The following is a 72,089-nucleotide window of genomic DNA, read 5'->3' on the forward strand; positions in this document are numbered from 1 at the left end:
GGCATGATGGAGAGAGGCCACAATAGGGACTCTGAGCAGTGCCACGTGAAAGTCAAGGAGCTCAGACAAGCCTATCAAAAAACAAAGGAGGCAAACGGTCGCTCCGGGTCAGAGCCATGGACATGCCGCTTCTACGCCGAGCTGCATGCAATTCTAGGGGGGGCTGCCACCACTACCCCACCTGTGATTGTGGATTCTGGGTCTGGGATAGTCTCATCAGCGACGCCTGAGGATTCTGCCGATGGGGGAGAGGAGGAGGAGGAGGATGAGGATGAGCTTGCAGAGAGCACACAGCACTCCGTTCTCCCCAACAGCCAGGATCTTTTTCTCACCCTGACTGAAGTACCCTCCCAAGCCAGTACCCAAGACTCTGACCCCATGGAAGGGACCTCAGGTGAGTTTACCTTTTAAAATATAAAACTTGTTGTAAAAGCAAATGGTTTTTAATGATTACTTTGCCCTGAGGACTTGGGATGCATTCGCGGTCAGTTCAGCTACTGGAAAAGTCTGTTAACGTGTCTGGGGATGGAGCGGAAATCCTCCAGGGACATCTCCATGAAGCTCTCCTGGAGGTACTCCGAAAGCCTTGCCAGAAGGTTTTTGGGCAGTGCATCCTTATTCCCTCCTCCATGGTAGGACACTTGACCACGCCATGCTTGCAGCAAGTAATCTGGTATCATTGCCTGACAAAGCCTGGCAGTGTATGGTCCCGGTGTTTGCTGGCATTCAAGCAACATCCGTTCTTTATCTTGTTGTGTAATCCTCAGGAGAGTGACATCACTCCTGGTAACCTGGTTGAAATACGGGAACTTAATTAAGGGGACAGAGGTGCCGTTCCTACTGGGCTGTTTGCCTGTGGCGGAAAATAAATCCTTCCCTGCAGTTAGCCAAGCGCAGATGGGAAATTGGCCCTGAGTTTTTCGCGTTTGGCTAGCAGGGATCTTCCCTGTTACCAGCCACGCGGTGGTGGGGGGGGGACCGTGATCATCCCAGAGAATTCATGGCGGGAGGGGGGCGGCGGCGGGGGGGTGGTGGTTAGTTTGGTGCCTGCAGGGATCTTCCCTGATACCAGCCACGCGGTGGGGGGGAGGGGTACAGCGATCATCCCAGAGAATTCATGGCGGGAGGGGGGCGGCGGCGGGGGGGGTGGTTAGTTTGGTGCCTGCAGGGATCTTCCCTGATACCAGCCACGCGGTGGGGGGGAGGGGTACAGCGATCATCCCAGAGAATTCATGGCGAGAGGGGGGGTGGTTAGTTTGTTTTCTGCTGCTGAATGTTAACAGAAAAACCGCAGCACTCTACAGGCTATGCTTGGTATGTGGGAAAGGAGGGCGCAGAAGCTGTAAGACAATGGCTTACCATGGCCGCATGCAAGCCGAATTCTGTTGCCCAGACCTGTGATCTCTAGCAGCAAAGCCACAGGCACTCAGCATTAAGAGGCAAAATGCGACCTTGCACAGAAATCACATGTGCTATGTAATGTGAATAGTGTTGGTCACCGTGAAAGAGTATAAGCATTGTTCTGCAAAATGTAGCTTTTTAAACAATTCTCTCTTTTTTCCCCTCCCTACAGCAGCTACAAATTCCTCAAGCCTCCCTCCTCCATCCCGAAGGTTATCACAGATAAGGCGTCGTAAGAAGAGAACGCGAGACGAGATGTTTTCTGAAATTATGGAATCCAGCCGCAGTGACAGAGCTCATGTGAATGAGTGGAAGGAAACAGTTTCAAAGTATAGGAAAGAAGCCAGTGAACGTGAGGACAGGAGGGACCCACTTGAGGACAGGAGGGACCAACATGAGGACAGGAGGGACGCTCGAGATGAGAGGTGGCGGCAGGAAGACCAGAGGAGGCAGGATGCAACGCTGGGGCTGCTGCGTGAGCAAACAGACATGCTCCGGCGTCTGGTGGAGCTTCAGGAATGGCTGCTGGAAAACAGACTGCCGCTTCAGCCCCTGTTCCACCCTCCCCCCTCCCCATGTTCCGTATCCTCCTCACCCAGACATGTAAGAACACGGGGGGGGAGGCTCCGTACACCTTCCCATTCCACCCCAGTAGACAGCCCAAGCAAAAGGCTGTCATTTTTTTAACCTTTTCTTTGTGGCTTTTTCCTTCCCAGCAATCCTCCTCCCAAATACCACCCGGGTTCCCTCCCTCTTTTTCTAATCTATTAATAAAGAATAAATGATTTTTAAATGATAGTGACTTTATTTGGTTTGAAAGAAAGCTGGGGGAAGGGGGAGGGTGGGTTCCTTACAGAAAATCAGTCAATAAAGGGGGCGGGTTTTCATGAAGGAGAAACAAACAGATATTTCACACTGTAGCCTGGCCAGTCATGAAACTGGTTTTTAAAGCTTCTCTGATGCACAGCGCTTCCTGGTGTGCTCTTCTAATCGCCCTGGTATCTGGCTGCGCGTAATCAGCAGCCAGGCGATTTGCCTCAGCCTCCCACCCCGCCATAAAGGTCTCCCCCTTACTTTCACAGAGATTGTGGAGCACACAGCAAGCAGAAATAACAATGGGGAGATTTCTTTGGCTGAGGTCAGAGCGAGTCAATAATGATCGCCAGCGACCTTTTAAACGGCCAAATGCACATTCTACCACCATTCTGCACTTGCTTAGCCTGTAGTTAAACAGCTCCTGACTCCTGTCCAGGCTGCCTGTGTACGGCTTCATGAGCCATGGCATTAAGGGGTAGGCGGGGTCCCCAAGAATAACTATTGGCATTTCAACATCCCCAACGGTTATTTTCTGGTCCGGAAAGTAAGTCCCTTGCTGCAGCCCTTTAAACAGAGTAGTGTTCCTGAAAACACGAGCGTCATGAACCCTTCCCGCCCAGCCCGCGTTGATGTTAGTGAAACGTCCCTTGTGATCCACAAGTGCTTGCAGCACCATTGAAAAGTACCCCTTGCGGTTTATGTACTCGGTGGCTTGGTGCTCCGGTGCCAAGATAGGGATATGGGTTCCGTCTATCGCCCCACCACAGTTAGGGAATCCCATTGCAGCAAAACCATCCACTATAGCCTGCACATCTCCCAGAGTCACTAACTTTCGTAGCAGCACCCGAGTGATTGCTTTGGCTACTTGCATCACAGCAGCCCCCACCGTAGATTTGCCCACTCCAAATTGATTCCCGACTGACCGGTAGCTGTCTGGCGTTGCAAGCTTCCACAGGGCTATCGCCACGCGCTTCTCAACTGTGAGGGCTGCTCTCATCTTGGTATTCTGGCGTTTCAGGGCAGGGGACAGCAAGTCACAAAGTTCCATGAAAGTGCCCTTACGCATGCGAAAGTTCCGCAGCCACTGGGAATCGTCCCAGACCTGCAACACTATGCGGTCCCACCAGTCTGTGCTTGTTTCCCTTGCCCAGAATCGGCGTTCCATGGATAGAATCTGCCCCATTAACAACATGATCTCCAAAGCACCGGGGCCCGTGGTTTCACAGAATTCTGTATCCGTGTCCGTGTCCATGTCCATGTCAATGTCCTCATCATGCTTGTCGCTGCGTTGCCGCCGCCGCTGCCTCCTCGCCTCGTTTTTCTGGTCCTGGCTGAGCATAAACTCCACGAGAACGCGCGAGGTGTTTACAATGTTCATGACTGCTGTCTTGAGCTCAGCGGGCTCCATGCTTGCCGTGGTATGGAGTCTGCAGTGTTCACTCACCCAGGAAAAAAGGCGCGAAAATGGTTGTCTGCCGTCCGTTGCTTTCATGCAGGGAGGGAGGAGGTGAGGCTGTACCCAGAACCACCTGCGACAATGTTTTTTGTCCCATCAGGCACTTGGATCTTAACCCACAATCCCAATGGGCGCGGGAGACTGCGGGAACTATGGGATAGCTACCCACAGTGCAACGGTGCAGAAATCGACGCTAGCCCCGGTACTTGGACGCACACCACCGAATTAATGTGCTTAGTGTGGCCGCATACATTTCGACTTTATACAACCTGTTTTTCAAATCCAAATTATATAAATTCGGATTAATCCCGTAGTGTAGACATACCCTTGAAGTGGCTCATCAATGTCACTTTGGGCTGGTCTACACTGGGGGGGAGGGGAAATCGATCTAAGATACGCAATTTCAGCTATGCGAATAGCGTATCTGAAGTCGAAGTATCTTGGATCGAATTACCTGGGGTCCACACGGCGTGGGATCGATGGCCGCGGCTCCCCCGTCGACTGCGCTACCGCCGCTCGCTCTGGTGGAGTTCCGGAGTCGACGGTGAGCGCGTTCGGGGATCGATATATTGCGTCTTAACGAGACACGATATATCGATCCCGGATAAATCGATTGCTACCCGCCGATACGGCGGGTAGTGAAGATGTATCCTTTGATAGGACCATGCCTCTCAACTATCCCTCACTCACCCCAGAGTCCCCTGTGTTCCAAACAAAATTGTGTGCCCTACCCTTTAATTTTTTTAAGTTGTTTACATCAGAAATAGAGACTCATGGGGCTAGAAGTACAGAACAGTTATTTACATTAAATGAAGTAATCCCACAGCCTTTTACATTTCCTGCATGAGTAGTTTCTGGGTCTTTTCATTCTGGGTCTTTGCACGCATGGCATCCCACATTTGGGTCTTGGCAGGTTGACAGGTATGCCCAGGACTAGATTTTTAAATCTTCACTTTTCCCCCTTCTATCTATGCAATGTCCACAGTCTATAGTTTATTCTCGGTCAGCCACCAGCCATCCCAGTGGAGTTTCTACTTCACAATGATGTGGACTAATTGCACTGTTGCCCTTTTAAAAATCCTCAACATCAGTTTAAGCTCAACAAAAAGACTCATTCCTTCAAGGTACTGGGCTATGAGGGCTCTGATCCAAATCACAGCACTTAAGCACTTGCTTCACTTTGAAATCAACAGAACCATTCACATGCTTAAAGTTAAGCATGTTCTTAGGTGCTTTGCTGTTTTGGGGCCTGAGTATTAAGCACCTAGCAGGATCTAGATAAGAGAGATTATTCATCTAGGTCCTCTGCTCTTAGAGACAGAAGCTTCTGCTTAGCTGTACTCTCTAAAACAGTGGTTCTCAACCAGGAACTATGCGTACCCTTGAGGGTACACAGAGGTCTTTCAGGGGTACATCATATCATCTAGATATTTCCTGGTTTTACAACAGGCTACATAAAATGCACTAGCGAAGTCAGTACAAATTTAAATTTCATACGACTTGTTTATACTGCTCTATATACTCTACATTGAAATGTAAGTTCAATATTTATATTCCAATTGATTTATTTTATAATTATATGGTAAACATGAGAAAGTAGCAATTTTTCAGTAATAGTGTGCTGTGACACTCTTGTATTTTTAGGACTTGATTTTGTAAGTAAGCAGTTTTTAAGTGAGGTGAAACTTGGGGTACACAAGACAAATCAGATGCCTGAAAGGGGTACAGTAGTCTGGAAAGGTTGAGAGCCACTGGTCTAAAAGAGAGGTAGATCTTGGCTTAGAGCCACATAACTGTCTCAGGGGACTAAATAATAAACAGAATTCAGAAAGTTTAAGATCTCAAATCTGGCACAGATAAGTAGAGACCAGGTGTCATTACTGCACAGAAACTGTTTGGTGGCTCACGTGAGATGAAGCAATCTCTATCCAGTTCCTAGTGGACAAGTGTCACATTTAATTAATAATTATTTGCAATCTCAGAGGGGTTAAGGACTGACTGGACAGGTCAGCTTAACTTCCTTCTCATCTCTAGAGGTGATCTGACTAGGTCATGGTTGAGGCCAATTGTTAAGGTGAGGCGGGGAAGCTTGAATTACCATTGTCTACCCTGTAGTTGTTCTGCAGATAAAAGCAAATACTTCAGTCTCCAGGGATTTCAAGCAGACTCTTTAATGAGCACAAAATGCACTTACCATTAAAACAAGAAAGCGGCTATGGATGCAGACGCCATAAAATTTATTGTAATCAAAACTACAAATTTCATACATTTTAATAAGGCTCTCTTTGGGATCAGATGCTTGCAGCGAGGTGTACTTTTGCACTATTCCCCCCAAAAATGATTATACTGGAACCCAAGGCCTGTGTCAATTTGGCTTAAATAATTACAAACATTATGATCTCGCGAAGGCACTGTTGGATCATGTATTCCGTTGCATACAAACATTTTACAAAAGAAACACCTAAAATATGAAAATACATATCTAAAACACATTTCTTTCTTAAAAAAGGAAATTAACAGGATACCACCACAGCTGTAAAACAAAATAGATATATACATTCAGTGAATAAGTTATTATCATGGTAAACTTTTTTCTACAGAAATACATTCTTATTGCCTGGGATTCTCTTTACGATAAGCTGTCAAATACAAAAAATACACAAGGGTGATCTGGCATTCCTTGAATAGACAAGACCGTCATTAAAGTCAATGGGAGTTTTGCCAGCATAAGGTCTGCAGGATTGAATCTTTATATGCTAGTTGGTAGAATTCTTCCTCCCCTCTCCCTGGGAAAGTAAACTCATCCCCCAGAAATCATCTTACAGGAGAACTATTGGTTTCATGTAACTTAAGTGCAGTATTGGTGTACACTAAAATATCAAATCCCTACCAGATTTCCTTGATCACTCCTGCGTGGTTCATACGAATAGAGCTAATGCCATAGGGTAGCAGAGCTGCAGAGGTACTGTTCTGACCTGCCCAAATGATCATTCCAGCTTGCTCAAGAGAAAAGATTCTCAGGCTCTCATTTAGCGCCACTCTAGCTACTTCAAAACCCAATTTACAAAAGAAAGAAAGAAGAAATATAAAAGGGATGAAATTGCCCTGGTAACTACTCCAGTTTGTGCTCAGTTTAGTTCTATTTATTGTAATATTTTTTTAAACTGCAATTTTTCCTAACAAAAAGGAAACTGTGGCCAATGTTACAATTCCTGTACTTAATGCAGCGAAGTCCAAACTTGGCAAAGAGAGAATTGCAAAACATGATAAACACATTGTAACTTTGATTTCGTACCAACCAAAAAGTTAAACTATATCTAATAAAAACCATACAGCCACCAGAAGAGTTGGATAAATTGACAGTCACATTCTTCCCTCAAAATCAAGACATGGCAATAGAGAAAGTTTGGCTTATGTCATATGCTTTGTAGTTTGTTAGCCAGAGTAAGAACTAAAGGCTCTTGCCTAATAAATTGCAAAGATTAACACAGATGGATAACAGGGTTTACTTCTACAGAGCCCCTCAGCCCTTTTCCCAAAGAGATGGAAATTAAGTAACATGGACCAGTTGGAGACAGAATTTTATTGCCCCAAGAAAAATATATTGCGGAAGAAATTTGCCTGAGAAAAATAACTATATAGTTATTGCACGAATCAAGGCAGAATAGTATAATTTAAGTTCTCACATGGCATTTAAATGTTCTACTATACCTTGACATATGTGATCCCAACAACAAAGGGGAGATGGATACAAGATACACATGTCTCCACTCAAGTGCAACACATAACCACTTAAGCTCCCTAAAACACAATTAAAAGTACTCTCAGATGACAGGGATCTCACAATATGCTAACAGAAATTCTATGATGAAACTGCTTCAGATGCAACGTAAGTATGAAACGGATATTGATTCAAGGAGAATGTATTGTTCGTGTTTAGTTACGATAAAATATTTAGCACAGAAAGTGAAAATCCTTGCCCTGTTGATGTCAACAGAAAAATCCCCATTAACTTCAGATGGGCCAGGATTTCAGCCACAGACGGTTACAGTTGCTTGAAGTCTCCAGTTACTGTGCATAACTCATATAGTTTCTTCTATAAGTTATGTTGCCCTTCAAATATTGTTAATGCAAGAGATCGTTCATAGCGTGACAAGCAGAGCCAGATCTCCAAGTAGTCAGCTGTAGTTCCATATGCAAAAGCGTGTAATCATAGTGATTGTGCACATACATAAATCAGGCACTTGTACACACAAGTGGCTAGGCCTCTGACCATTTCTGTGGAAATACCCACAAGCTTTGTGCTCCTGCATCATTTAGGCACTGTTGTAAATCCAACACTAAAACTGTAATAAATACTGAGGCCTGCTTGGCAGATTAATTCATACATTTTGCACAGGAGTCTGACGGAGTAATTGCATGTTGGAAGCAGAACACATTTTTCCACTTCAATATTTGTCTTCCTTCAATAAACAAATCTCTCTTGCAGGTCAAGTGCAAAGTATTAGTAGCAGATGGGATGCCATTATTATTTCTTTAGAACACCTTCTGTCATTACTGGAACAAGAAAGCACAGTGGAATAAGACAGACCTGAACTCTATAGACATCAGAGCGGGAGTGCAAGTTTTTTTAAGCTCTCAAAAATGATAATTTTTAAAAACAAATACACAAGAGTATTATGCTTGCTGCTAAACTAGGAGATGCCGGGAGAAGAACTGGAATACAATACAGCTTCCTATGCTCTGACTTTAGGGAAGAAATCCAGCTTCTAGTAAGAACATTTCATATATTTCAGAGCTGCCTTGAGTCAGTGGTGGGGGATACATCTTCAGTCAACACCCAGCAATCTTCAGGAGGAGGAGGAATTATTTGGAAGAGAAAAACTGTTGAGCAAATATTCTCCCAGTTCTGTTCTGTTCCTGAGCTTTTAAAAATCCATTTCCCCTCTGGCCTTATGATAAAAGTGGAAGCATACCTTTGCTTCCATTTCTAAAAGAGAACTACTTGCATTCATGGATGGTAACTGAACTGTTGATAGGTTTCCTAAAGGTTCATTCTAAAATTTGAAAACATCAGCAGTTGAGGTTAAAAACAACCCATGTCTATGTATGCTTAAAAAAATAAATCTCCTCTTCTGATTTTTCTACAGCACATGAGAGCACTTTTCTTCACAGTGTCACCCTCATTTCCAAACCAAAGTCATTCCTTTGGCATAAGTTGTTCCACCAAACCTTCTTGTTCCTTACTTTCCAACAAGGACATGCCCACATCTCCAATACCTTTCACACTTTTGTCTCCATTGCTCCTGGTCTCCTCTGGTTTGTGATGTGCAAAAGTGTATGGCTCACTGTCCCTCTCTGGGCAGAATGGGAGTTCCTCAGAGTTTGATATTTTAGTGGTTCTCTTGAAAGAGATGGGAGGTGGAGTAGGTGGTGTGTCACCCACAGGCCCATCAAAAGGCCGGTACACATCTACCTCTGGATTGACTGATCCATTGGATTCCTTCAGCAAATCTCCATAGACCATGGCATCATCAATGACTGCATAGACATGGGAGTCATTGTCCTGCCTCCTCTTTTTGAATAAGCCCTGTCTTCCAGGCATATGGGTATTGATGTTGGCATTGTATGTACCCACTCCAGGATTCTGGCTTTCCTTCTTCCTGTTATAAAATGAAAATTAACAAGTGAGAACCACTGTAAATCCATATGTTACTTGTGTATTTAAACTCTGTAAGGCAACATCCACATATTTTTATATTTTATATTTAAATTATATTTCCATCAAGCCTATGCCTCAAGTATTTTCTCTGCAGGGCAGCAGAGCTTGTTCTCAAGTAGTAAAGGAGTTTATAGTTAGAAATATTGCCCTAGGACCAAGTGCCCCACCTTTTTACACCCAAGCTAGTGAAAAGTCCTACAATTTTCTAGCTTGTTTCAAGGGAGATGATTTTGCAGAGCTCTAGTTACCACCTAGAACATCTTCATTACCGTTTACAAATGAGGACCCAAATCCTGCAAACACTTAATGTGCACAAGTATCCTCATTGGCTTCATCTGAGTAAAGTTATGAGTATTTGCAGGATTGGGTTCCTTCTTTCAGGGCTCAAATTTAATTAAAACTACTCCTCCCAGTCCATGAAAACCAAGAGAGAATCTTCTAGGGCTAGAAGCTGGATGGATCTGATTGATTTTGGCCTTTTTCTATCTCACTCTCTTGCAAGTATGCACTAAAGAGGTTTTCAGTTTGTATCGTCTGTAGACAGTAGCTACCTATAACCATGAGAAACATTACTGACTCATCGTAATGTGACTTCCTTAAATCACCCAGAATTAGGAAATCAAATCTGCTCCTGACTGAATGCTGCGCAACGCCTTGATACATAAACTGACTGACTTGTTTTATGAGATATCGACCGGTAACTTGTCTGAATAGTGACTGTACAGCGCTTTCAGGGAAAGCAGCCAAATTAACTTGGAAACCTTTATTGAAGTTCAGGTGATATATACCTTCATACATTCAAACAAACGCCAGAAGTCTATGCTAGTGCAAAGTGCATTAGTAAAGTGATCTGATCTAGGGTTACCATACGTCCAGATTTTCCCGGACATGTCCGGCTTTTTGGGCTCCAAATCCCCGTCCGGGGGGAAAGCCCAAAAAGCCGGACATGTCCGGGAAAATCGGGACATGCCGGCCGGCGGTGCGGGTGCTCGGGAGGGGCCGGGGGCTGCGGGGCTGGGCCCGCGGTGCGGTGCCGGGCCGGGGGCTCCGGGGCCGGGGCGGCGGGGCTGGGCCAGGGGCTCCGCCGGGGGCTCGGGGGCTCCGCCGGGGCCGGGCCGGGGGCTCGGGGGCCGGGGGTGGTGGGCCGGGGGACGGGCCCGGGGCCGGCACCCCAGGGCCGGGGACAGCCTGGGCCGCGCCTCCTCCCCCCACACTCCCCCTTACCTGCTTCAGGCTTCCCGTGACTCAAATGTTCGCAGGAAGCAGGGGAGGGGGTGGAGACTTTGGGGAGGGGGCGGAGTTGGGGCGGGGGCGGGGCTGGGGGCGGGGCCCCGTGGAGTGTCCTCCTTTGGGAGGCACAAAATATGGTAACCCTAAGTGATGTACAATATTGTTGCAAGAGTCTTAAGCTTTTTAGCTGCAACCCGTTGTGCCTCTCTATCCTACACCTTTCACTGCACACTCCAGACCCTTCTTCAAGGGCCACCTATCCAATATGTTAAATAAGAGGAATGGTACCCCCTGGCAACATTGCTTCTTAATCTGCCTAAATCCGCACCTTGAATAATGAACATACTTCTTCCTAGTGCAGCATATGATGATTCCGATAATTGACAGCGCTCCAGCCACACCAACTACCACAGCAATTATCACTGACAGATCTATAAAAAAAAAAAAAAAAATAGATATAAGGAAGAGAAATAAAGTCATTCAACAATATGCAACCACAGTTAACCTATTAAAATCTAGCTGTCATACTTGACTTGCATCATTGCTGCTTAACATATCAAGTCTGCGCAGAGAATCAGCCAGTTCTTTTGCTTCTGCACTTACCTCCTACATCTCACTTACTTACATCTGATTGACTGATTAAACACAAGTGTGAAGAGGAAGGAAAAAGGATCCAACAGCAAAGGAGTGAAATAACAGGATCATTTCATTAACTCTCCTTCAACCTATTTAAAGATGTAAAAAACAAAAAAACAAAAAGCCACCCGACAGATCTTTAAGGTGCCATAAATGAAAGCCTCACAAAAATCAATCAAGCAGGTCAATGTACCCAGGGTGCAGGAGTTTATAGAAATGGAGCTATAGAAGTTTTCTTTTTGTTTTAATTCAGTAAAAGTTTAAAAAAGAAAAAACATTTAAAAGAAATAAGTTTACAGGCAATGAAGTGTGAACTAAAGAGGAAAAGAATTAGAGGTTCATTAGAAGGTGATGTAATCTGTTCTAATCTGCATTGCCAACTCTTGCTCTAGGCCTCAAATCTGTACGCACATGCACAGCTATGAATGCAAGTACTGCCACTGAGCTGAATGGGACTACTTGCAGAAATAAGGGTTTTGCATGACTGGGGCCTTGGAGCTGAAGAATAAGGTGCACTAAATTTTATCCTGACAGGCAGGATGTTCTTGTAGATTGGACACATGAGTTGGAGCAAGGAACTCCCAAATCCTAATCCTAGTTCTGACATTAAATGAATCTCAGCGGAGAGGCACTTCTTAGGCTATGTCTATACTACACAGCTTTTAGCAACATGGCTGTGTTGCCACAGCCGGGCTGCTAAAAGTCACGCAGCATAGATGCGGTTTGTCGGTTCTCCAGCCGACAATGCCCTGTTCACACTGGCACTTGTCACGGCAAAACTTTTGTCTTTTGGGGGGTGGGTGGGGGTGGGAGGTTTAACACCTCTGAAAGACAAAGGTTTTGTCGTTTAATTGCCAGTGTAGACATAGCCTTAGAAGCGAGTGTGACAGAGGAAGTGCATATTGTGTGGTTCAGGCATGATCTGGAGGTGCACAGGAAGAGTCATTATTGATCTCAGTTTGCCAGACGACTGAAAATTCAATGGTGACTTTTTATCAGCTACCACAGAATTGACACTTGTCAAGCAGACCATATGATAGCAGGATTTAATTTTGTCTTTATATGGGCATACAGAGTCAGAGGTAATGCTTTAACTATTGTACACTCTGAAAATAAGTCCCAGACTCTTAAGTGAGTCTCTCTATAAACCTACCTTTCAGTATAGACCATTGCCTGTTCATTAATGTGGCGAGTAGCTTAAAAAACCCCACTACATTTGTTTTTCTACATGGTATTTAAGGTGTTGTTTTTTTAAATAAACATACCCAGAAGGCACACAAAGATCAAGTGACATTTTAATTCCCAAGGTCACAGACCTAGGTTTGGTATACATTACCAACGTATGTCAATAGAATTGTCGCTCAGAGGTGTGGAAAATCCACACCCCTGAGCAATGCAGTTATACCAATCTAATTCCCGATGTAGACAGAGCTAGGTCAACAGGAGAAGTGCTATGTTGACATAGCCCTGTCTACATCGGGAGTTCAGTTGGTATAATTATTGCCTCTCAGGGAGGTGGAGAGCCTACACCTGCACCAACAGGAGAAGCCCTCCCGTCGGTGTAGGTAGTGTCTTCACTATGTGCTACAGTGGCACAGCTGCAGCGCTGTAAGTGACCTGATCATACAGTTTTACTCATCCAAGAAGTTCTTACTTATGTGAACTCCCAAACATGAGTAATCAAAGATACATTAATACTGCAGGCCTCATTTCCAGCGGAGAGAGTAGTATTTTTACAGTACATTGTGTGTCTTTCATTTAGAAAGATCCTCCTTTACAAACCTATTTTCCTAGCAATTAGTTCCGGAGTCTGCGTGCACGCGCACACCCACCCACCCACCCCCCTCTGCTAGATGTATGGCACTACTGTGTACAACAATATAGGCAGATGGATATGACTCTCAAATTTGGTACCACTGGTGCTTACTCATCCATAATAGATACCAGAGTTTGCAGCAGAGCTTTGAAATTGGGGAGCACAGTATATTATGTTGATGATGATATTCTGATTTCAAGGAATAATACTAATCAGAAAAAAGTGTGGTCTAGTCTGAGGAGAGGGCAGGGCACCAGGATCTCCTGAGTTCTAATCCTAGCTGAAAGATTCCTTCTGCAGCTTTGGGCAAAACACCCAGTCTCTGCCTGAGTTTCCCCATCCTTAAAAATTAGAGTAATTAAATAGTTATTATTTACCTCATAGCACCATTGCAACGATTAGTTAATGTCAGTAAAGTGATTTGAAGATTAAAAGTACTACATAAGTGCTAATGATCTTCATTGTACGAAATATCAGAGACAGAAGTCAATCACATACTTTGTTTCTAGAGCAAGGAAGGTTCTCCAAATTCATAAGCAAATTTTAATCTATGTGGATGAACTGGGGAGAATTAGGGCAATAAGAACAAAACACTAGATGTAGACAATTACTGATGTCTAGGGGGAACAAAATCTTCTAAAGTACATATTTATGGCTCTCAAAGATTTTTGAAGTTCAGGTATTTCAAAGTGCAGGGATTTTATGTTTAATATTAATTAGGAGTAATATTAGTAGCCATTCCAGAAAAAAAATCTGTGCCACATTTTCTCATCGATGCTTGTTAAAAAGCAGAGACAGACAGAGACACAACATGCATTTAATATGTACCTTCATTATTTACACAGTGCCAAAGCATGCCAGGTCTTTTACAGACACACAAGATAAGTTTCTATACCAAGTAAAGTACAGATTAAGGCCCCACTTCTGCAATCAGATCCATGTGACTGTAAGGATCCACTAGTCCTAACCAGATCAGATTGCTGGATTTGTGCCTAATTAGACATCCTACAAAGAGGAAAGGCAGTTGGAGGAAAGGATACAAAGATTTTAAGAAGTCCTTACTCAGGTGTCACTCTGTGGGCTGTTTGCCAATCTTAAACATGTGCGTTGTTTTGCTTTTCAGTTATTAAATACACACGGCGACTTCAGGATTATTTCAGACTTCTCCCAGTGCTTAAAATGATTACCAAACTTAGGTAGCAAAGACTGACTTAATAAAAAGCTCCAAGACTCAGGGAACTGATTCTAGGTATTGTCCTTAATTTTATTTGAAATTTTTTTATGACTGTACAGTGGATATTTGTTCTAGGCCCTGATTTCTTAGGTTCGATAGTGACGATCTGTGTGCAGCCCTATTGAAATTAGCACATCCAAATACCAAGGTTCAGACTTGGAGTCTAATCCCACAGGAGGCTGCAGCTCTTTTGTCCATCTTCAATTAAGAAGAGAACATCCTTCCCTTACTTACTTTTGAGCTAAATGTACCAAAGAGGAAACTGAAAAACAAGACTGATAATGCAATTGAAAACATCTAATCATTTATATATATAAATGTAGTCCTAAATATTCTCGAATATGGTGTCTGAAATACAGATTGGTCCTTAAATATCTTAAATATCTTAAATATCATCCGAAGAAGTGGGCTGTAGTCCACGAAAGCTTATGCTCTAATAAATTTGTTAGTCTCTAAGGTGCCACAAGTACTCCTGTTCTTCTTTTTTCTTAAATATCTTGGAATTTATACATCAAGTTTTACATTCTGTTTCAACTAAATTCAGAATCATCTCTCACAAGTCTGCTACTTCAATCTCTTTAGCATTTGAACACTTTCTACTTCTTTTGATTGTTTCCTAAGACAATACATCCAAAGAAAGAGAGGATCCTGACAGAGTTTAGGCATCTGATGCTGTATGTTACAAAATGTAGAAAAAGCTGCAGTTTTGTAAAGCTGCTGAGAAGCATCTCTCTGTACAACAAATTGATGAAGCAAACAAACAGTCTACTAGTACATCCACACCAGTGTACAGAAAACACCAGAGCATCCATACTGCAGAGCATTATCCTCCCTCAGTACAGAAAGACAGCGACAACTCACCTGTCTTTTGTGAGACAAATGTCACCCAGAACTGCAGGCTCAGCTGTTTCTTAGGCACTGGGTTACAGTTAGAGATGTTTACCCAGAAGTGGTGATACATATGCAGGGGCTCAGGAAGCAACTCATCTTCACGGCGCACAGTTTCTTCAGCCTTTGGTTTCTGTTCCTTTATGTTGACATAGGCACGCCCTGTTTCACAAATAATGTCCATCCGCTCCTTCAAGAATGCTAAGCGAGCAACTTGCTTACTGGGGACTGTGATGTTCCAGGACACGGAGACATAAGGAGGCAAACCCTCAAACCAGTTAGGGGTCTGTAGGTAAACTTGAGCTTTTGGGTCTGGGGTCACAGTGAAGATACATTCCTCTGTAGTACGGGAAGAGATAGATTGTATACATAGTATTGCCAATGCTCTTGGCTTTCTCTTTAAATACATTACTTAGCCACTCTTTTCTAAAATAAAACACGCATCACTTACAATGGTGACTAGGGAGTCACACAGAAAAAATCACAGTATCTCAGTAGTAGTAACACATATCACTTATAACCATTTTTGTGTAACACAGTTATAACATGGTTTACCTGCAGGATTTCCCTCATAACTACCCACCCACAACTCCAAGGCCTGGTCTACACTAGGGGTGGTGGTGGGGGTGAGTGGGTGTCAATGTAAGATACGCAACTTCAGCTATGGGAATACCATAGCTGAAGTTGTCATATCTTATTCCGACTTACCTCCCGTCCTCACGGCACGGGATCGACGGCCGCGGCTCCCCCGTCGACTCCGCTACCGCCACTCACTCCAGTGGAGTTCCAGAGTCGACGGGGAGCACATTTGGGGATCGATATATCATGTCTTAACGAGACACAATATATCAATCCCCGATAAATCGATCGCTACCCGCCGATACAACGGGTAGTGTGGACGTACCCCAAGTCTGAAGTTTTTATTCCCTCCTTACAGAAGCAAAACTCCCCATTGATTCAAAGCAAGCTTTGCTCAAGTAATGACATCGGAATTGGACGCTAAGAAATTTAACTTCTGTTATTTTATTATCAGATGTACAATGGTTATTTGTAAATGGATATATTGAAGGAGTTGGGGAATGGAGTGAGGGAACAGATGTCCACCTTACCTTTAATAAATGGCACAAAAGACATTTTCAGATCCTGATTAAGAGAATCATTGAGGAATCCTCTGCCAAATGTTTTTAGGGATATGGTGATATTGTCTCTCATCTGAATCTTTTCAATGGATCCACCAGGACAGAATATACCAAGGCTTAACTCCTTTCCCTTGGTGGTGCTGACAATGCTGTAGCTGTAACTTTTATTGCACCTCTGCTCTTGGATGTGTTGTTGTAGCTTCAAGGATAGAGAAATTATTTCCACATTGATCTCTTCTGGAGCCAACAGCTTCCAAGTAAACTTATCCAGCCGAACTGGGAGCTGGGAAATAGCCCTGGGCACAGTGAGGTCATAGATCTTCTTTTGGCAGTATCTGAGATCCCAACAGGCTGCAGTCACAGAGACACAGATTATAGCTATACTTTTCACATTGAGCAGAGCTATTAAAATGAGGTTTTACTATGTGCTAGAGTGGTTAGGTCTGTACAAACACAAAACAACAGAGTTCCATTGTTTGGTATTGGGGACATATGTGCTGAAAGATGGAAATAACTCAAATTGCCCATTAGCTCTGGTCCTGTGGGGATGTACTATAGAGTACATCCATATAGTCACCTTCAGGGCTGCCCGGGGAGACCGGGGGACAAGTGGGGCAATTTGCCCCAGGCCCCGCAGGGGCCCCCCATGAGAATATAGTATTCTATAGTATTGCAACTTTTTTTATGGAAGGGGCCCCCGAAATTGCTTTGCCCCAGGCCCCCTGAATCCTCTGGGCAGCCCTGGTCACTTTTCCCCACTATATTTTCCATAGTAACCATTAATAAAATGAGTGTTTCTCCTGACTGTTACAGGATATTAAGGGAAACCAAGAAATACAAATGCACAGAGTTTGCCTGATGGCACTTGGTCAGCACACAGGATATTATCTTCCCTTCACCATTTGTCTACACACTTCATGGGATTTTCCATAGAATTGTGTAGACACCTGGTATAAGAAGCATGGATGTCACCTGCCCCATGTTTGAAGGAGAGCTTTGCTACAGCTCTGTCCTAAGACAGGTTCCAGTGCTAAGCAAGAAGCTTCCCTCTCACTTGCTAGGATTGAATTTTTCCAGAAACTAGCTATGCTGTTCTTTTCTGTTACCAAATCCCTACATCTTAAATACAAACTGGTTTATTTACTGACTTACTTACTGTACCCACCACCTATTTGTTCAGCGCCTGTCTGCAAGCCAAAGCACACTTAAACACAAATGAAAGACAGGATTTACAAGTCTGACCCTTCAGTAGAATACTGCGGAAATGAGAACATGTAGAACCCTTCTGTAGGTAACAAAATACAAGGCTCTTGTCATACCTATGGTTTTTTCAGCTGTGATCCTCAGATGCTCCAAATCATAACACAGGAAGAAAATCCCGTACATGGTGCCTGATGTTAAAGTTACATTACGTTCACAGGTTCTAGGGTCTTTACAGATCAAACATTCTGGCTCAAACAGCAACGGATGCCCACTGTGTGGTGATTTTGGCTCTATGGTTATACTCATGTCCCTCTCTCTGCGTAAGTCAATCAAGTATGTTACATCTGAAATGGGGAAAAAAAAAAAAAAGAATTAGATCAACACAGCAATTAAATAAATGTGGTGAACTGGAACCTCATCATCCCATTCTTCTCTTCTCCAAAAATCAGATGTTGGACTTATCTTTACATTAGCTAGGAAAGCATTATTTACTTTTTACACTATTGGAATTAATACTAATAACTGTTCTTCTAGGTTAGGCCTGTTATAACAAAGTCCAATTCCACTTCCTATCCTTTCCAGCTTCAGAAGGATCATATGTAGAGCTGAGTAAACAGCTGATATTTAGTTTTGGTTCTGGAAAAAAAAAAAAAAATCAGATCATTTTGAAACGAAACCAGATCTTTCCAGTTTCAGTCACCGAAACACAAAACACACACAAAAAAAGTGTTCGACCCACAGGAAAAGAAATGTCGTTTTGAAACATTTCATTTTGGAAATGTCAATATGGTTCATTCTGAAAGTGTCAAATGTTTCAATATTTCCAAAAGATTTTTCTTTTTGGATGAAACTTTCAGCTGACTTTGATATGAATTTGTGAATAGCTTTGATGCCCCTCCAAAGTGTATTTTTAGCAAATTTATTATTTGCCAAATTTCCCCCCCCCCCCCGGCCCCACATAATCGCATGTATGCTAGTCCCTTCTGAAAAGGCTATGCAAGAATACAAGGAGCTTCCTATAGAAAATTCTTTAGGTCACAACTATAGTATTCACAGTAGGTGCTATAGAATGGTCATAAAAGACCAGTGGATTGGGCACCAGACTGAGTCAGAAGTTCTGGGTCCTATTGCCAGCTCTGTCAGACTTGTTGTGTGACCTTGAGCAAGTAAAGTCACCTTTCTGTGTCTCAGTTTCCCCACCTGTGAAATGGAGATAATGCTTTCTTACCCATGTAAAGTGGTTTGAGATCTGTGGATGAAACTTGCTGAGTAAGTATGGAGTACTGGTACTATGTAGCTAATTAATTTCATTTCTTTATATTACATACTATAAACTACAGCAATACTGTTCTGATGTTACTTTCACAAAGGACTAAAGTACTTTTCTGTGATGTTTACATTTTGGGTTTGTTTGTTTTTATTTTAAACCTTTTTTTATTTTTAAACCTTAAAAAACAAAATTGAGAATGAAGAACTCGGGAGATAGTGGTACATTTTTTTCTGAGTACTATGTGACCCTCTGTTTGATGGTTAAGATGCTGCTTGTTAAAGGATAACTAGGGATTAAGTCAGCCAGGTGGTTTTGCATTATTGCAGGAATCAAAGTCAATGGGTCCAGATAGCCAATCACCTGTACTTAAACAATACAGGTGTCAATTCCTTTGAAGTTTTGCCCCCTCTAATCAACATGGCAGCTGGTAATTGGGCCAGGGGAGATGGGAATCCAAATGGGAAAAATGAAATGGTTTGGGAGAGCTTAAAAGAAAGCCTCAGGCCAAAAGTTGAGAAAGGCAGGATCTGCAGGAATGCAGATGGAACCCTGATCCCCAGAAGTGGAGGAATGGTGGATGGTGAATTTAGGATAAGTGGGGCCTCCCTAAATTAAGGGAATTGCATGTAGGCCTTGTGTTGTTTTAGCCCTTTTCTCTGAATGCTATGTTCCTATGGATAAAGAGTACTTTGCTTTTTCATACTGATCACAGCTTCTGAAGAATTTTTTTGCAGGAATCAAAATCAGCTGGACCTGCCAGGAAACATGGTTGGCAAACAGTGGTGCTGTAGTCTCAAAAGCCAGGCAGAAAATTGGGCGAATCATGGGATTCCACCCTGAGAGGAGTGCAGGTACTAGGCCCGTCACCTGAAAGGGGTCCCAGGGAAGGACAGAGAGATGGATGGGTCACAAAGTACTGCTCATCTGGGCCACAACCGAGAACTAATGGCCATTAGAACTGATGATTGTTTTGAAATTTTGAAAAATTGAAATGAAACTTTTGCCAAAAACAGTTTGCTAAAGGGTTTCTACATTTTTGGACCAGCTCTACTGGTCACACACTAGTGATTTGAAATGGAAGAGTTCTCATTTCTCAGATTTACATCGATTGCAAGGTTGTCTTCACCCCCCATTTACAAGCATATCAGACAATTTAAGTTTCTTCAGTTTAGCTGTACAAAGCTTAGCTGAACAAAGCTGTCTGGTTGCCTAGAGTCTATTCGAAATCAAGCTCGGCCAACAAAGTCCAAAGAGAAGGGGAAACTGCCAAATATGGTAAATTTGCAAAATAGTTAAAGTTTATTGAGTTCATATAGTTTAAAAGAGGGCCTCCCAATACTTATTTCTTAGATCGGACATTTAAAATGCACACATGTACAAAGCTGTGAGCAACTAACTATAATTTAATTTACAATAACCACTGAGCACTATCAATATTAGAGCTCTGCGAGCATTGGAATTTCCATTCCATGAAAAAATTGGAATTTTTGAATCTTTTCGTTCTGAATCAGAAAAGAGTTGGAAATGTCAATTTTTCTATGGAACAGAAGTTCTAGAAAATTCTCTCGAGAGAACCAAAATAGAGTTTTTCAAAAAAAAAAAAACCTCCAGGCAGAGAACACGGGGAGTCCTCCAAGCAGGCAGCTGGCTAGCTGGGGATCCTGGAAGCAGAACAGCCTGCCTGGTTTCCATCAAAAGTGCGGATGGAACTGACAAGTTCACATAGAACATTTTGATTCTGTAGAATCATTTTCTGACAGAAAACGGTTTCACTGGAAAATTTACAGCCAGCTGCAATAAATACAAATATATTGACGACACCGACTAGCAGCCTTAAATAATCAAAAGTTGGTATTTAACAATCTGCCTCAGGCAGCAAACATGAAAAAAAAAAATCCAGAAAAATTGTCTGTCAGCCCCCACAACAGACCTTTATCCTTCACCGAAAACCCTATCACACACAAGATTTCTGCAGAACGCCTGGTCATCAAATATGGGCTATTTTGGGAGGTGGGGAGCAAGTTCCAGAGTCCCTGGGCCCTCACAGAGAATGCCCTGCCAATAGCCCCCCTCTCTTTTATAAAGAGCGCAGTCCTGCTCAAACAGCTCTGCTGGCTGTAGCTGTGTTACTATGGCATTGGGAGTTAAGCAGTCTCTCAGGTAGGTAGGATTCCAGGCCATTTGTCTTTGCAGGTCTATGGCACACACATGTAGAACTCATGAATGAAATTGTTTTTAATTGTTCACTTTATTAATGTAACTTCATAAGTAAAGTTTTATGAATGAAACAATATTCATTCATAAAACCAGTTACCCCAATAACTGGCTAATTAACAATTAAGATGCTTATGAAGAGCCATAGCTGATCTGTCAGCTGCCTTTGTAAATTTCGCTATCAATCCAATTCCTGCTTAAATCACTAAGACTTGCACTGTTTCAGTATTGTAACTTCTGTTCACCATTTATTACACTTGTCTACAGTGTAACTTCTGTTCACGGTTTGCCATATTGTAATTCAAACCCCATTTTAAAACGCTTCCTCCATTTTGTAAGGGCTTGCTGCAACCTTCATTTTTGCAAACCTTGCTGTAATCTTATTAGTTTAGTTTAGATGTGTGAATAAGGTATGTATGGATGATGGAATCAACCTCCAGCCCCAGCCTGTCCTGATTAAATAGAGTTCAAACACCAATGGCTGAAGATGCAGACAAGAGCCCTAACAAAGTAAGAAGAATCCACCCTAAAAAGAAAAGGTACAATAGAAGGAAGATCAAAGCCCGGTCCAAGGCTGAAAGTCATGTCTGCAATTGACGGGTGATCAATCACCAAACCTGGAGGCAGTATGACACAGCAAGACCTATAGACTCTGGATTCAAACTAAAGCCTACAAAAAGGATGGGTGAGATGGAAAACTTTGGAGGAGGGTGACATTCTGCTGCCAGCATGGAAGGGCATCGGTGCATGCCCAACAGAGACCCAGCTCGTCCTTGTGCCTGGCTTTCCTGGCCAGTTAGCCGCCACAAGCTACGAACCCAAGCTGCAAACTCACGCAGGACTGGTAACTATGCAGCAGCTGCAGAACATCTGATGGATGTGTGAGAGTGTGTGTGTGTGTGAGAGTGAGTGAGTGTGTATAGGTATTAGGTATAATGTGTGTGTATAAGGATTAAAATATTAATTATTGGTCATAAATCAAATTGTTATCATAATAAATGTGGCATCTTTATCTTGTCCCCTTTAATAAGATCCTGCTAGTTTTTATTGGTATAGCACACAGGGACTATAGGCTTTTTGTAAGAGACTTGTGCTTGTTTTTAAACCCAGAGAACACTGTTCCTTTTCAGAATGCCAATCATCTGAATGCTCTAGGGATGTGTCTGTGTGTGCCTCCAGCGGGAGTAAAGAAAGGCTTTTTCCCACTGCTCAGGAAGTGTCATGCATGATATATGGTAAATGATAGCTAGAGCTAGGGAGGTGTGACTAACCGAAGAGGACTGGGACTACTTAGTCTTATTGCACCTATTTTTGGGCCTCTTCCATTAACTACAAGATAAGAGCCTCAGTTTGTGAGGTCCCACACAATGTTTTCTAAATGGAAATCAAAGGGGAAGAGAATTCTGTTAAATGTGGCTTTTTGCTGCATTTGCCCTGACAGACAGCAACTACTTTCTGTTCAATTCAGTCTAGTTTTGAAAAGCTATTATTCAGTCACAGAAAGCTTGTAAGGTTCTGCTCCCTTAAGGTATGAGCTACTAGACTGGTTTAGTAGTAAAGCAATCAATTAAACTCCTCTCAAGGGATAGAAGCACTGTGGTTAAGCAACTCCTCTGACCAATTGAGTGGTACCATTGACAGACTCCAAAGGTTGTCCTCAACCAGAAGGATAAGTGGCGGTGACGCAGGCCTTGAGGATGTGCGTATACGAGCTGAGCACCTACATCAAGTATGGACCGAGAGGCCTGCATTTTCAGAGGCGCTGCACAACCACAAGACCCACATAAGCATTTAGTACTTAATCAGGCAGCTTACTTAGGTGCTCAACATTGTGTAGGCAAGATCTGAAAATTTGAGTCATTGTGCATAAAAATGGGGCCATTACAAAAGGTGGGTGAGCAGCATTATCCCCCATTTTATATAAGGGAAACTGAGGCACAAAGAAAGAGACATGCCCAAGGTCACACAGTAACTCAGTGGCTCAACAGGTAGAGAATCCAGGTCTCAACTCCCAGTCCAGTGCCCTAACCACCAGGTCAGGCTTCCTCCATGATTTGGATCAGCTATGTGTTGTAGCACAGATACGATATTTGTTTTTAATTGAGAACAGCTATATACGTTTCCCTGGCACCCAACTGTAAGCATTGCAGACAGGAGTAAAACTTGTCCAAGTGTTTGGGATGCCTTTAGAACATGCAGATATCAATTTTCTTTTTAATCTGGAAGTTAAATGTGGTTCTAATTAGTTTCTCATTACAGAGACAAAAAAAAATCAACACAGTTTCAATAGATTCGATGCGTAAGAGGTATTTGGAGCCTTTGAAAGAAAAAATTATATAGAACTACTCATGAAATCCACAAAAATCCCCAGAGAAACCACTGTTCATATTTAAACCCAGGAGATTATTTGCATTTTATAAAATACAAGAGCCAGCAAGGATTTTTAGGTTAACATCTGGTCTGCAGGACATAATGCATTAAAGTTCCACGTTACTGTCCAAAATAGAAAAGATGGATTAACTGAATAATGCTTTTACTCAATTAGGGTTTCAAGACACATTGTACACTGAATAGAAGCAAACATGATTTGTCAAACATGAACTTCCTCTTAGGATTTGAGGAATTTGCTGCTCATGAATGGAGCCAGATTAAAGGTTAAATCATACCCCAGGAACCAAAGAGGGGCACTGCTGATGTGTCACAATCATTACTGTGATAAAGTTCCTCCTCTACCTTGGTGGGTCCTGTGCTTATTGGCGGATTTTGCTAGCCTTAGAGATCTTCCTGTGTCTGATCAGGAGTTGGGAGGTTTTGGGGGGAACCCGGGCCCGCCCTCTACCCTGGGTTCCAGCCCAGGGCCCTGTGGACTGCAGCTGTCTAGAGTGCCTTCTGGAACAGCTACACGACAGCTACAATTCCCTGGGCTACTTCCCCATGGCCTCCTCCCAACACCTTCTTTGTCCTCACCACAGGACCTTCCTCCTGATGTCTGTTAATGCTTGTACTCCTCAGTCCTCCAGCAGCACATCCTCTCACTCCCAGCTCCTTACACACACCTCACTAACTGGAGTGAGAGCCTTTTTATACCAGGTGTCCTGATTAGCCTTAATTAATTCTAATAACTTCCCAAATTGGCTACAGGTGTCCTAAAAAGCAAGAAAGAGACATGGATCCTTTTTGGAGGTTATAAACTGCAGCACTCCAAGCCCCAAAATACCTCCATAATAAACTCACTCAAAAAACGTTGTTTGCGCTACCTACAGGTATGCCCTATCATGGAGGCAAATCATATCCAATCAATTAGTCTTATCCATAAAGTAGTTGGAAAATTCTTCACAGTGAATAAACATGGGCCCTATTTTTAAGTAGAAGGCATCTCACATTAGCTAACTTGCTTACTACCGGTAACAGTTCCACTGATCTGTTCCTCAAAGCAGGGATTTTATCTTATTGTATGAGCTATATTCTGTAGATCACCAAGCACGTGTTGAATGAGGACAATCACCACAACTTCATGGATGGTGGAGAACATGAAAGTTTTCTTAGCCTTCCCTATTGCATAGCTCTTCCAGAAATTCTCTATTATAATCTGTCAGACTCCAAATGCAGTTTCCACACCATTGGTGCGGTGACTGCTTCCCCACATGCTTTGAAAGACATACATCATATCAAAATGACCCATGAGGATGGCATAAAGGGAGAGGAAATTTAGGAAACCTATTGATAGTCAAGTATAAGAGATAGTTATGATGTCCTACAAGCCCTGACAGAATGGCCCACTCTCTGTGTTCTACCTCACAGAATTCTGAAATTAAATAGGCCAATGAAGTAGGTACACCACCATGATGTACTTGGCCTCTGTCTGAAGTAGGCAATAATGCCAGGACAACAGCAGTTCTCTCCAATATGCCTTTGAATTGGGACTTGGAGAACCAGAATTTGCCCACCTCTATACATTGAGACACAAACCAACAGGTCAGTACTATTCTTAGTATGCAAAAAGAACAGGAGTACTTGTGGCACCTTAGAGACTAACAAATTTATTAGAGCATAAGCTTTCGTGGATTACAGCCCACTTCTTCGGATGCATATAGAATGGAACATATATTGAGGAGATATATATACACACATACAGAGAGCATGAACAGGTGGGAGTTGTCTTACCAGCTCTGAGAGGCCAATTAAGTAAGAGAAAAAAAAAACAACTTTTGAAGTGATAATCAAGCTAGCTACTCTGAAACCTGATTCTTATTATGGAGACCATGAGAGCCTAAACTAAACCAACAGTCATCTACATAAGTACATAAGAACAGCCATATTGGGTCAGACCAAAGGTCCAGCTAGCCCAGTATCCTGTCTTCCGACAGCAGCCAATGCCAGGTGCCCCAGAGGGAATGATCAGAACAGTAATCATCAATGTTGATATAGCAAGGACAAGGTGTGCTGACTGTAACATGATAGACAAGAAGTTGGTCTATACCAAGAGGAACTGTGAGGTAGAATGGGGCACCCTATATCCCCATCACATTTTCTGTGATAACCCTAATTTGGGACTCACAAGAGGGCACACTCTTGGATACAAGTGTGGAGTGGGAAAAGGTCCTTTGTACAAAGTCAGTGACAACAGAATGGTTATACTATCTCTCAAACTCTTCCTTGGCTAATATTGAGCCAGCAACCATCTAGAGACAAACAGAATAAAACAAATTCAAACACATACTCCCTCTCTCCCCACCCCCATCATCATAATCCAGTAAGGGCACCTCCTCTATTCTGAAATCATGGATGTTGATAAGCCTTGTTAGCTACAGATCTTGCATTCATTTGTTCACTCATAAATAGACAAAACCACAAAATCCCTGTAAATGTACTCTAGAAAGCAGTCAACACATCTAATCTAAGAGTCTCTGACCCTTAATGTCTCTGGTACTTTCAGAAACAATTATAGTCACAATAAAACAAGAAAAGAAAATTTAAATTCCATGCAAAGAATATGAAGCATCAGACAAATTAAAAAAAAAAAAAAAAGGAATTATCTTTAACACAGTTCATTATATTGTCTGAATATTATAGTAGTCTCCAAAATGTTGGATGTTGATCCTATACGTTGTATGGACAGCACAGTTTTTTGGGTTTTTTTAAGTTACATCTTTAAAGTTATCAGAACATATTCTCTGTAACTAAGTACACATACAAAGCGGACTCTTTTTCTAGTGAGGTAAGTTTAGATTAGTAGGCATACAGTGCAATAAAAATAGGATTTCGATTTTTAAAAGCACTTCATATTGGCCTAACAGGGCTTCCATTGAATTCAAGGATTCCAGTGAAAGCAGAATTAAGCCAACACGGAGTACTTTTGAAAATCACAGCTGATCTCTTCAAGTGTTTGAGTTTCAGAAACTGATTCCACTTCTTCCCCAAAAGAGCAAAGATTTCTGCAAAGTTGTTAAAGTCTCTTGTGCTTTGCAGACAAGGACAGGTTTCCCTCTAAAATCATTCACTGTGAAAAAGGCCATGTGCTCCTCTGTGATAAGAAATTTCAATCAGTGTTTTAAATGGAGTTCTTTATATTGACTTTAAAGTGACCACTAAAACCATTAAAGAGAGTCTGTTTAATATCCAGTAGTATGGCCCCCAACCCCGTAGATTTTAGCAACAGTTGGTCAAACAACTTATTCTGTTTTAGATGCTAACAGTTGATGTATGTGTTATTCCAATCACAGTTGGAGATTAGAAGATACAAAATGACCTGGCTAACCTAGTCTGAGTGACAAATGGCATGATATAGGAGAATGCCCTACACATTCACATAGTCCTACTAGTAGAGGGACAACATCCAGATAAAAGTAATCTTGCTTATTACCCTACTGGAAGGTTCTCAGATATCATGATAATGGGCACTGTACAAGGACTTGCACAGACTAGTAAAAAAGTCCTTATTTATATTACTAATACCACATCTAGGATTAAAAGTGAAATAATTTTTAATATCCAATTTACTTTCAACGCTCTTGCCATTGGTTTTCATTTTATTGAGCTTGATCAGTTAAACTGGTCGGTTTATGCTGTAGTGAGCTCCAGTCTCTGTCTCTCATGTACTAGCACAGCGCTGCTGTGTTTGGCTTTCCAACCCTGCAGCAAGTTATGAAAGTGTTTGAGTCAAATAAAGGAAAATAAAATTGCACGACTATGTCTAAAAAGGACCTTGATTTCTATACTGAAACACATTGCAGGACTAACCAGTTCAGTTAAGCAAACGGGAGTCTTTCCACTGACTTCAGTGAGAACTGAATCAGGTCCCAAGAGAGGGGATGCACTGATTACTGAAAAGCTGCCTCCTGCGTAGTTACTGTGTATAGAATGCAAGATATGACATTACCGACAATTTAAAAGAAAGATTTCAGTTACTCAATACATGTAACACAGAACATGTTGAAACAGAAGTGGGGGGTCTTAATTTGCTTTTGTTTTAAAAAATGCAGTGTAAATTTGTAGTACCTTTTACCCCTCCTTGCAGATTAGGGGATATGGTTAACCTTGCTGTAATGAAACCCCCCTGGCATCCAACGCAGTACCACAGACCTCTCAATGTTGCTTAGCAACCTACTTGCTTAAACTCATGTTGCGTCCAAAGTTCAAAGATTCCAACAGCAGCCAGTCAGAAATAGTATTCTCTACCAAAATCACTCTGTGTGTAGCTCAACCCCAATGTTTATAAACAAAAGCAGGAAGCCTACTTTCATGTGATCTTTTTGCCCCGTTTACATTAACAAAAGAATTGAGAAAATGAAATAATCAGCATAAAGAGGGAATAATGGACAAGTGGCTACTTACTCTCTTCATTTTGAGGATGTTGAACTACAATCTGAAAAAGCAGACTGAGGATCCCAGGGTTCTGATCATCATGATCGCAGCCCTGCAGGGACAAGTTGAAATTGCCAGGAATATTGGCAGGTTGTTTGTCACTCAGTTTCAAAACCTCAGGGCTACTGTACAATGCAGGTAAGTAATACTCCACCCTTTCCTCTTTCCTTTCACAGTTGGAAAGGCTATAGTTGCGGAAGATGATACTGGATCTAAGGTTAGAAGGAACGACAAACTGCCATGTCATGAGCTCATCTTCTGGGAATCCCAGTGGGTAGTTGGCAGACATTAGGGTTGCTGACGTCTCTCCTTTAAAAGTAGATTCAATAATACACAACCCTATTACAGAAAAAAATAAGGTGCCATTAAAGAAGATACATATTCACATGCACAGTACAGTACAATAGCAATGGACAAACAGTACCTTCAAATAAAAAAGCCTTTAATATACATCTCAGCAATAGGCTAAACAGAAGAAAACGGAGTGCATATATTGGAGTTGGTGATGTCAATCCACAGAGAAAGTAAAGAATCTGCTCTTGTTGTTGGCTTAGAGTTCAGCTCCAAAACCACAGGCCTGTCTACCACATGAGTGAAGGATCCAACTTTCAGCTTGGCTCCACAGGAGAACGTGTGTGACTTGTAGAATTGTGTTTACTTACACTGCCCCTCTGAATTTCATGTACAATATCACAAGTGAAAGGACATTCAAATCACTGGAGAACTTAAGTGTAGTGGTTTGAGTCCAAGGATTTAAGAGCTCTAGAAAGAGTACACAAGGCAAAAGTCTCAAATATGTAAGGCGGTAGCTGAATCCCGGCCATAGACGGCCTTGTAACATGCCTGACATGTGAATTAAAAACTAACTCCCTGACTAAGCAGACGTCAGTTCAGAAAGCAAAATGCAGGAGAACTACTAATATATTCAGGACTCATTGCTGACCAGCAGCAGCAAGGAGGACAAAACCCTGTCTACTCAACAGCTAAAACTAGTGGTACTGCACTGGTGATGAATTACATATCTGATTTTTGCCTGTATAGATGCACCTATGTTGTGTGTTTGAAGCAGTTTCCAACCACAACTAATGCTGACTGAGGCATTCAGGTAAAAGGTGAGCAAGGCACAGAGGGCTCCATCCTTTGCCACGGCTCTTACAGATGAAAAATCCAATTGTGCAAGTTTCACATTACGGAATGGGCTGAAACAGACTATTATGCATATGCAAACATGAGCAGGAAGGCTGATGTACCTTCCAGGCATCCTTCTTCCAGTTTCCTAAACTGCAATGTAAGCCTGAGGAGTTCAGCAAGTTATGAAGAAAGAAGCTGTTAAAATAGACTCAATAGCAGTCTTCATCCATTCTCCTCATTTTGTTATTTATATGTTTTTACTGTTTTGCAAATACTTTTGGTTTGTTTTTAAAATCCTATAAAGTCTCAATTTAAGAAGAGTTTCGGTAGTACTGTTTGATTCACAAATAGAAACATCACTTTCATGATTTTTAGTTCAATCAGTTCAAATAATAATTATGAAAAGTAAGAGGACAATCTAAAAACCTTTTTTAAAAATAGGATAACTACAAGAAGGGAGAGGGAAGTAAGTAAATTAGAGTAATTACAAAACTAAAAGTTGATAGCAAGGATCTCTGAAGCAAGGAACATGACTGAGTACTGGAAATATTTCAGTTGATTTTAATAAGATGGGACTAAGGTGTGAGGATGTAGAGAAAATAGGAAAGTACTAATGATTAGATCTATATTGCCTGTGATTTTTAGTTTTGTGATTTTTTTCCTGTTTCAAGTTAACCAAGTACAAAGATTAAAAAAACCTTTTGCAAGCTACAGGAGCTAATTATAACTGCAAATAAATAAGTAAATAGTATACTGTACCTACTTTTTATGGAAGATCTATTTGCTATGTTAAAGCCAGAGGTGGTGAGATCTGAATTCCATGGAAGCTGTAAAGCCATGACAACTCCCCCCTGCACCTTGACCCGAGACACTGAGCCATTTCTGCAGAAGGTTCCAATGCTGACGCTGGTAGTGTCAATACAGCCGCTGATACTGTAAGTGATTAAATCTGGACAAGTGTCTGTGGGCCCAATCTGCCTTAACCATGGTGTAGAAAATTTCAGTTCAAGTCCAACCTTCTTATTGGCTTTCACATCCCAGATGTAGGTCCTGTTAAGGTGAGGCAGTGCGGATGGCTGAAGATGAACATCTCCAAAGGGGCACGGGCCTGACATACAATCTAAAACAGACACACAAAGCAGGTGCACAAACCATGAACAGTTGAGGAACTTGCTGTTTTCCTCCCCACATTGTGTTCAGATTTTTCTATTAAATTATACCTAAATCCCCACCACCACTTAAATTACAGCGTGCAACATTCCCTCACTGTTTTAACAGATAGCAAATCAAAGCAAACAGTTTTAAGACATGAAATTACATGCACTGTACACTTCCCAGCAGGCCTCTTGAGAAAGCTGGAACAGTATTGACAACCTTGGGTGTTCAAAAACCATAAGTCAGGCCCCCCATAATAATGAGATTCATTATCTTTTAAGTCAGATTTTGAAAAACAAGTACATTTTGGGTTCTTTTGAGACTTTATAGTTCATGTTTTCTATCTTTCCTCCACATCCATGAGGGCAAAAAATGCTCTTTTTAAACGAAAGCTGAGATTCGTGACTCCAGGAACTGGGGCGTTTAAGAAAAACATCAAATATAGCAAGACTCTTGACACAATCATAAGAGTTGGCAACACTGCTTGAGTGTTTGAAGCACCTACAAGACTTGCCTCTGAAATCGTGCTGCACAGAGTGCGCTACCAGGCATCCAGAAGGGACTGGTGTACCAGAGCATTCAGGGACATCCTGCAGTGGTTGGTTACAATATTTCAATTGCATGGTAGTCAGGAAATGCCAACTTACAGCTTCCACATCAATCCTGCCCCTTGTTTATTTTGTCACGAACTGGATAATTATAGGAAACGCTAGTAACATCATTATTATATAAGATAACCTTAAACTAATACCCTATTTTCAGCTGTTTACAAAACTTTACCAATCTTTAACCATATAGGCTGAAATTTTCCATGCCAGATGTCTGTCTCGGGCTGAATTTTTCTGGAAAATTTCAGCCAAAATGGTTCAGCCGTTTCTAAGACCAAAAGGGCAAAATATGTTGTTTTTCCCCCATGTTAAAAAAATCTGGCAAACTTTTTTTTGAAATCCTCTAGTACCCCCATGCTTTAGACCAGCAACCTGAAGTTTGGCAAGGGAGTGGCCTTTCTGTCAGAGATGTGCCTTCTGCCCTCCCATGAAAATCTACCCAAATTTGACCAAATTATCAGGCTTTGAATAACTGTAGTTTGGGCATGCTTGGTAGAGACTTGCTAGATCTTAAAAGCTACAGTCCGCAAAGATTCTGTCCTCACTGAGTATGCTCCAACCCCTCACAACTTCTAGTGTTGACCGACTGTGCACACACCCTCCTCACAGAATAAATGAGCTTGTGCCAGCCCAGGACCACCAGGCCACAGAAGGACTTTCTCTGAAGTAATTGCTCCAGATCAGGGTGGGGCTGGGCATTGTGCTCTCCATGACCCGTTGGCTGGAAACATTCACTGTCTCTTGTTTGAATGCAGAGGGGTGTGAAAGGCGTATATTGGGACTAGGGGTCTGGTGAGATTGGGACTGGAGGGAGTGGGGGAGGAGAGAAATGGGGGCTGGGGGATGACTGGCTGGGCAAAGAGAGACTGAGCTGGTGCGGGAGGGCAGACTGGGACTGGGAGCTAGTGAGAGAAAAGCGGGGAGGACAATGAAGCCAGATAAGGCGCTGGGGCAGGGCCGTCTCCAGCATTTCTGCCGCCCCAAGCATAAAAAAAAAAAAGCCGCGATCGGTGGCGGCAGTTCAGCGGCAGGTCCTTCACTTCTAGAGGGACTGAGGGACCTGCTGCCCCCGAATTGCCGCAGGTGCCGCCCCTCTCCCTTGGCCGCCCCAAGCACCTGCTTGCTAAGCTGGTGCCTGGAGCTGGCCCTGCGCTGAGTAGACTGGGACTAGGAACTGGGAGAAAGAGACAGATCTGACAAGGACATGGAGTGCGGGGGGGAGGGGTGTAGGACTGGATGGGCAGAGTTGTCTGTAGGAACTCTACCTCATTTGCTGAAGAAGTTGGCAGTAAATGAGGCAGGAGATTACAGGAAGGCGGGAGGGGTGCAGTGGTTAAGCCAGTTGAATGATGCCCTGCAGAACTGGATTCTTTCCCTGACTCTCCCACAGAGTTCCTATATAATGCTAAGCAAGCCACTTAAACGAAATTTTTCACAGGTGTGAATCACTAATTATGTGTTGCTCATGTTCTGGATGCGCAACTTGATATGCTGGGGTCTGATTTGTACAAGTGCTAAACATTCAAACTTCAACTGTAAGTCAGTGGGAGCTATAAAGTGCTATATAGTGCTAGGTACTCTCAAAAATCAGGTCCTTGGAGTCTCAAATTGGGCACCCAAAATTAGTGGATACCTTTGACCTTACCTGCTGTGCCTTAGCTACCCAACTATAAAATGGGGATAATATAGCACGCTCACCTCACAAGGATGTTGTGATGATACATCCATTAATGTGTGTAAAGCTCTCAGATATAGCCAAGGATTAGTTCTGATTTCCCAATGTTGGATAGGGGCCTGTGTTTTGGAGTATGAGGATGAGAGTATCTCCAATGTCATATCATCATAGTGAGAGGCTCAGATGTGCAGCGTGGCGATAACCATTAAGTCCTAGGTACCTATCAATTTGTTATACTATGCAGTAGTCCTACTGTACATGGTTGTTAACTTTAATGACCATATATAAACGGTGCGCGCGCAATGTGGAAAAGATATATAATCACTGTGTTATGAGCCAACATGCATGGATGAATGTTTATGCATTACAATCAACACAGGGTGACTCATCCCAGTAACTCATTCTACACCATACCTACAAAGGCCACCCCTACAGCAGCCAGATCTGCTAGCACAAGCCCCTGCTCTCATGCAGAAGCCTGTTAAAGTCAAAGGAGATGTTCTGAGATCTGTGCTAGGAGATTCAGTTGCAGTGGGCCTGTAAATTAATAAGAACAATAAAGAATTGTATATAAAATTTTCATTTATTCAGAACTGTTTCTGCAACAACTTGGTTTCAAAGGTGGCAAGTCCATATTTCACATTGTGAGCTGCAAACATGCAAAGTTCAGCAAACAGCTTCTGCAGTTCCCACACTTAAGCAGCTATATATCAACTTTCCACCCTGAATGATTTCTCCCTAGCTCTGCCTGTAGTAGATGGCATAATGAACAAGATATTCCTATGTGTTATTATGAACCAGACACTAAACGAGAATGTCAGGGGGATTCAGAAATTCTAAAAGGGGAAATTTTAAACACACATCTTACCGATGTTCTTCTGGATTTCCATGACTAAATATTTCTCTGGTGTTGCACACTGGAAAGTAAATTCTTCTTTTACCCCAGCAGTTATCCTGAGTTCAGATTTGCATATTTTTCTTGTACAGATTTTACAGGATTTTAGTTGTGGAACAGAAGACCCAGGTTTAATTGTCACAGTGATGTTGTCCGCAGCATGAAGGAATATTGCAAAAGAACCTGAAAAGAAAAAATAAATATGCCTCAAAGTAATTTGTATGTGAATATCAGATAATTTCCCCACACAGCCAAGGATGCTACATTTTTAAAGAGTAACATTTTAACCATGTTCTTAAAATTTGAAATGTTGAGCCTACAAAACACTCTTTATACCTACTTGAAACAGCTGCAAAAAATCTGCCTGTTGCATCTGCCAAATTTTTTGGTTATGCTAAATGAGAAAAGAAAGATGTTGAATGTCACATAAGAACAGTCATACTGGGTCAGACCAATGGTCCACCTAGCCCAGTATCCTGTCTTCTGTCATGGCCAATGCCAGATGCTTCAGAGAGAATGAACAGAACAGGTAACACTGGTCTACAATTTTTGAGAAGTCGTCTGCTTCAGAGATAAAATGTGCTATTTATTATATATTTTGATGTGCTGAATCCAAATATGACAATTAAAACAATTGATTGGCTACTGTTTCTAAGATATTTAAGTTTTTACATTTTATGTCTATGATTATTGTGTAGATAGTAGAGTTTTAATCATAAATTGTAAACCTAGGTCTTTTCATGGGTTTATGGTTGCTTTACATGATAATATTTCACCTGTCCTGTTTATGTAACACTTTAAAAATCAGCAAAAGTGTTATATAAATAAAATTTATTATGAAACAAAAAGGCAAAAAACTATTATGTACATAGTTTAGTCCTATTCAATGTCTACTCGGCGCTTCTTGGCTTGTCTCTTGTATTCATTAAATGGAGCATCTCTTGTCACTGTCCAGCAATAGTCTGCAAGCATTGATTGGCTCCATTTGCCCTGATAGCGTTTCTCCATTGTTGCAATGTCCTGGTGAAATCACTCGCTGTGCTCGTCGCTCACTGCTCCGCAGTTCGGTGGAAAAAAATCTAGATGAGAGTGCAAAAAATGTATCTTTAGTGACATGTTGCAACCAAGGCTTTTGTATGCCTTGAGGTGGTTTTCCACCAACAACCTGTAGTTGTCTGCCTCGTTGTTTCCGAGAAAATTTATTGCCACTAACTGGAAGGCTTTCCATGCCGTCTTTTCCTTGCCACGCAGTGCATGGTCAAATGCATCATCTCGAAGAAGTTCACGAATCTGAGGACCAACAAAGACACCTTTCTCTATCTTAGCTTCACTTAACCTTGGAAATTTTCCATGCAGGTACTTGAAAGCTGCTTGTCTTTTGTCAATGGCCTTGACAAAATTCTTCATCAGACCCAGCTTGATGTGTAAGGGTGGTAACAAAATCTTCCTTGATTCAACAAGTGGTGGATGCTGAACACTTTTCCTCCCAGGCTCCAATGACTGTCGGAGTGGCCAATCTTTCTTGATGTAGTGGGAATCTCTTGCACGACTATCCCATTCGCAGAGAAAACAGCAGTACTTTGTGTATCCAGTCTGCAGACCAAGCAAGAGAGCAACAACCTTCAAATCGCCACAAAGCTGCCACTGATGTTGGTCATAGTTTATGCACCTCAAAAGTTGTTTCATGTTGTCATAGGTTTCCTTCATATGGACTGCATGACCAACTGGAATTGATGGCACAACATTGCCATTATGCAGTAAAACAGCTTTAAGACTCGTCTTCGATGAATCAATGAACAGTCTCCACTCATCTGGATCGTGAACGATGTTGAGGGCTGCCATCACACCATCGATGTTGTTGCAGGCTACAAGATCACCTTCCATGAAGAAGAAGGGGACAAGGTCCTTTTGACGGTCACGGAACATGGAAACCCTAACATCACCTGCCAGGAGATTCCACTGCTGTAGTCTGGAGCCCAACAGTTCTGCCTTACTCTTGGGTAGTTCCAAATCCCTGACAAGGTCATTCAGTTCACCTTGTGTTATGAGGTGTGGTTCAGAGGAGGAGGATGGGAGAAAATGTGGGTCTTGTGACACTGATGGTTCAGGACCAGAAGTTTCATCCTCTTCCTCGTCTGACTCAAGTGAGAATGATTCTGGTGCATCAGGAACCGGCAGTCCTTCTCCGTGGGGTACTGGGCGTATAGTTGATGGAATGTTTGGATAATGCACAGTCCACTTTTTCTTCTTTGACACACCTTTCCCAACTGGAGGCACCATGCAGAAGTAACAATTGCTGGTATGATCTGTTGGCTCTCTCCAAATCATTGGCACTGCAAAAGGCATAGATTTCCTTCTCCTGTTCAACCACTGGTGAAGATTTGTTGCACAAATGTTGCAGCATATGTGTGGGGGCCCACCTCTTGTCCTGATCTCCAATTTTGCAGCCAAAATAAAGGTGATAGGCTTTCTTAACCATAGTGGCTATACTGCGCTTTTGTGATGCAAAAGTCACTTCACCACAAACATAGCAGAAGTTATCTGCACTGTTCACACAAGTACGAGGCATCTCTACTCACTTTGGCTAAACAGAAATGTGTCCCTTTGCAAAATCAAATACTGACAAATAAGAGAGCACGACACTGTATGATTTCTAGAGCTGATATAGGGCAATTTGTTCAGCAGAGTGATGTAAGCTTCGTTATGATTGCATCATCCATGACTTCTAGGAATAACATGATGCAATTCATATCATGTATGACGCAATACCAGCTTCAGATTGCATCATTCATTGTTTTGCCTAAAAAGCAAGTACTGTCCAAACCCAGTCATAGATTTATTCATAGATCCAGTCAAAGATGTATTTTAGTCATTTCTGGTTTAAAGTGAGATCCCTTCCCTTTATAACTCACTTATCCTCCGCCATTCCCAAGTCAAGGGTCGTATATACTGACCCAATAGCATATCTTGAAAACTAGAGCCAATCAACAATTTGAAGCATCATTTTCATTCTCAGTGACCCAGAATTAGTAAAGTTTGACTACATTTATTTCAGAAGCATTTTGGCTGTAGAGCACTGTAATCATCAAGTGATCCATCCCCTGTCGCCCATTCCCAGCTTCTGGCAAAGAGAGGCTAGGGACACCATCCCTGCCCATTCTGGCTAATTGCCATTGCTGGACCTATCCTGTGTCACACACAGTATCATTCCTGCGTCAGTTCACTTGTATTGTCGTTGTTTTAGTCCACTCACAATTGAGATACTGACATTGACAATGTTTGGGCCCAGATCCCTATGGGAGTTAGATGCCTAAATACCTTTGAGGATCTGGGCCTTACTACTCACAGTTGCTAGTGTCCAAATGTTGTCTTTGGCCCTATTATCTCTACCACACAATATACAATCAGTTTCCATGTCTGCAGGCACATGTGAGGTTAGGATTCAATTCAAGAAGTGTATATTGCAGTCAGATTAGAAAGTGAGCCTTAATTGGAACAACTGTACATGGCTGGAAGCACTCATATCCGTAAGAGTGCAGTGACAGTGCTATACACCGACTCACCACTATTAGTGACAATACATATGGGCAGGGCACTATGTTGATGTTGAGAAACAACGGTAGAAGCAGGGCCGCCCCGGGGTGGGGGGGGAGGGGGCAAGTGGGGCAATTTGCCCCAGCCCCCCCCCACGAGAATATAGCATTCTATAGAATTGCAACTTTTTTTTATGGAAGGGGCCCCTGAAATTGCTTTGCCCCAGGCCCCCTGAATCCTCTGGGCGGCCCTGGGTAGAAGAGAACAACACAACCTAATACACGTTTTTAAAATATATAAATATTCTGGATTCTAAATGCAAGCTTCACCAGTTTTGTTCACAAGGAGGGAAGTGAATGCATGTTAAATTGAACAATGGAACTTTATTAAACCCTGTGAACTGCTCTGTCCATGTGGCTGAATTTACGCTCAGCCTAACTCCCTGCATTCCCTGTTCCACGGACATCCTCTCAATAACAGTCCCTCCAGGGAACACGGGCCCTCTGACTCCAGTTCCACTGATACATTGCTCTCACCACAATTCAGTGTGCTTAAGGACAAATCCTCCTTCCAGGCCACAACCTAAGCAGGAGACCTTTTTTAGGAACAATCCCCTCTGTTAGACCTCTGTGGATACAGTGGCCCCATTTCCTCCATGAGTGGGAGGGTTGGCTGAAGGATCCACATAGATATGGCTTCACCTTCCCCACCCTTCACAGTCCATCCCAAAGGTTTGGGTGCCAGGAGCTCCACACCAGAGTCCTGCAACATAAGGATTCAGATTCCTGCAGGGCGATCCGTGTATCCCTTTGCTGACCCTTACTTGTCATATGACTTGGCTCTTGGGAAATACAACAGAAGTCTAAGGAATCTGTATAATGAAATTGCACTTTTCATTCAGGGTTTTGTTCAGGGTACAGGACTGCCAGCAAGAGTTCAATCTCCAGATGATATTGTACGTTGGGTATAGTGCTAGTGTAAAACACTAAAAAAATCACAATCAATTGGCTGGTAGGGTAAGAATATTCAATGAACAGGTAGTAGTTTGCCAACACCTGAATCTATGAGCCAAATTTGACAGTGCTGTTGGTGATGGCATAAATGACATGGGGTGTAAAAAGCAAAGTAGCACAACTTTGCATTGATCTGGCATTCAGAGGGAATATGAGTGTAACTGTCACCACTTTGGTATTCTGCAAAGTTCAATTTCAGCCCTGGGGTAAGTGGGTGAAATCTGCATAGAAGTCAGTGGGACTTAGCCATGGCTGAATATAGCCCCAGAAATGTTGGGGACGGTAAGAGTACTTTGTTTTTACAGTCACCTATTAGTTGTTTATATTACCATCCGTTCCTTCCTACCTGCGGCCCTACTACCGCAGTGGGCAATGTTGCCAATTCTCACCATTTTATCATGAGTCGTAAAGCTCCAGACCCTGGAGTCATGTGCCTATGCCAGAATTCCAGCTTTCATTTTTAAAAAGAAAAGAAAAAAAGGAAAAAAATTAAGTTTCTAGCCTTCATGGGTACAGAACTAAGCCTGAAAATATGAACCCTAGAGGCTCAAGAGCCAGAGGTAAATAAAAGGAATTCCAAGTGTATTATTTTTTTGTCTAATTTTTAAGCTAATTCCATGATTTTCTTAGAACTTGACAACACTGCATTTACTTTACACAACTTCCAAAAGCTAAATCTGCCCAAACTATTCTGTGCCACTTACACATTCCATGTAACTTACATACAGCATGCCATCCCCATAGGTTCAAAAATGACAATCTATACACAATTTCCCCACCCCTAAATTGTTTTCATGGGCTATCAAAAAAATTCAGATTTTCGAGATTTTATATGTTTGCTTATAACAATGCTTTCAATTGTGCTGTATTTAATCTAAGTCACAAGTACTTTCCTGGGGAACTTAAAAGACTTTTCAGGTTAAATCATACCAGAGTGGGTCGAACAGGCCAGTTCATGTTTATGAAGAAAAATCTGTTTGGCCGCATGGATTTAATGAAACAATAAATAAGAGTTGTCTTCCTAACTCTTAAAGAGAATGATGTGCATAATTTTGTTATGCAACAACTGAGAATAGTGGGCTTGATTCATAGCACAGAGGGACTGAAATGTACCTCTGTGCTACTGAGGGCTGCTGTGCCTCATGGGGATACACCCACCTCCAGGAGCACTACTGCTCTTATGGGGGAAGGAGGGGGTTACATCAGGGAATGGAGGGAAACCTTCCCATTCCAGGAGCCCTACATCCAGGTTTCATCAATATCAGTGCAACATGTTTGATGGGAAGTTTTAGAGGGAGCAAATTTGCACACTCCAGAAGCAACAGAAGGCTGACTTAATGCAGCATTATCGCTTCAATTCATCCTGGCAGTGACATCCTAATTCATCCATTTGTTCCTCTTCATTTCTAAAACTGCTGAAGAACCGGTATTATAAATGGCTACTGGCAAAAAAATCCTGACCATGTTCTTCCCTCATATCAATGCAATTAAAATATTCTTACTCAGTTTAGCTAAGAAGTGAAGACTAACATCGTAATTCCTCGCTTGGGCCCAATCCTGGTCTCACTGAAGTCAATGGGAACTACTCATGCCTGCTATCTTCCCTTTAGGGCACTGGTTCTCCAAACACACAGAGACCACCACACGGGAAGTTACGGGAGTGCAGTGGTGAGCCACAAGAGAGTTTCTCTTCTCCGCTTCCTATTCTCCCACACAAAGCAGTTCTCATAGTGGAAATTTGATAAACTATTCTTAGGTTAATCCCTATTTTACTTTTTCATTCGGCTTTGTGCTATTCCATATACTTGATGCACAAAAGAATATACTTTCAGCATGACAATTCTTAATTTCTCTGATATTTATTAGTATGGTAGCTGGATACAGAGGGAGTTAACAGGGCTTGATTGTGTGTATCTAAAGACTTCTTCCTTGCTTAAAGTAATTTTCATGTTCAACTCTTGTTTAGAAATTAAAAAAGCCTATTTTCCAAGGACAATGGTCCCAGCTTTCACTTTTCCCTTTATAGTCTCTGGAAACCCTGAAATAGCATAATTATTCTTGCAACAAACCAGGACAGAGCACAGACACTGTGGTCTTTAACAGAGATCAAGCACCAAGCTCTATGATTCAGGAAAGCACATCTGTGTAAATTGCTATTTCCCATGTCCCAGTAGGACTAAAGCACATCCTTAATCAGGGCCCCAAAGCAGGAGTCTTTACCATCTTGAGATAAAAAGAGCTAATGCTATTGACGGTGACAAAGTAACAGACTCTTATCTTTGCTGGGGCCAACTACTAGAAATCTGCATAGAGACACCCCTTAGGCCAGATCATAGCACAAACAGCTCCCTAAAATAAAACTTTGAAGATACGTTTACTGTCCAAAATAATTGAGAGCACAGTACAGGAACATCAGCAATGTCTTTATTGCAAACATTAGATTAGTGTAATTTACTGAATCAAATGTCATCTTCTTTAGGACCTTAAAAAAAAGCTCATATACAAACAAAAATGCATCCAGTGATCCCAGAGTCACTTAACATTTTGGACTGAATAGCTTAGAAAATATACTACAGAGCAGGCAGACAAGAGTATATAAATTACTTCTATTGTGGTGCTTTGTAAGCACCATGATCATGACTCACGCTGATCTGTCTTTGTCTATGCTTTTCTCCACACGTCTCCTTATTAGGATACCAAGAATTGTATATACTGTTTGTAAGGACGGAATTTCCATGTACCATAAATGCTGCTCGGTACGATGACTCACAGGATATTTAACAAGCAAGAAGAAATAAAAAGACAGTTACTCTTCATCTGCACAATGTCATACAGATTCTGGGACAGAAGCAGACCACCCAGTCCTGCCCTTGCATTGTGGAAGGATTGATTTAAGTGACTTCCTAAATCATCTCTGACAGACAGGTGTCTAATATAGCCCTGGCTTCCTCAAACAATGGCAATTCTGCAGCTACCATTGACAGTTTGTTCCACTGCCTAATTTTAACCATAATTTTTTCCCCACTGCCACTTAAGCTCATTACGTTTTGTTCTGGCCTGGGCTCCTCATTGATAACTGATCCTTGTTCTCTTGGTAACGTCCCTTTATTTCTCAGTAATGCCTTCCCTCAGTAGGGTGACCAGATGTCCTGATAAAATCGGGACTGTCCTGATATTGAGCAGTTTGTCCTGCGTCTTGACCGAACTACGGTTGGGACACCATTTGTCCTGATATTTTGTCTCGGGTGCGGCGGCCTGGTGTTTTTTTTTTTTTTTGCTTAGATGGCAGTGAGAGGCAGAGGAAATGCCTTTTCAATTGTTACACTTACCTGGCACGTCTGTGTCTTCGGCGGCATTTCAGCGGCAGGTCCTTCGCTCGCTGATGGTCTTCGGCGGCATTTCGGCGATGGGTACTTCTTTGTTTGGTGGCAAGATTTATTACCCACTGCTGAAATACCGCCGAAGACCATCAGTGACTGAAGGACCCGCTGCTGGAGTGCCGCCAAAGACCTGGACGCAGTGAGTGTAACAATTAAAAAGGCACTCCCCCTGCAGCGGTCCCGATATTTTGAAGCTATTATCTGGTCACCCTATCCCTCAGTCTGAACACACCCATCTCCGCCAGCCTTCCACTGTCAGTCTTATTTTTCCAGAACTTTCATCAATTTCATTGCTCTGAACACTCTCCGATTTGTCTTATAATATACAATTTACTTTAGACACAACCTCAACAGCAGCCCAACTACCAGTAACAGCTGTGGAATTATCTCACTTGATTTACAATGCAGTCTCCTTGTACTATATCCCAATATAGCATTTGTTTATATTTGCAATAATAATGGATAATGTTGGGGAGAATAAATTGATACTGAAATAATAACTCTAAAATCTTTTTGTAGTATGTTACTGATAAACCTTTGTGAAATAAAGGCTAATTTCATTATACCTTCTTTAACGAACCTCTTTTACATTTGCCTTATTGAAGCTCGTTTTCTTGATTTTAAAACTTTTATCCAGTTTATCTGTAGTCTCCGCAAGGCTGATTAGTGTTGATGACTTGAAGGATATAGTAGGGGGAGGGATAGCTCATTGGTTTGAGCATTGGCCTGCTAAACCCAGGGTTGTAAGCTCAATCCTTGAGGGGGCCATTTAGGGATCTGGGGCAAAAATCTGTCTGGGGATTGGTCCTGCTTTGAGCAGATGGGGTTGGACTAGATGACCTTCCAACCCTGATATACTATGATAGTGAAGATAAAATGAACCACCTAACCAGATTTGTTTTGTTTAGAGTCCTTAACCTGCAGAGCAAGATGTTAGTGACTTGACACCACACTATAGAACTAATGGGCCATTTGAAAATGATTGCTTGACAAAATCAAACTAAACAAACCAAGATTGAGGGAAGTAGTACAAACAAGGATTCAGATCCCCATTGTCACAATCATTAGTGGCTAAAACTGATTTTATCTTTTTTGCCACAAATACAGCAAAGAGCAGAATCAGTCTGAAGTATTCACTTACAAAGCAAACAGGCTTTTGTTTACACTTACAATCTAAACATCCTACAGTACTTGTTTATTTTTCTGGTGGCAATCTTGTTCCTTTGGTTAAATCAATGGCCTTTTTTTCATTTTGGGCCTAATTTTAGCATCTAGTTTATTAGGGTTAGAGGGTTCATACTGCAGGATGGAAAGCAGATTGCCTTCAGGAGGTCATTGTGACAATTAAGGCCCCAATCCTGAAAAGATTTATTGAGTCCAGTGGGTCTACTCACAACCTTAACTTTCAGCACAAGCACAAGGCTTTGCAGAATAGGGGTCTATGTACTTAAGATTTGTAAAGTACTTTATGTGTTTCTTTAATGCATAGGTTTCAGCACTTGACTTTGAGAAATGAATGCTTTTTCAGAATGAGGATTATTAAAAATTTTAAGACACATTTTGGGTCTGTCAAGATTAATTGTTATTACAGAAATTCTCCTTTTACTCCAGGAAAACACAAAATTTTGTTACATGTATAAAAAGGTAGGAAGTAGAGCCCTGCAGCAGGACTAGGATCCCGCAGGACCCACTGCCATAAGAGCAGGAGCGGGTAAAATGTACTTTGTGACAGGCAGGATTGGGTGTGCAAAAAACCTAGACTGCAGTAATTTGCAGGAAAACACTAAATCTCTCGTCAGTTTACCACATAAAAATTGTGCCTGAATTCCATTTATCTACGTAATATATTAACCAACCCGCCCTCCCCCACCCTTTTTTTTTAATGTAGCATGGGGGACTCTGTTTCTTGAGGGATTAGCAGGATCTAAGGTTTTTGCAGGTGAGAGCGGAATAAAAATGCAAAAAGCAATGCAGGAGCAGGTGGGAGTGGAAGTAGGTATTGCAGGGTGGGATGGCAGTGGGATTAAAAAAAAAAAATAGTCCCACGTAGGGCTCTCATAGGAAGTGGTAGTTTAGTCACCATGCTAGTTCTGTGCTTTGTAAAGTATGCAACACAAGACAAAAAAAAGTGAGTACACAGCAACAGGATAAGGAAGTATCAGACTGGCCCAACGAAAAGAACGCAACAAAGACATGTTTACTCTGGTATCTATAACCTTTACAAACATTAAGCCACCACATCAAACCTATTTTGTAATAAAACTACCCATGACTGAGCTTTCTTACTTAATGTATCCCTAGCCAAGTCTACATGACAATGAGAAAAGAACAGGAGTACTTGTGGCACCTTAGAGACTAACAAATTTTACTCCCGCTCTTTTTATGGATACAGACTAACATGGCTGCTACTCTGAAACATGACAATGAGAAGTTAGCATCCCAAAGAGAACTCAGAACTGGAATTTCAAGGTTGGCATTAGTCTAATTGGACTCTCCATTTCCATGCACCGTCCGCCTACACTCCCCCCCTGTTCTTTGGCTTCCAATATAGTGAATTTATAATTAGTCAGAGCCTTGTCCTTTCTGGCTGTTGAAAATTACTACAGAAATACTGGGACTTTTGTTGGCTGAGATTATCAGTGTTTGGCTACAGGGATGTGGGAAAGGTACAAGTGGTTCTCAAAGAAGCAATTGTGAGACCACTGATCAAGGAACCAACTTCTGACTATCAATGTGTGTCCAATTCCCATTTTTGGGAGCGTCATGGAGGATCTTTTGGCAAGGCAGTTCAAGTGGATACCTGAGTCTTCGGATTCCCTTTACAAGGAGAATCTGGCTATAGGCTTATTTATAAGGCGGAAACTGCACAAGCTGCAGCATCTCTTCCAAGTAATGGATGAGGTGTCCATGCTGATTCTTTTAGATCAGTGAGCAGCTGTTGATATTGTTGTTTAAAAGGCTTTCTTGACTTGCTTGCAGACTCTAGCAGAAGCAGACTGAGTTGCTCAAATGGTTCTATTCTTTTTTTTTTTTAAACCAAGAAAGCCCAAATGGTAGCCATGGACAACTGACCCTCTGGTTTGAGCATTCTCTCCTGCAAGATAACATAGTAGTCCATATTGTCATCCCATGTGTACCTGGGGCCCCTGGAAGGATTAGTGACAAGACATGGGCTGTGATACACTCAGAATGTTATTGACAGCTGGCTTTATTTCCATCATGCCTACTTGGCCAGAGCAGTGGAACAAATCTTTATGTCTTTATGAACTTGGGGCCTGGATGAGGGCTAACTGGCTGCAACTTAATCCGGACAAGACACATTGTGACAGGTTCGGTCACAGAGACCCCCTTGGAACTGTCACCTGACATGTTGAGATTACCTCTGAGCCTGTTTTCCCTGCGAGCTTGGGAGTCCAGAACCCTGCCTTGTTGAGACAGACACACTAGTCTGCTGCAACACAGACCCAGGTCTGGTCCACGCCCCCAAAGCTGCAGACTTTAACTAAAAGCTGCTCAGCAAGTTTCCTATCTCCAGCACCCAGACACCCAGCTCCCAATGGAATCCAAACCCCAAATAAATTCATTTTACTACCCTGTGTAAAGCTTACACAGGGTAAACTCATAAATTGTCCTCCTCTATAACACTGATAGATATGCACAGCTGTTTGCTCCCCCAGGTATTAATCACTTACTCTGGATTCATTAATAAACAAAAGTGATTTTATTAAGTATAAAAAGTAGGATTTAAGTGGTTTCAAGTAATAACGGACAGAACAAAGTAAGTCACTAAGCAAAATAAAACAAAACACGCAAGTCTAAGCCTAATAAATTAAGAAACTGATTATAGGTAAATCTCACCCTCAGAGATGTTCCAATAAGCTTCTTTCACAGACTAGACTCCTTCCTAGTCTTGGCCCAATCCTTTCCCCTGGTACAATCCTTGTTAGTTCCAGCAGACATCTTAGGTGGAAAACAGGGGTATTCTCATGACTGGCAGCCCCCTTTGTTCTGTTCCACCCCATTTTATGGTTTTGGCACAAAGCGGGACTCTTGTCTCTCTGGGTCCCCACCCCTCCTTCTAAATGGAAAAGCTCCAGGTTTAAGATGGATTCCAGTATCAGGTGACATGTTCACATGTCCTGTGAGACCCCAGCCTCCATTCTTCCAGGGTTGTCCCACACCTACCCAGGAAGGTTTGCAAATAAACAGAGCCATTTACAGGTCATTGATTCTGAAGCACCCTTAATGGTTTCCACTTAATATGTTTACATCAGTAATACAAGTTTATATCTTATTTTCCTAGCTCCAGGCATAGAAATAATACATGCAAACAAATAGGATGAACACACTCAGTAGATCATAAGCTTTGTAATGATACCTTACAAGAGACCTTTTGCATGAAACATATTCCAGTTACATCCTATTCACACTCATAAGCATATTTCCATAAAACATTATGAAGTGCAACGTCACACACATGATATTGGTGGAAACGGATGGAAGAGCTGGCAGAAGTTACATAGGTGCCTCCAATTCAGGAATTGGACCATAACCTCTAACACAGATGTACTTCTAAATTCTTGGCTGTTTCTGAATGCCCAGATAGCATGGCAATGGCCAACTGCTCTTTTCCACCCATGCCAGATGAAAAAAGTGTGACTTTTCCCCCAATCTGTACCTTATTACAATTATCTACACCTTGTCACCTCAAGATTAGATTGCCATAACGCACTCTACATCAGGCCACATGTTGAGGCCATTTGGAAAATGAAGTTACTAATCAAGTAGCTACATTCTGTAGTAAGTGGAGTTTCATTCTGGAGTCTATGTTGGCTGCCAGTAGGTCTCTGCATGGAATTTAGTTCTAGATGCTGGTTAACTGAGATGTTACCTCCCTCCGTGTGGTACACTGCCATGAGTGAGATCAGCTGAAGCACTTAAGCAGAAGTTCCCTAGATATAGAAGTGGGAGCAGCTGGCAGGGTGTTCCCAAGGGGTCCTTAAATTTGGAATGTACTCTCCAATCCCCATTTCACCACAGCCAAGATTAGCCTGTTTGCTGGGCACACAGCATAGCCCATCGTTTCCCCCCCTCAAGCTTTTGGATGGAGTTTATTTTTTTATTCTCGTGTTTGTGGGCAGTATCAAAGTGGGATGAGCAACTCCTTTATATTATATAATGTGTACAGTATATTTAATTTGCGCAACTGGTGTCTAGAGCATTACATTTACAAACACCTCTTGCACAAGTCTTAAGAAATAAATTCAAATGGTGTTAAGGCAGTTAATGCCTTTGGAGATCTAGGAATAAGCTTGTCTAAGAAATCCACAGGAGATCGTCAAAGAAAGCTTCTAAAGGTTTCCCCAAAAGATGAAGTCTTCCTGCTGCACACAGTTTCTAAGTGTTTAGGTAGCAAATGCCCAATTTTCCTTTTATTCCCTCAAGTGTTCCTTTAAGGAAGGACACACAAGTTGCCTCCTATTGAGCTGCTGCATAAGTTTAGGTTTTCTGCATACAGTTTTACGTTACATGTATCCCACAGACTTAGTGTGAGATCCGGACTACTGCTCCCACCCCTTTACACCACGTAAGAGGTCTGTAATGATGTAAAGGGGCCCAGAAGCCCCATTTCCCAACAAGGGAGAATTCCCTCAGTGCAGGAACTGAGGAAGACAGCTGTAAGGCTGCTTTCCAAGGACCCCCTCATAAGTCCTGGAGATGGGAATGTTCTGGGAGTGGGGATGGGGGCAGACCACAGCCTGTGGGAATGCTGAAATACTGGGCAGTCGAAGTAGGCTGCCGTAAACATAGGCCTTGTCTACACTTGAAAAGGTTTGCTGGTACTGTTACATCCACTGTAGAGAAGCAGTTTATACCAAATGGAGTAACCTGTACTGGCAAAAGTACTAAAATAACTCCATCTACACTAGGGCTTTTGCTGGCATTGTTATGTCGGTCTGGGACCAACTTTTAACTATAGACCAGGCCTTAGAGAGGTCCTCGGGACTCCCCAAGTTATGCCAAGGATCTCTCCAGCCCCTGGAACAGACCAGGATTGGGAGGGCACAATGGTAGCTAAAACCACCTTAGTCCCTCCACTCTCTGCCCCTCCTGGAAGGTCTCAGTGCTAATTTTGCACTGAATTATACATTATCAGTCCCAAACAGAATCATTAGGGAAATACAAGCTGCAATACAAGCTACACTGGACTTGTTAGAAAATGAAAAGATGCATCTTGGACTGCTCCAGTCCACAGAAGAAGTCTTCCTGGAGACATTCAAGATACCATGTGGGCAATGGCTTCTGCCTGTAAAAACTGTGAGTCATGCATGGACATGTGACTTGCCCAGGTGACTCCAGAACTCCATCTTGGAGCTGGACTTTGCATAGGAGAGAGGAGGGGGGTCTCCACCCACAAGAGAAAATCTATTTAAGCCTGTGGGAGAGACCCCTCCATTTGGTCTTCAGCTGCCTAAAGAGAGAGCCTCTCCACCCCAAGGATATCTGAAAGAAACTGGAACAAAGGACAATAACCACAGGGGGTGAGAGTGATTGCTGAACCCAGACTAGAAGGAGATTAGTCCGTAAAAGGAAGCTAACTGGTGAGGTTTTTATCTGTACTCAGTTGTATTACTGTATTAGACTTAGATTTGCATGTTTTATTTTATTTTACTTGGTAATTCACTTTGTTCTGTCTGTTGCTACTTGAAACCACTTAAATCCTACTTTCTGTATTTAATAAAATCACTTTTTATTTATTAATTAACCCAGAGTATGTATTAATACCTGGAGGGGGGGCAAACAGCTGTGCGTATTTCTCTATCAGTGCTATAGAGGGCGAACAATTTATGAGTTTTCCCTGTATAAGCTTTATACAGGGTAAAATGGATTTATTTGGGTTTAGACCCCATTGGGAGTTGGGCATCTGAGTGTTAAAAATAAGAACACTTCTGTAAGCTGCTTTCAGTCAAGCCTATAGCTGTTAGGGGATGTGGTTCAGAGCTCGGTCTGGGTTTGCAGCAGGTTAGCGAGTGTGGCTCAAACCAGGCAGGGCACTGAAGTCCTAAGCTGACTGGGCAGGAAAGCAGGGGCAGAAGTAGTCTTGGCACATCAATTGGCAGCTCCGAAGAGGGTTTCTGTGATCCAACCCGGCACAGTGGCAACAGTCTGTCCACCTCTAGACAAATATAGCTCCAAAAAACATTACATTTAGTAGTGTTTCCAAGGCATGCTGACTTTAATAAGACCGTACATGAAAAGAAAGAGTAGGTTTCTGCATTCTCTGATAAATTGAGTCATTGAGGAGGGGGGAAAAGCCTATTTCCTGGTAGTATTTTTTTCAAAATTTTATTATTTTACTTCGATCTGCCAAAAGAGTTGATGAATTTTGACACCAAAAGGACCACCCAACTCTAACATTCTTGCCCTCTTAGCGGACAGAGGCCTGTAGTTATGACTACTAACTCATGTATACTAGTGTTGGTGGAGTTGAATTGGTAAAACAAAGCAGAAATTGGTTCCAAGGGTCCCAGCGAAGAGTCGTTCCTCAGGTTGTGAATCCAACATTTCATGTTGGAGACAAACTAAGGTAATGTTGTTCAACTCTCTCTAGGATCAGGCAGTGTTTTGTTTTGTTTCTTTTTTTAAAGACACACCCACACCCGCCCACCCTTCTACTAAAAATCAAAAAGCAAGCCAAGTTGATGAAAGCCAGCCTTGATAAAGCACGTTTTCTGTTGTGTCTTAATTATTGCCTAGCTGTTATACTGCGTGCATAAACTAATGTCATAGTTCTGGGGTAAAATCCACTTCTGCCCCCTTTGTTGTCTGTTCAAGGGCATCCCTTTAGGTCTCGGGCCCCCAGTGGTCACCTCTTTATGGGTGGGAACCCACTTCCCTCTATCTCCAGATAGGGGATTTAGGCTGCAGTCCTCCTCTAATTCAAAGATACAGATAAAATTTATGGATATGTAAATTTATGAATATTCTCTGGGCCCATAGTGTCATAGTTCCATGCTCCCAAGGTCTCACATCTGTCACATCTTATACAACAAATACCTACAGGTTATGATAAATATGAAAATATAGGAGTTTTCCAGTTTGGACAGCTTGCCTCCTTCTCCCATCTCTTTTTTCCCCCTGTCACACAGAAGAATCCCACACAATTTACAAGCTGTAAAATCCTACTTACTGGAGTGTGTTCTCCTGCACACAGCCACTTTCCTCCTAACACTGCTGTCAACAGTTTGAAACTGACTAGAGTTCCAAATTAGGTACCACTCATAAGAAAAGGAAGTATTAGAATATTTTTTGCAGCAACATCATCAAGCACTGGACTACTCCCATTGTAGAAAACTGTTGTTTGTTAATTCACAATGTGAGGGAAATGCTCTGTTGATGTTCTCATGTGAGGTCACACAAACTGAGTTTCTCTGCTGTGAGATACACACTGCCAAAAGCTGTCTATAAAGTTTAGAGTATTAATACACACTTTCATGAACCTTTCACAGCTCCCTTCTCCATTTTATCCTTCAAACTGTCTCCACATTATTGACACCTCCCAGACAGAAAAGGTTTTAGTAAAGAAAACACAATCTAGAAGTCAGGGGAAAAAAATAAGCATATTTCCTGGTGATATGTTACGAGGGAAAAAAATTAAGATACATGAGTCATAGATTATTAGGCCAGAAAGACCATTGTGATCATCCAGTCTGACCTCCTGCATAATACAGGCCGTAACACTTCCATGAATTATTTCCTGTCTGAACTAGAGCTATCTTTTAGAAAAAGATCCAACCTCGATTTTTTTTTGAAGTAAACTATTCCCTTAAACCACCCTAATTTCTGAAGAGAAAAACTAAATATTCTAGATTGACTATAGTATGTAGCATGCACACACATATACACCAGTTATGCTCTTAGAAAGAAAGATCTCTATCAGGGAAGAAAATGGTACATGAACATGTAATAACAGGGGAAAGAATAACATTCCAGATGTGGTAATTTTAAGGCAAAGAGGGGGAAATAAAAACACAAAGAAAAAATGTTCTATTCTACTTTCAGTGCCCAAGACCAGGCAAGAATTTCTTAAAGGTGAAGAATCCCTTTCCTCCTTAGTAACCCCCTTCTGGATTGAGGAGTCATTCCATATAACTACAGACTGTAAATCCAAAACTGAAGTTAATATTAAAGCTGGTCAGGAAGTGTTATTTTTGCTCCTCATGGAAAGTTTTGATTTTTTTTTTTAACTGAACTATTTCATCTAGAATCAGAAATATTTCAATTCAGAAATGCTGTAATGATGCCTCTGGGAAATTGTAGTTTGGGTGTGTCATGTTCCCATTCCCCTCCATAGGCTGAGCTCCCTGGCTGGACTACATCTCCTGTGATACACCATGGACACCAAGCCCTGGCTGTGGTGCATCATGGGAGATGTAGTCCAATAGGCAGTACAGTCCATACAGAAGAATGAGAACATGAAGCAACCGAACTAACACTCCCATGAAGCCCTACTGTAGCATATCCAAATTGAAATATTTCAGTTTTTGGCATTCAGCTTTTACATCGTTTAAAAAATAATCCACAAAAGGCAGACAATTTTCTTAAAATGTTGTTTAATCAAAAACCCCGTTTTCCCTCAAACTGTTTTGATGGAAAATTTTCAACCAGTCTGAGTAAATATACTTCATACTATCTAGTGAAGGATCTCCAAGGAACATACAACCATTACTGATCTTCATTACACCCCTGTGAAGTAGATAACTATTATCATCCTCATTTTACAGACTGAGGAATACAGTGGTTCCATGAGTTGTCCAAGGTCATACCGTCAGCGTCAGTCAAGAAAAAGAACCTATATTTCTTGACTTCCAGACCTGCACTCCAAGCACTAGACTATGCCTCTGTACAAATAACAAAACTTATTTTGTGAAATCAGAAATAGACTAGCTGTCCTTTTCCCTACCTCACCCTCCAGTCTCTAATCTGCACAATTTTACTCTGGAATTTTGTTTGCTACCACTCTAAGACAATTGTATACTATGCATATGTTATTTTATTTTATATTATAATTTCAGAAAAGGCTTTTAGAATTCAAAGATCAAATTAAATTGGGGATAGAGGCAGCAACCAGAACTCCCATTTCAGATGATAAACCAGTTTTCTGTCTCACCGCTTGGTTCTGCTAATCACCAAACATACTTGGAGGACTCAATTCCCCACTGCCTTGCAATCTAAGTAGTCATTTACTCCTACATAAAATAGATGTAAAACAAAAGCAGCAGGGCGAGTGAATGGTTAATTCTGATCTGGATGTTTTTACCCACACTGTACAGGCACATAAAGAGTATAAGGGAAGAGGAGGTGACAACAGAGGAAATATGAGATGTAGGTTAAGATGTAGTTGAGTGGGGTCTTGAAAGCAAAGACAAGAAGTTTACATGTTATGTGGTGTGTAAGAGAGAACTAGAGGAAAGACACAAAGGGGGTGGTAGCAGAGCCAAATCAGTAGGTGAGAGACAATTTGAATAGCTACATTTGTTTGTTCTCCCAGAAGGTTAACAGGGTGCCCTACACCTCAATGAAGATCTAGATCCACAGTGTCACGTGCCAAAAATATACCATGATTTTAAGGTTTATTAGCTACTGAGGTTATGAGAGGCCTTGGGGATGCTTGAGTTTTCTCCCTTTTACAAAGAAAGAGCTCAGTTTCATATATGTTTCTTTTCTAAAGAAGGGGTGCCCTATAGATATATTGCTTCATCATCCTTTGAAGAGACTTGGGAGTATAAAGTGACAAAGAGTCCTGTGGCACCTTATAGATTTACAGACATTAGTCTGCTTATGCTCCAATACGTCTGTTAGTCTATAAGGTGCCACAGGACTCTGTCGCTTTTTACAGATCCAGACTCACATGGCTACCCCTCTGACACTTGGGAGTATAGTTATAATTTGATACTTAGGGCCTATGCTCACAAATCCTTCCACACAGATGAAAAATATATCATTTGGAAATTTTAGACTAGACAGTTTAAAAGCTTAATCACAATGCTGTCTGGTTATTTAGTCAACATTTAGCTATGCTTACCTGGCGCAAAGCCATGATTATCCTGAATAATATGGCCTATCCCTCCTCAAGGTAGTGGAAGTACTGAATAGGCATGAATTTCAGGTCATACTGTACAGACACTGTGTTTTTTCCATATTCAAACTTTGCAATTATCAAGGCTGATAATACTATAAGTAAGCTTCACAGCTTTTTTAGGTTTAGATCATGCTGTATCTCTGCTCTGGCTACTCCAGTCCTACCAGCAGACAGTCTTTGAACATTTACAAAAATCGAGTCTGAATTTCTTCAGTGTTATAGGACAGAATTTAATAAAATTTGTAATGAGAGATAATCGGTGGTGCTGGGTAATATCAAGCATCCCAGTAATGCAATACAACTTTTGGGCACAAATCTGCAACCCTTACTTATGGTAGCAGTTCCCTTTCCTTTCCCTCTGTCTGTTTGGAAGGCTTCAGTTAGACTTCCTGTGAGAGTAAGGGTTGCAGGATCATATAAATGTCTCTCTCCCTATACTTAAGAAATCAAGACATTTTCAGGTAAGATTAAAAAAAATGAGTTCTCCTTTCCATACAATATTGTTGAAATTACACCTCTACCCCAATATAATGTGACCCGATATAACACGAATTCGGATATAAGGCAGTAAAGCAGCGCTCCAGGGGGGCGGGGCTGCGCGCTCCGGCAGATCAAAGCAAGTTCAATATAACGCGGTTTCACCTATAATGTGGTAAGATTTTTTGGCTTCTGAGGACAGCGTTATATCAAGGTAGAGATGTATATCCCAAAATGCCAGAACACAATTTGAGGCATTTAAGGAACTTGTTCCTCTCAAAACTCAGAGTCACCCTAAATAGAAATGTACCACGTTAATTCTGGCATCTGAATGCCAATACTAGTGCACATCAAACTCTCATAGGGTTTATTAGTATTTACACACATCAGTGGAAATATCTCTCCCATTGTGGGGTAGTACAAAGAAAGCTAAGAAAAGATAAGAACTGCATGCAGTTAAAGCTCTAAATTACAAAAGCTCTTTGAAAAGTGGAAGTATTAAAATACTTCTCATTTTAAAAAGTAGCATTGAGTTATATGTGGACAAATTACCTCAGATTTAGAATATCTGAAAGAGCTTTTAAGAGAGAAGCATGAAAGTTTATCCGCAAAAAGAACAGGAGTACTTGTGGCACCTTTGAGACTAACACATTTATTTCAGCATAAACTTTCGTGGGCTACAGCTCAAGTTTATGCTGAAATAAATTTGTTAGTCTCTAAGGTGCCACAAGTACTCCTGTTCTTTTTGCAGATACAGACTAACACTGCTGCTACTCTGAAACATGAAAGTTTATGGGATTCTAGATATGAAGGCAACATTTTAAAATTAAGATACTATGCAGTTATTCAATTACGAACATAGTTTTAAAGTATTCCAAGCTAAAACTAACTTTACTCTTATTTTACGCCACTGTGTCTACAATTTTCACTGTATCTTGACTGAGGTTTAAAGCCAACAGCTTTTCTCAGCTCACAACAACACATTAGCACAGCCACACGAAATAAGGGCAAAGCAGGGAGCAACCATCTTTGGCAAACAAATTACTGGCGTATGTCATTAGCGTCTAAATGAGATCTTAATGTATTATTTTAAAAATGAGCATGCAATGAATAGCTTTTCTGTCCGCATGAAACACACATAAAAGAGTCAGATTTCAACAGGATGGACAATTTCATCAAGGCACCAAGAACTGTTCCCTTTTAAAAAGTTGGATCTACCTCTTAGCCACAAAAAAAACAAAACATTTGCAAAGGGATATACAAATAAAAGCAACTCGTGACTCTCCTTTCAAAACACTGTTGTAAATTATGTCCAAGAAGGCCAAACCGAAACTGAGCAGTCTTTCCTCCACTGGAGTGTTAAGAAAGAATAGACTCTGGAGAGGGAAAAGCAAGAACCTAGGGGTTGGGGCTAAATTCATGCCTGGTGTAAGCCCATCCCCGCACCCATCAGTGATGACTGATGGCTCTTTAGAATAGTTACAAGGCCAAGTGGCAAGCTGGGAGCAGCACTCTCTTTTATTGGACCAACTTTAGTTGGCGAGAGACAAGCTTTGGAGCCACACAGAGCTCTGGGAAACGCGTCTCTCCCACCGCCAGAAGTTGGTCCAGTAAAAGATATTCACTCCCTCCCGCACCATGTCTCTCTAGCAGCCTGGGACCCGCAGCACGGCCAGCAGCCAGGCGGACAGACGGCTCGAAACTCTTCAGGCCGGTGAGAAAAGGCTTGTGGAGAGCCCCAGGCTGAAGCCCCGAGGCGCCCTGAATTCAACCCAGCCCCGCTCCCGGGCACAGCTCACGGCGGGGCTCGCTGAGCTCCCGCGCTCTGCAGCGGTGCCTGCGCCAAGGGCTCGCTGCACCCCGCGCCCCAGCCCGCCAGGGAGGCTGCCCTGTAACTTCCCACCCCACCCGCGCCCCGCACAGTCACCACGCGGCATCCCTCGCCGCTTACCTGCCGGCTGCAGGAGCTGAGCCGCGGCCAGGAGGAGCCCGGCCGCCAGCGCCACGGACCGGCCACCCGCCATCTCCCAGCATCAGCAGCCCCAGGCGGGCACGGGCACGGGTGGGGGAGCTCCCTGCTGCCACGGGCGCCCTCTGCTTCCTGCTCCGCCCTGTACCTGCGAGACAGCAGCTAGCCCCAGCTCCGCCCCGCGGGCTCCAGGTGAAACTCCGCCTCTTCCGCCTTGGCTGGGGAGAAGCCGCCGCTGACAAGCTGGGAGCCGGCACCGCGGCAGTCATTAGTCACTGTTCCGTCCCTGGCTCCACGCGCCGCCCTGCCCAGCACTGGAGAGCAGCCACCTCTGGGGTGGGGGGCGGCAGCTGTTGGACAGCGCACAGCCACTGCACCCCCTACTATAGGGCGGCAAGAGGGGAAGCATACTGAGTCCCGCTGAAAAGATGGAAGGAGGAGGGTTAGTTTGGCGGAAGAGAGTTACCCCGGCTGGAACTGGGCCAGGGGTAAGGCTCCCCATTTGAATGCCAGCTGCCACTGGATACCTCAGGACATCTTGAAATCTGGGCAGCACCTTGGACTCCCCCCACTTTGAGGTGCCCCCCTGAAAGTCTCCCTCCATGGAGACTTGCCTTCTGCCCTCTCCCCGTGCATTGTAAATCTGTGTTCTAGGGATAGGAGAAGGGCATCACACTGAAGTTTAGCCCAGGGTGCAGATTGTCTTGAACAGCCTCTGTATGTTAGTAATTATTCTTGGCACTTATCTATCCCTTTTCATTTTCGAATGATTTGCAAACATTAATTAATTAATCTTCATGGCACCCCGTTAGAAGTAGCTAAGCATTACCCCCATTTGATAGATGGGGGACCGAGGCACAGAGTTTTAGATACTTGCCCAATGCTGCCCGGCTAGCCATTGGCAGAACCAAGACGACTCGCTGGCTACCCTAGACCTGTGCTCAGACTTACTAGAAGTTACATGCCTTTTGCCCAGAGGACTGTATACTGTAAGAGCCTTAAGATCATCTCAAAGTTCTTTGGAGTTCCTGATGAATTCTGGAGGGTCATTGGGCTGATGTGCTAGTATCTAGCCTTGTTTTTATTTGTCTGAAGGTTCAACGGGAAGCTTTGAGTATTGCTTTGCTCCTTTAAATCTATCAGTTTTGCAAATTTACCTTTTAATATTCCCTGAATAATGAGGGAAGATGGATTAAGCTGCCTAAAAGATTTGAAATGTGAAAGCTCCATAAAAGATGTCATGTTTAGGGTGGGGAAAGGGGGCTGTATCTAGAAGTGATGGGATGAAACTGAAAACAGATAATATAGGTGGAACATCAAGAACAATTACCTCATTGTGAGATGTACTAGACTGTACTGTATAGTGGTTTCTTAAGGGAACAAGTGAAAACACCATTGCTTGAGTCATATAAATCTGGACTCTGAAAAGCACTGAAGAATATACTATAAGGAATAATCCTCTACTGTTAGGAGATAGCAATTAGAGATGGAAAAACCCATGATTCTGTGAAATTAATTAATTGCACTTTTTTCCAAAGCTGATGCAAAAGGGATCAATCCTGCTGCTATTGATGTCAGTGGCAAAAAGTCCATTAACGTGCAATAGAGCTGGATCAGGCCCATGATAAATAAAAATTCATAGAAGAAAACTCATATGTATATGTGTACACATTTTTTCATGTACTCCCTCAGTCCATTGTGTATTACAGTGGCAAATTTACAAAACAAATCTAAATTGTATTCAAAGTAAGAGATTAAGCAGACAAGAGAGGGAGGAATGGAGGCCAAGAGTTTCAAAAATTGGGCTTCAAAAATATTTTCTGGAGTTGGGATCCTTAGTTTCTCTGTGGGCACCTCTGAATGGCAGCCCTTTTTTAAAATCAGCCTCTTATTTAGGATAAACCTTGATTAGCTCAATGAGTACATGCAAAGCCCTGGCTTGCCCTTGTTGAGGGGTCAGCACTGGTGCAACTATTCTGATTGCTGGTGTCAAAGTTAGACTCAGGACTCATAGTTTGTCAGACCACTCTGTTTTATTAGCACAGCGCTGTGCTAATACATTCAGATAATGTGAGCCCCTATGCAAGATTCAAACAGTCTTATTTATACAGATAAAAAGGTGCGAATTAAACAAAGGGACAGAGAGAGCAAAATTGTGAAATTTGCATGGGGCACAATATGCATATCCTGCTTCCTTATTAACTCTTATCGATCTAAGGCTAATGCTTCACCAATTGCCCTTAAGTGGGGCAATTCATGAAGCAGTTAATGTCTGCTTTCCTGCCCCCTGGCTTGCAGCATTTCTCATTTCTACTTAAAGGTACATATAACATTCTTTAATTCATTCTATTTCTTTAATATAATTCATTTCACTTTCACACTGGCCACTGTTGCTGAATTGGAGCTATTCCTGAGGAAGGGCAAGGCCCTACTGTGGCAGTCAGTTGGTGGGTAACTAATACTGTTCTTCCCAAAGCTTATCGAAATGCTGAGTTCAGTTTACAGTTAGATTATCCAGTCAGCATTGTGGTCACCTTAATTGTTTCATCTTTTTTTTTTTTTTAATGAAGAAATAAGAAAAAAGGCAGGGGAGAAGAAACGGAAAACGAGGGGTTTTTGCACAATGTATTCTATTAATGTCACCAGTATACCATGTCACTGCAGAGCTTAGGGGAAGCACTCGTCATCAATGATTGACTAACACTTGGATGTGATCCATCAGACTTTCAAGCTGCTGCTTGCTAGCCTCTGCAGAAGAACCTCTCCCTTTTACGTGTCCTGTTACAGGGCTTTGCTGGGAAATACAGCCATTACTTTAGCTTGAGAATGCCTGGCTGAAAGGGTGAACATTCTTGTGATTTTTGTTTGTTTAAGGAACTTTAAGGAAGATACTTTCTGAAAAGAAGCTTTAGAGTTGGAGATGATAGGGCCAAATGTGTCTCTCAGGATCTCTGCTTGACTTCAGTGCAGTTGTATGTGTATAACTGAGAGCAGAATTTGTCCCTGTGTCTACTTTTCCTAATGCAATTGACAAATCATTCCCTAAATTCACAATAACTACAATACATCTGACACAACAACCCACATGCTTATTTACTGCATTAGCCTGACCTAGGAAGAAGAAATGGTGTTGATTCTTTTGTTTATCTCCAGTGAATTCTTGTAGAATATTGATTTTCAAACTGTGGTCATGAAGAGCAGGCAGGTCACATGACACTGGCTCCTCCTACTTGCTTCTGGTCTAAACTAAGAAGTAGAGCTGACTGGAGGATGGCAGTTCTGTTTCGCTGCAACGTTCAAGGTTTTGTTCCACCCTGGTAGACAACCTAAACCTCTAGATGATTTTCATTAAAACAGAATTGGGCCAAAATATCCACTTGTGGCTCAAAACCTGAGTTTTTGATTTGGGAAGGGGTGTGTGTGGTGGTGTGAGGATGCTGTCTGGGATGTGAGAAACCCAGATTCAAGTCTTTGCTCTGCCTGATTCAGAGCAGAGTTTTTCATCCCTGATCATGCTGAATCAGTGAAGAGGAGCCAGGACGCTCAAAACCCTGGGAGCCCTAGGTAAGCTGGGAACCTCAGAGCTTGGAAGTTGGGGCTTTCAGGCTCCCAATTCCCTGGCAGGGAGCTCGGAAGCCCTGAGTGCCCCAACTCAAGAAGGGAGTTGGAGCCAGGAGCTAAGCCCCAGCTAGAAATAGAGCTTTCAGGCCCCATGCCATCGGACGCTTCCAGGGTCCATCGCTCTATGCCAGTCCCACCATGTGGACTAGAAGCCAAGACCCCAAGGCAGTCCACATGGCAGTCCCCCTGGATTCCCCAACTCTAAGGCAGGTCATGTGGTGGGAGTGCCCCAGAGCTGTAGACCCTAGAAACTCTGGGGTCTCTGACCCCAAAGCAGTCCACATAGCAGGGTTACACTGGAAGCCTGGGCTCCCCAGCAGCCCACCAGACAAGCTGGTAGGAAGCCAGGATGGTTAATTAGAAGATCATCAAAACCAGTACTTTTTCACACAACATTTAGGTTTTGATGAATCAGCAGTTTCCGGTGAAAATCTGTTTTGTTGGGAAATTCTCAAACAGCTGTTTTCTCTCATCTGGGCCACAAGACTGAAGGAAGGAGTGTTGCAAGAAGCCAGAGGGTTGGCTATAACTATACTGTGCCCCACCTTTACAGATCACTGTCCAGCAAGAGACTCCTCCTTTATACCCCCTTGTGTCTGATCAGTGGCCATAAAAATACAGCTGAGTCAGTAACTTTGTTGCCATCAGCTGCCAACTTATAATTTCCCTCCATGACCCCTCATGGAGATGCATTTTTCAGAGCTTGCAGTGTCAGCTAATGCTTCTATAATATAATATTCCAAAACTTTTCCTGCAGTTCATCTGCTGTGCTTTATGGGGAGCATACCATTTGGGGCAGCTCCTTCCCTCATCCTTTCTTCACACTACATAGTTTTGAGGAAGAGAGAAAGGCAGCTTTTTCGAGAGGTAATAGAAATATTGAAAAATTATAGATGGAGTTTAAAAAAAAAAAACATAAATCAAGAATTTTTGAGAGGATAAAAAATTTCTTTCAACTTTTTTACCACCATAAAAAAATGCAGGACAAGCAAACAAGCCCGATAATGAACCAATGGTTCCTGCCAACTGAGATATTCATGAGAGATTCCATTTCCATCTTTTTTCATTTATAATGAGAATCATTAAAGCAATAACTATATGTACGTAGGCCTACTCCCACGGTCTCTGGGGAGAAAATTCTGCTAATAAAATATGCTACTAAACCACTGGTGAGAGAGTCACAATTACATTTTCTCACTGCCCTAATGAGAAAAAATTCATTTGATTCATTTTCAAGCCAGTAGTTATCACAGTGCTCTTAACCCAGCTAGATAAACAAACAAAAACAAGCTTAAAGAGACACGGGGAGTATTTAATGAATCTTTCTGTGAGAAAAATTAGAGAACCTGGGGAGTCCAGTCTAATTATGTCTACACTGACAGAGTTACAGCGCCGGCAGTTACAGCGCCGATCAGAGAGCGCTGAAGGGAAACCACTGTTGTGTGTTCACACTGTCAGCTGCCTGCGCAATAGCGTGTTCATACTTGCGGCACTTGCAGCGGTATTTGGAGCGGTGCACTCTGGGCAGTTATCCCATAGAGCATCTCTTCCTCTTCTGCTGCTAAGAGTTGTGGGAAGGTGGAGGGGGTCGCGGGGCATCCAGGGTTCTGTCCCAATGCCCTGTGATGCATTGCTTCGCATCCCAGCAATCCCTGTGCTTCCGTCCACATTTGGTGCCATCTTTCAATGGTTTGTGTACTACGCACTCTGCCTCTTCGGTCTGCAGGAATGGATCCCGAACTGTTGACCAATATGCTGCTTGCTCTGACTAACACATCACGAGTACAGTGGAATTATTCCTTAAACTACAAAGCAAGAGGAGTGCGACATTGATCTTGTCACGCGTACTAGCTACGACACGAGACTGCTTGTGGCATTCATGGAGGTGTTGATCACAGTTGAATGCCGCGTTTGGGCTCGGGGAAACAAGCACTGAGTGGTGGGATCACATCATGATGCACATCTGGGATGACGAGCACTGGCTGCAGAACTTTTGGATGAGGAAAGCCACATTCATGAGACTATGTAATGAGCTCGCCCCAGCTCTGGGGTGCAAGGACACAAGAATGAGAGCTGCCCTGCCATTGGAGAAGCGCATGGCGATTGCACTATGGAAGCTGGCTACTCCAGACTGCTACTGATCGATCGCTAACCAGTTTGGAGTGGGAAAGTCGACCGTTGAACTCGTGTTGACAGAAGTGTGCAGGGCCACTAATCGCATCCTGCTCCGAAAGACCATGACTCTGGGCAACGTGCATGACATTGTGGATGGCTTTGCACAAATGGGCTTCCCTAACTGTGAAGGGGTGATAGATGGCATGCATATTCCACTTCTGGCACCAGACCACCTAGCTACCGAGTACATTAATCAGAAGGGGTATTTCTCTATGGTTCTCCAGGCGCTTGTGGATCACTGTGGGCATTTCACGGACATCAATGCAGGCTGGTCTGGTCCCGGACCAGAAGATCACCATAGGGGAAGTCAAAATGCCCATTGTGACCCTGGGAGACCCTGCCTCCCCCTTAATGCCGTGGCTTATGAAGCCATACATGGGGCACCTTGACAGCTGCAAGGAGCAGTTTAACAACAGGCTGAACAAGTGCAGAATGACTATTGAGTATGCTTTGGGCCGTTTAAAGGCCCACTGGCACTGCCTATATCGGAAGCTGGACCTGGCCGATGACAATATTCCTATGCTTTTAGCTGTGTGCTGTACACTCTATAATATTTGTGAGGGGAAGGGTGAAAGCTTCACTCAGGGCTCAGCACCTGGAGGCTGAATTTGAACAGCCAGAGACCAGGGCTATTAGAGGGGCGCAGCACAGGGCCATAAGGATCAGGGATGCCTTGAGGCAGCAATTTGAAGCTGAAAGCCACTAATATTTGTTGCTATGCTCAGGAGTGCAGTGCTTGTAATGCTAGGAGGTGATTGTGATTGGTGCAGACGATGCACTATGAAGGTTTAAGATAATTGCCTGTTGCTTTGCAGGGCTCTGTTTGCTTTCAGTCAATAGAATAAAGATGGCTTTCAAACCAACACAATTCTTTTATTAAAAAACAACAACTGGAGGAGAGAGACAAACAAAAACACATCAGCACTGAGGGGGATGGGGGAAGGGAAGGTCCCAGGAGGAGGTGGGGTCCTGGGACGGTTAAAGATTTGTGTATGTCCAGGGATCATATCCAACCTTCCCCTTTGGAGTACAGTGCAGCAGGTACTGTACTTCAACAGGGCTAAACTGTAGAGGGACAGGTGTTGAGTGCAGTGGGTAGTGGGAGTCCACAGTGCTGGACTGTGATGGGGGAGGAGTGGAATGCTGCGGGTACAGACTGGAACCAGGAGGTTGATAACAGTGTTGGCGGTGTCTGGGGGGGCACATGGGAAAGAGTTTTCCAACAACGTCTGCAGGGGAGGGCGGGAGCGGAGCTGCTTGGTTTGCAGTGCTAGTATCACCTGAAGCATATCTGCTTGGCACTCCATAACATTTAAGGGCCGCTCCGTGGCTTCATTCTGGCATGCCACGTTCTCCTTTTGGCCTGTTTTTCAGCCACAGAATGCATTGTGACCTCACGCAGGAAGTCCTCCTTAGTTCTTCATGGCCGCTTTCTAATTCTGCGCAGCCATTCAGCCGCCGATAACAAAGAGGAAGGCTGGGCTCCCAAGGTCATCTCTGTGAAGCCAAAATGCAACATTTTACAGAAGCAGTATTGTTTGCAACACAGAGAATACTGATTCGGTGATTTAAAACATAGCCAGTATTCACATACCTGTCACTAACTGGCTGACCCCAGGCAATCACACATGAGCCATAAGACCCCCAAAATGGTGAGTAGCTGCAGGGGCAGGATAAATCAATGTTCCCGGACCCTACTGTACACTGGGCATGTGGCTCTTGGGGAGAGCTAGCAAGCACTGCAGGGGGGGGCCTGATAATCATTCCTGTCCCCACATTCTCCACAGTCTGTGTTCATTAGGGAAGATATCTCACTGCTGAGGGTAAGCAGGAAATCAAGGGAGGGTCTTCTCCAAGACTGGCTTCTGCCCTGGCCCTTATGCGGCTTGCCTGTGTGCAGCAATGGTCCCCACCCCATCATGGCACAGTGGTGCGGGAAAGTTACCGTTAATGGGGCAAGAAACAAAGCAGCTCTGCCGAAGAACCTGCGGCCGCGGATTGCCCAGTATCTCCATGAGAGTTTCATGGAGATCCCTGAGGCAGATTCCCGTAAAGTGAGTCAATCAACACTCTGTTCCACCACTGAGACTAGGCATGTGGTCGTACGTGCATCATACAGACACAAGCCTGCTTTCTGCAACCCTCCTTCCCAGGGCTGTCCCTAGCTATTCTGGGGCCCTATGCAGCCCCCCCCATGGGGTGGGGTAGGGTAGGGCCCCAGGCCTCTGCGTGGCGGAGCGGGGGGCCTCCGCAGGGGAGGAGTGCGGGGGCTCGTCCCAGACTTCCATGGGGGAGGAACAGGCCCCAGGCCTCCATGAGGAGGGGGGGGCTCGCCCCAGGCCTCTGTGGGAGGGGTGGGGCAGGCTTGGGGGGGGCAGAGGGGAACCACGCCCCAGCACTCACTAGTGGCGCAGCTGGGGCCAGGTTGCTGCACTTCCCACCACCGGTGAGTGCAGCCCCAGCCCTGCTGCAGAGCTCAGGGGAGTGGGGGCAGGGCAGGGCTGGGGCGGGGAAGGGGCGGGGCGGGGCGGAGGCCTTGGGGAAGAGCCGGAGCAGGGGCTGGAGCAGCACGCAGCTGCGCAGGGCACCAGGAAATTTGAGGCACCAAATTTCCTGGTACCCTACTCATCTGCGTACTTTGCGTATGGGTAAGGACAGCCCTGCTCCTGCCCCCAACAACTCGCTTCAGCAATTCCCAAAATCAAATCCACGTATCAGGGGCCTCCTCTCCTGTTTGTGCTTCGCCAAGCTCTGACTGCAGAGACTGGCTGGCCTTCTCCGGGGTAGAAAAGAGCTCCTGCCTGCATGCATCTCTGACCTCTGAGTCGTCCTCTGCCTCTGGGTCCCCCTCCTGCTCCACATACTCGTCCAAGATTTCCTCCTCCTGGCTTGGTCCACTCTTGACTGGCACGCGAGCCACCGAAGTATCCACAGGTGGAGATGGGGTCACCACTGAGTATCGTGTCCAGCTCTTTGTAGAACCAGCAGCTCGTGGTTGCAGCACTGGAGCAGTAGTTTGCTTTCCATGCCTTGTGGTAGGCGTTCCACAGCTCCTTCACTTTGACCCTGCACTGCAGTTTGTCTAAGTCATGGCCCTTTTCTGTCATGCATCGTGAAATCTGTCCATAGGTATCATAATTCCTACGGCTGAAGCGCAGCTGGGACTGGACAGCCTCCTCTCCCCAAATGCTGATGAGGTCCAGCAGCTTGGCATTGCTCCAAGCGGGGGATCACCTGGTGTGTGGGGCAGGCTTGGCCACCTGGAAAGATGTGGTGAGACCACTGCACGCATCACCAAGCAAACAGGAAGGGGACTTTCAAAATTCCAAAGGAATTTACAGGGTGGGGATGATGGTTGGTCACTTGAGGGCAGGGCAGTAGAGTTCAAAACGATGACCAGAGAGGCAAGAACAGTAATTGTGGGACATCTCCTGGAGGCCAATCGCAGCGCTGTAATCAACCAGGGTGTCTACACTGGCACTGCAGTGCTGTAGCCCTGGCGCAGAAAGCTGTACGCATCTCATTGGGGTGTTTTTATAGCGCTGCAACTGTGCAGTTTCTGTGCACTACGTGGCTTGGTAATGTGTACACCTTGGGAGTTACAACGCAGAAAGCTGCTTTACTGCGCAGAAACTTGCCAGTGTAAACAAGGCCTAATCTCAAAATTGAGAATTGGACTTGTAATACCCATGATGAATAGTGATGGCAGAATTGAGCCCAATAATAATAATAAGAATAATGATACTTAGCATTTTTGTAACAATTTAGAATCATTAGATAGTTAATCACCTTCTTTCATAGGCTGATGGCATACGGTATGCAATTTTTTGGTCAAAAACCCAACCACAGTTAATCTTAAAACCATTTCTGGTGACTGAGAGTTCCTTATAAAGGTAGGGACAATTTGCAATTTGGATCCAGATTCTGATTAGATTTGAGTAGCTGTAAAGATTAGGGGTGCGCGGAGCTGGGGCTTTGGTTCAGGTGTGTTTCATCAAAATACACACACATCCATTCAGTTTATGCTTTTAAAAGAGGTTATCCTGGCCAAAATGTTTAATACTCTCTTGACGATATCTCCAATTTGACTTAGCAGGTATGTTATGCAGTAAGTTTAGGAAAAGTTTGTTGTAATTTGTTAAATGATTTTATGCCGCAAAAAAATACACAGCAGAGTAAAGTTACTTTTGGATCAATTAGCTTGATTGCTTAATCAAATGGATAGTTTGCAATTTTCCTGTGAAAATGAGTGTGTGAAATATGCGCTAAGGTATAGTAGCACAGGAGATAATTGCTGCATCTAGTCACTTCCCTTACCTTATGTTTATACTTTTTATCTCCTTCTTACTAACACAAGAGCAGCCATACTGGGTCAGACCAAAGATCTGTCTAACCCAGTATCCTGGGCAGGATACCCAGAGGGAATGCCAGGCGCCGTAGAGGGAATGAAGAGGTAATCATCAAGTGATCCATCCCCTGTTGCTCATTCCCACTTTTAAGGTGACTTACAGAGAAAACCAATAATTTGAGCCTTTTTTGCTTCTTTGTAATGTATAGAGAAGGCATATTTTCCCTGATTCAGGACAGCACTTAAGCACATGCTTAAGTCCTTTCCTATAAGCATGTATTTACATGCTGTCCTGAAAAGAGGATGCTTTCCTAAATCAGGGCTGCAATGATTTTTTTCCATTAACAAAACAAACAAAGACAAAGAAACATGAGATAGGGAGTGCGTGGTAACAGGGGTCTCTTTGCAGTGTAGTTGTAGCCGAGTCGGTCCCAGGGGTCTCTTTGGTTTTTAGAGTAGAAATTCAGGTATTGCCTACCCTATTTTTCCTGCAAGACTCTATTGACAATGGAGAACTGACAGTTTACGCATCTTTATTTCCTTTAACACTATTTTTAAATTAAATATTTAATGTGTAAGAACAGATACTATCCAATTTTCCCATGCTTCTATTGAAATGGATGAGCCTGATTTTCCAGTCCATCTGCAGGCAAAACACCCATTTTTATCAGATGGTAAAAAAGAGTTCCTACCCAAAGACACAATTTGGTCCAGATTTGTAATTATAATATTTTCATTGAACAGACACTTCATAACCAATCACACTAGGATACTTGCTGTACATCCTTGGTCTGTGCTGCAAAAGTTGCCATTCCTTAGGTCCAAATTGTGCAATCCTTGATTTGAATACATGTTACAGCTTTTATTTCCCACATTGACAAGGACATTCTGACATACTGTAAGTAGTCAAGGAATAAGTCAGTTCAGCATGTGGAAAGATTATTGAACTCACTATGTATATATTTTTAAATGTCTGTTTTCTCAAGAGAGCTAGAGAGGCTTTGTTTTGCATAAAGAGAAAGAATGCTTTAACACAGAATGGACTTTGCTTACTTTTGGCAAATTCCAGACTTTTTTGTAGTTAATTCCATGCAGATCTGAAGCCTGGTTAGAAATCCACCTCAGCTACACCTGTTATATCTTTAGAAACAGCCATGTTAGAAAGAGAGAGCTGCTTAAATGATCCAGTTCAAGAAGACACAGTTAGAGCTTAACATGGTCTTTCCTTCCCAGGTTCAGAACCCTCTGTGAGTTTTAACTCCCACATTTCCTGCTGTCATTTGAATCCAATCATACTCTGGTAAAATACTTGCAGTCCCAGCTGAATGTGTCTTAAAAGCAAAATGAATAATTAAAGATACTACTGTGCTCGCACAGAAATTTGTGGTGATGTATAATCAAGGAAAAGTTAAGGCAGGTTGTCTAGGAGACCAGAGCTAGAGATGTTACTCCCCATCTGAAACTGCGAAGACTTCCTTGGAAATAGTTGCTTTGACTATAGGAAAGATGTGAGCAAATGCTGAAACTATTTTGAGCAATATGGAAAGTGGCAAGAAAGTGAGGATCCCCCAAACACATTATTTTATAAAATCTGAGAAGTTTGGAGCTGGATCCAGACTTCACTAAAGTCCAAGGGGAGTTGGATCAGGTGTTCTTATTTGGTTGCATTTTAGGCCCCAATCTTGCAAGGAGATCCGTGGATCCCTGTACCTTTACAGAACGAACCCCCAGTGGGACTCCACAGGAGTTTGGGTGTCTCCCTTCACAGATCTTCATGCAGAATCAGGGCCTTAAAGAGATGGATGCAGAGCCGAGATGATCCCATCTGGATATAAATTCATGATTCCCCTGAGTCTGTGGGAATTCAGCTCTAGTGTACTGGCTCAGGTCTGTCAGGATGGATTACTGTATTACAAAGCTTCTTTAGGAATGTGACCACACTAGTACCCTCTCGGAATTGACAGAATTAAGGCCTTGTCTACACTACAAACTTAGATCGACGGAGCCACCTTACATTGTTTATTTACAAGGAATTTACAAAGTCCTGCTTCTCTGAACACAGCAGGAACCATGAACAAATGAGCAGTTTCTCAGCTTACAGGCCCAGCCGTCCTTAGCCAGTAGACCCAAAAGTTCTCTCTATGGCTTTTCCCAGGATCATACTGTTCTCACAGGTTACTGCTTGGCTTCCCTGCTTTTTTTCCTCTGCCTCTCTTTCTGTTCTCAGTGCTATGTGTTCTCTGACACCCCCCACAACTGGTCACAATATTAAAATCCTCCACCCACCTGGTGCTAGTCTGTGGCAGATTCTGTTAGGCCTCGTTTTAGGCATGGTCCCTTAACTGTCTCTTACAGCTATCTTAAATGAAGGGTGCATTTACACATCAGTTTGAATGAGGTTTTAACTCTGCCCATAACTAGGTTTCACCCAGCTCGTAACAATAATTTATAATAACTGTACTACTGACATTAAGACAACAAACTACTTAATACCCAAACTGATATGGCAGCAAATCAAATTCAGGTCAAAACATACAGCTCATAGGAGTACACTGGTCATTTCTAGAAAATTAATGTTTGCCAACAGATACCACATAGTTCCTATTCTAATTGTAGGGGGGGAATTATGGAGATTTGTATGCTGGTAACTGTTGCCAGATGCTGACTTTCCAATAGCAACCAATGTTCCTGAAAGGGAGTAAAGAGAATTTCACCGCTTTTTTAGAGAATTGTGACCCTAAGATTTTAAAGTTAGACCTTGCTGAACATTTATTTTATATGAAGAAAGCTTATCAAACTCCTGAAGAGTTATTTTAAGAAATTGAATCCTTGTGAATAATTATTTTACATATACATTTGGGGAACAAGGAGATAGTGCTGGCTAGGGTGAGAAAACTTAAACACTCTCATGTATAAAAAGACTCAAAAAATTGTTCTTATTCAAGCCACTTCAGCAGAGGGTACTGATCTCTCTCTGACAAGCATTTACAGAGTGAGCCTGCTACATTTTTCCCCAACAAAGCTATATGTAAGACCTGAAGAGAGAAAATATATTTTCTAGGACATTGCCTCGGCAGAAAAGTTCCATGGTAAAAAATCACTGAAATCTTCTTCCAAATTCAGATTTTCCCAATAACTGACAGAAGCATGTTGAAAAAGACAGAAACAGAATTTTGGCTTCTTGCTGACTAGTCAGATATGTTATAAGCATCTAGTCTATGTCTGAAAATTATTTTCTTTAGCTGTGTTGATATCTTGGCTTTCCCCTCTGTGCTATGGAGCAATCCCGCTGGACTTGCTCAGTTAGAACTCTCCCAACATGAAATTCATCCCTGCACAGAGATCCTGTGATACAGTATCTATATGCCATTTACATACCACTTTAGCCCTCAAACTAGAGTTTAAGTGAGACTAAGTAGTGCATATTCTGAGTATGGGCTGCTTGACATCAATGAATTTTACCCTCATTGAAGTGACTAGGTGTTATGCAGATTTTAGGCAGGCAAGATTGATCCAGTAATATATAGTAAATGTTAAAACTAACTACGTTTTGAGGTAGATTGCAAAACTCAAAAACTGAGTTAATCTCAGATTTCTGTGCTGGGTGCCTCCATTAACTAGGCACTAAGGAGAATTCATTACATAAATGTTAGTTGTCATGTAAACAATTCCTCATTACCTGTCAAATCTGATGGCATTCCCTGGTTCATGCCACATGGCAGCATCCTATTACAGTAATGACTCATTTTGAAGTATCTTTAGCAAATCAGTTAATTTCAGCAGGTTTCATGAAGGGAGTAAGAAAAGGAATGTATAGAAAGGTTATTAAATTTATATTTGTGCTGAATGCCTGTAACAGTCTATACTATTATGGTCACCACTTTTACAAGACTATGAAGGTGTAAACAAGGAATTTACATTTAATCCCTGGGAGGATTCAAACCTGAGGACCACATTGGAGGAAAACATGTGATTTCACCTCTCCTTCTCCCAGCTCATGACATCAACGACTCTCAAAGAAGTGAACTAAGGGGGAGGAGTCCTAGGCTGAAATGAGATGCAGCCTGTGAAATTTACAACAGCCTGGGGTCAGACAAAATCTTTGCTTTAAAGTTCACTTTGCTTTTTAAGTTAGGTATTAGCTTGCATATTACTCTTTTATTTTCTTTTTTTAATCAATCCTGACTTTTATGTATTATCACTTGTAATCACTTAAAATCTATCTTTCTGTAGTTAACAAATTTATTTTATTGTTTAATCCAAACACACAGGTTAAGATAAAAGTATGTGGGAAACTCCATTTGAGATAATAAAGCTGGTGCGTATTACATTTTCCTTTGATGAAATGATGGACTTTCTGTGAGTTTGTATTGTTCAGTAGTGTGCTGGACAGTACAAGACACACTTTTCTGGGGGAACAAGGCTGGGACTAGAGACCATGCGTGTGTTGCCCTGTATGTAATTCATGAATGACTGGTTAGAGTGCCCATGTATTTAGCTGGGAGTGAATTTGCGTGCTGAGGGCTGTTTGAGCAGGCCAAGAGTGGTTGTTCTGACAGCAAAACAGTATAAAAGGCATCCCAGGCTAGAGAGTTAAGGTGACACAGCTGTTCAACAGTCCAGATTGTACCCTGGGTAATATCACAATGCCCCCGTCAGCTTGCTTAGTGAGGAAACACAGCACAGAAATCTGGAGATGCCTCAGATCATTTTAGCATTGAAGCTAACCTGTAAAAATGTGGCTCATTGTAATAAAACAATATGCTAAATTGAGGTTTAAAGGTTATTTTGGATTATACATTTCTCTGTGTTTAATAGAGGTGATCGAGGAAATGATTGACTAATGACCTCATAGTGATTTCTTTTCTTGCTGTGAAGCTGAACTCATGTTTTGTATAAATTAATAGTATATATGCAATTGGGGGTACTTCCTATGTGTAAGAATACCACTCTGTAGGTCAGAGACCCAAAAAGCAAGAGAAGCTGAAAGCCTGTGTCATGGGACCTCTCCCAGGAATGAGGTGAAAATCTTATATAGTAGGAGATACTCCAAATAGATTACATGATATTAATTTATTATATTATAGGCAGGCCTGGTAGCATCACCTATTATTAAGGTTGCCTGGCAGGTCCCATTTTAAGACCCTGTTTTCAGTTGCTTGTAACTTTGCCAAACTTGATCCATTTGGGTTGAAATATTCCATGCCATGTGTCTGTTTCAGGCTGAATTTTTCTGGAAAATTTCAGCCAAAATGGTTCAGCTGTTTCCAAGAATGAGACTAGGGAAAAATACATTGATTTGCCCATTTTAAAAAATTCTGGTGACCTCCTCTTTGAAAAACTATGGTATCTCTTTTTGTTGGAGTAGGACTTGAAATTTGGCAGGGGAGTGGCCTTTGTCAGGATGTGCCTTTTGCCATCCCCATGAAAATCTGCCCAAACTTGGCCACATTAAAATCCTTTGAAAAATTGCAGTTCATGCATGCTTAATAGAGACTTCAACTAATGGGCCACATTTTGAAAAGATGGCCTCTAGCGCACCAGTTCAGGAAAACATCCCTATTCAGGAAAGGTTTGTAAGCACCTCTTTAAGTACTTTCCCATACGGGGCTCTAAGTTTGTAGACACAATTTTGTGGCTTCAACTAACTCTGGATGAAAAATTGAAGGTACAATTAATTGTGTGTGCGAATTATAATATTTAGATATCTGTCGACTGTATTTAAGTTTGCAAATAAGGCTGTGAGATGTCTAAATGCTAGGAAGGAAGAAAGAAAGGAATTATTAGTTAACTTATTTCTACATCAGGATTTCCAACATGATTATAAGTCGATTATACACTTGGTGATACTAACCATTTATACCATGAAATGAATGGGTTCCTCAGAGCTATTTTGCCTCTAAATCACTCTTTTCTTGTGGAAAAGTTCTATATTTCTCTGTATTTCATTCATTGGTGTAGTGTCTTGTTGGAGACAACCAAATTTGGGAGTGTCTTTCACTAACTTAATAGATTTTGTTCAAAATAAAAAATTGTGCCGGTTAAAGTGGGAGGTGGAGCTGAAGAGTGTTGTCCACATGACTCCTCTAAAAGTGAACTGACCCCACTGGACAGCAACTACCCTTCATTGTCCTGTTGAAATGGATTCCCTTCAAGTAGCAAGAAGAAGGAATTCTGTGAAATACTGACTTTCAAGAAATTCCCAGAGCTTTCACTTTCAGCTCTCTGAGTATTGAGAGCTCCTCAAATTTCTCACTGCCTACAGTGCTTCTGTCTTGAAATTGTATAATAGCCATGCATTGTACATAGTCACAGTGATGATGACAACCCTGGTGCTTCCTTCTGGTTAATATAATGGATGTGATTCTCAAGAAAACAAGTGCCATCAAAATTTGAAATACTAAGATTAATTCTGGTCGCAAACAAACTTCTTTTGTAAATGTATTATTTGTGCTAACTGTAAAAGTTTAGAGGTAGCACCAAAAGAACTCCATTATGCTTGATACATATACACTGCCCTGAAGAGTTTACAATTGAAATAGACAAGGGGAGTATTATTATCCTCATTTTACTAATGGGGAACAGAGAGGCTAAGGAATCTGCGGTAGAGCTGGGATTTGAACCAGATCTCCTAGTCCCAGTCCGGTACCTTAATCACAGGCCATCCTTTTTCACTGCCTCTGAAGTCTTATTCTTGCATTCACTCCTATCTTTCATCTTTTCTCCACTCTAGAAAGCTCTCACTGAACTTGCACTCTCAGCCCCTTTAAACAACTATTATGCATCTGTTTGCTCTTTGTTTTCCTTTCTATTACTAATGTACACAAATATATGCCCATTCAAGTGTTTTCCCTGTATCCACCTCCTTCAGCTATTACTCAGACTCTCCCTAGCTCTGTATCACATGCAATATCTCACCTTGTTCTGTTCAGTTTAATTGCCATGTCTCCAAAGATTAATCCTGTTAGATAAAAGGAGACTTGCAGGCAAAATATATACTGTGCTACTTATTATCTGCTTTTTAAGCATTACATTTTCAATTGTTCTTTTTGCACTGCTGTTTTCTGTTAGCGTGG

General features: G+C 42.6%; 1 protein-coding gene across 2 annotated transcripts; it reads right to left on the reverse strand.

Annotated features, from left to right (window-relative positions):
- Positions 1–5,825: 5,825 nt before the first annotated feature.
- Positions 5,826–56,479, reverse strand: CDCP1 (CUB domain containing protein 1). 2 transcript variants are annotated; one of them, XM_054019715.1, is made up of 9 exons: positions 54,852–56,479; positions 33,327–33,536; positions 29,784–30,140; positions 27,860–28,228; positions 17,658–17,885; positions 16,309–16,689; positions 15,173–15,538; positions 10,972–11,056; positions 5,826–9,336 (listed from the first exon to the last, which is right to left on the reverse strand). In XM_054019715.1, exons 1-9 carry the CDS (start codon positions 54,922–54,924, stop codon positions 8,874–8,876), a joined length of 2,532 nt encoding a protein of 843 aa, XP_053875690.1. In that variant the 5' UTR covers positions 54,925–56,479; the 3' UTR covers positions 5,826–8,873. The 2 variants fall into 2 exon arrangements, with proteins under 2 accessions (XP_053875690.1, XP_053875689.1); XM_054019714.1 differs by having other exon boundaries at positions 10,954–11,056; positions 54,852–56,478.
- Positions 56,480–72,089: the final 15,610 nt, after the last annotated feature.

The sequence above is a fragment of the Malaclemys terrapin genome, chromosome 2 (assembly GCF_027887155.1).
Source record: "Malaclemys terrapin pileata isolate rMalTer1 chromosome 2, rMalTer1.hap1, whole genome shotgun sequence".
In the NCBI taxonomy this organism is placed as follows: domain Eukaryota; kingdom Metazoa; phylum Chordata; order Testudines; family Emydidae; genus Malaclemys; species Malaclemys terrapin.

Coding starts and splice junctions, on each gene's coding strand:
- CDCP1 (XM_054019714.1), bottom strand. CDS start 54,924: ATGGCGGGTGGCCGGTCCGTGGCGCTGGCGGCCGGGCTCCTCCTGGCC. Junction 30,141..33,326: donor GGAAATCCAGAAGAACATCG/GTAAGATGTGTG, acceptor TGTCTGTTTTAG/ATTGTATGTCAGGCCCGTGC. Junction 28,229..29,783: donor AAATAGATCTTCCATAAAAA/GTAGGTACAGTA, acceptor TTTCTGTAATAG/GGTTGTGTATTATTGAATCT.